At 43.2% G+C, this 60,948-nt stretch overlaps 1 protein-coding gene across 2 annotated transcripts; it reads right to left on the bottom strand.

Moving 5' to 3' along the window:
- Positions 1 to 5,819: 5,819 nt before the first annotated feature.
- ACP6 (acid phosphatase 6, lysophosphatidic) lies at positions 5,820 to 25,827 on the bottom strand. Of its 2 annotated transcripts, XM_004420582.3 has the most exons (10): positions 25,160 to 25,826; positions 17,720 to 17,848; positions 17,470 to 17,600; positions 17,057 to 17,136; positions 14,182 to 14,269; positions 13,211 to 13,343; positions 11,819 to 11,919; positions 9,545 to 9,640; positions 7,683 to 7,848; positions 6,804 to 7,000 (listed from the first exon to the last, which is right to left on the bottom strand). In XM_004420582.3, exons 1-10 carry the CDS (start codon positions 25,376 to 25,378, stop codon positions 6,857 to 6,859), a joined length of 1,287 nt encoding a protein of 428 aa, XP_004420639.1. In that variant the 5' UTR covers positions 25,379 to 25,826; the 3' UTR covers positions 6,804 to 6,856. The 2 variants fall into 2 exon arrangements, with proteins under 2 accessions (XP_087300548.1, XP_004420639.1); XM_087444422.1 differs by lacking the exon at positions 9,545 to 9,640 and having other exon boundaries at positions 5,820 to 7,000; positions 25,160 to 25,827.
- Positions 25,828 to 60,948: the final 35,121 nt, after the last annotated feature.

Here is a 60,948-nt window from a genome sequence, read left to right as displayed (position 1 = left end):
AGATACGAAATGGCTGGTTTAGTGAGTAAATTCAAAAGCTCACAAAATGTGCTGGCTGGAAGGTTCTAGCTGGAGCTGGAAATTGTATTTCTTCTTTCAGAAGGGAGACCCAGAGAGCCCTCTTGCTGCTCTCCTGGGCACTAATAGGTAGCACAGAAAAGCCTTAAAGAAAGATGCGCCAAAGAGGAAATTCCAAGATGGGATGATGGTAGCAGCAGGAAGAAGGCGATTTCAAGAACTACTATTCCCTGGAGTCCCAAAGCCCAACTGGCCCAAGGTGCTGGTAGCAACCCTTTTAACAGGATTATACTGAGGTCACCAGATTCTCAAGCGCTTTCCTCCTTCTTCTTTCAAGTTCAGAACCATCAAATTAGAGGACCAAACCTTATCCCTGACCACAGGAAAAGGAAAATGAGGCCTGCCTCTTATTCAGACTGTTCACAGGGAACGAAGGATGCTGTGGCATCATAGAACCACAGATTCTCAGAGTGGGTAGAGACTTTAAAAGCCATTTACTCCAACCACCTGGCTGGTGTATGACCCTTTACAATACTCTGGCTAAATGCCAGTGTCCTTCACTGACAGGAACCCTCTGAGGTAGCCTAATTCATCCATGGCCAGCTCTGATTATTTCAAAGGTTTTCCTTATATTGATCTAAAGTCTATATGTCCCTGTAGCTTACATACTGGTCTGAGTGTGGTCCTCGGGGCCCACATCAATAAAATACTTGATATGCCCTCAGCCCCTTCCATCCCTCCCCTTGATGGTCCTTCTCCAGTTGACATGTTTGTCTATCTCTGTCATCAAGACTGGCTCTCAGATCTGAGCACAGTTCTCCGGGTGTGCTCTGAGCTGTGCAGGGTGGCACAGGACCATCACCTCCTTCATTCCAGGGACCAGTGCAGCCACAGCACATTTAGAATTTTGAGGAACACATCATACTATTGATTCACAATGAACAAATTGCTCACTATAACCCCTATCCTGTTGTGGGCAATTGATCTTGAGATCAAGAACTCTGTATTTATCCCCAGTAAGTTTCATCTCATAATATTTGGCCCATATCCAAAAAAAGATATCAGCATGGACATATATAACACACTTATCATTTATTCACTCATTCATTCAGTCATTCAATAAACTATTTCTCCCAGTTTTATGTGTTTAGTAAATGTGACCAGCCTGTACTCTATATGTTTATTCAGTTGTATTTTCATGCAAATCATTGAAAAACACATCCAAAAGGGCAGAGGCCTACCATACAACACAAAACACCTTCCTGAAGAACGACTGACTGCTGTATTAGTTACTTTATTAGTTCAGCAAATTCATTCAATGAATATGTTTTGAGGCCCAACTATGCGCCTGGTCATGATCTACGTGCTGGGGAAACACAGTAGTGAACAAACCAGACAAGGTTCCTGTTGATTACAGTAGGGGAGACAGAGGATAATGATAATCATAACAATAGGTACCATTTATTGAGCATTTCCTCTGTGCCAGGCATTGTTCTAAACACCGTACATGTTTACTCTTCACAGAATTTTATGAGTAACTACTATCATTATTCCCATTTTACAGATTAAGTATACCGAGGCATAGAGGAGTTAAGTCATTTGCATACAGATCCTAAAGGATGAAGCGTCAACCTAGGCAGTCTGGTTCCAGAGCCTGTGTGTTTAACTATTGGGCTTCTATTGTGTCTCTGCAAAAATAAACACTGAATTAAACATACACATAAACATGTAAGGAAATATTCCCATATGAGAGAGTCACATTTAAGCTGAGGTCTGAATGACACAAAGGAGCCAACATCTCAAGATCTGAGGGGAGAGCAAGAGGTAAGGGATGAGGTTGAAGAGGTGGGCAGGAGGCCTGTCATGTGGGGCTTGTGTACCAGGGAATACTAGGGATTTGGGCTATAGGAATTCAACTAGCTTTGAATATGCCTAATTGTTTCAGTATCCAGCCTACACATACCCATCTTGTCCACAAATACACTGTGAATGATTTCCTTTCCTGATCCCACATGTGATCAAAGGATGTCCCTTTTACACTCTGAGCAATTCCCTTCCAGTTGTCACCATCAGTGTGGTACACAAGACACACTCTGGATGCACAATCAGGATTCAGAATCCATTACATCTTCATTGTGCTATGTGATCTTGGCCAAGTCACAGCCTCTCTGATCTTCAGTTTTTGGGGATTTCCCCCATTGCTCCATAACGTTACCTCACTCCTGGAACTGAACCACTACGGGATTAAGCATTTTGGGACACTTTGATCTAGGGAGCAATCACTCTTTCAACCTTTCCCCTTCCTGGTCTCTTCCATCCTTCTCTCCACATGGCCCAGGTAAACTGTGTCTAACGATGCATCTGGCTTCAGTTGCTAACAGCTCCAGGGACCGCTCTCTCATTTCCCAGAAGCCCTGCTTGTTTGACCCCATCAAGTTCTACTTACCCAAGTGTTATACAACCCTCCCCTTAATTACACACTCAATCAGTTCCTCCCGAGCTCAGCAGTTTGTGGTCTCTGGGCATCTCCTGGCTGCTTTTCTGGAGGTAGCTCCCAGGCTGGGCCTTGGCAAGCCTCTGAAGCACTGACTGGGTTTCCAAGGCCACAGTGCCCAGAGTTGAAAGCCTTGCTGCTATTTCACACTCTATTTCCTTCCAAATTAATTCTCTGATGAATACTGTCCTTTGCAGTGATTCAGTGTGGGCCATTTCCTTACATCTTTCCTTTACGTTTGAGACTTTTAATCTCTCTCAAATCCAGATTTTCCTCTGTGGAAAGCCTTCCCCAGAGAAAAATGCCCTGCCTTCCTACCAATATAAACAGCCCTACCACCACTGGCCCCAGCCTGATGGCACACTTCCTTTACTGGTTTCCTGAGGCCGTACCTTTGATTTCAAAGCACATGCTTGCCTTCTCTGAAAATCTCTGCACCACAAGGAGTGACTCAAACTTCTGGACATATAGTAAGCTGCTGAATTCTAGTTTCTTTAAGTCCCAAATACCTGAAGATGCAGATTCAAAATTTGTACTTGAGCAGCTACCATGTTCCAGACCCTTTCATATAGTTATTTTGCTTAACGCTCTCTGCCACTCACGGCCTCCCACCTGCAGACAGTACCATCCTCCTCAACATACAGATAAAGAGAGACTGCAGTGTTAAGTGTCCCAAGGCCACAGGGCCCAGGAAAGCGGTAAACCTGGAATTCAAATCCCCGGCTCTTCACTCCAAGGTGGGTTCTTCTTTCACCACCCCACAAGTGGCTGAAGTGCCCCTGAAACAGTCACCGGGATCTGACCACCAACAGCACACCATCCAGAACCGAGCGCCCCCTGCCCCAGCCGCCTGAGGAACACTCAGAAGGAGCCACAAAGAGGCTTTTCTGGCAAGAACACAAGCAATGCCTTACGTTTGTGTAAAACTTTTCATATTATGAAGTGCTTTACATACCTAATCTATGTGATCCCCAGGATAATTCTGTGAGGGAGTTACTATATTAGAGTCCCATTTTACAAATGAGGATAACAAGCTTGTTAACGGGAAGTTAATAGACTTGCCCTAAGTCACACAGATAGTACATACAGAGGTAGGACTTGAACTCACAACTCGTGACTCCAAGACCAGTGCTCTCTCAAGCTCTCAGACATTAGTTCGGATCTTTGCTTCAGAAATGGACATTGTGGGCCATGCCCCCTCACCCTCCACCCCTCACCTCCCACCTTCAGGGAAGCACACATTTCAAAAGCCAGTGGGAGAGAAAGGAGTCCTGGGAAGACTGGCTTATTATTGGGGAAAGCGTTTTTCAGCTCTCTCTCCACCTACCATTAAACAGGGACCAGGTTCCTGGAGGCTGGCAGGGTGGACTGGGAGAGTCAGGAGTGCATGGCCGGTCCCTTTGGCCACTAGAGGGCAGGGTCTGAACAGAACACCAGGTCCTCTCCCCAGAGAATTCCCCAGCAGGCGGAAGGGACTCATACTTTCCCTAGCAGCCCCAGGGTACACAGCAAACCACAGCTTTAGCCCCACACTGAAGAATGATACTTCCCTGGCATATGCCAAACGAAGTAGTTGCTCTTAATCCCTTCCAGACTCCTTTGCAGGTAGATGGGCAGTGCCCTAGAGGATTCCTGCTGAGGGAGAAGGGGTGCCAGCTACCACTTGCAAAGACCTGAGTTTCTTACAATAAATACAAACAGGTCAGCATGCCAGGTCCCGGTGCTCTGAAGACTGGGGGTGAGGCGGGATGGGAACTCTCTTCCTCCCTCTCTCCCAGTGAGCCCTTCAGAGTTTTGATCCCCTTGCTGTCCTGTTAAACTATGTACACGAAACTATTAAAGGGCAGTCAGCACAGAGCAGTGACTGGCCTTGTCTAATGACAGTTATCTCATCCCAGTGCCTGTCAGAGCCAAGAGCTCTGAGTAAGACAAGCCTTCGGGAGCGTCTGTAAGGTGAGTTCCCAACCAAGTCAACCTGCCCAAGCAAGCCCGGCTATGTGGGGAAGAGGAGTGACCATGCTACTCTATCCTAGAGGCCCTTCACTTTGCCATCCGAGGGTGAGGCCCCCTCTGGAAATTATTTTAACCCTAACAGCACTCATTTTAAAAACATTAGGACAAAGGAGTCAAGGCCAGGGGCAGGTTGGGAGTTTATGAAGTGCTTTCCACATCCCTCCTCAGGATAAATTGTCTGGTAAGCAAATGTTAACATCCCTGTTTTATAGTTGGGAAAATATAAGCTCAGAGAAGTTTAGTGCCTTGCCCACAGTCACACAGCAGGTAAGCAAGGGAGCCAGGGTTCCCCTGTCCACACGCGCACATTCCCCTTGGTGAGGGCAGGTAGAGAGCAGGTCCTGCCTGCAGAGAGGCAGCTGAGAATAGCATTCCCAAAGGTCCCTTCTAGTTGAGGGAACTTGTCATAGCTAAGAATCTAGTGGGAAGAAAGAGCAAAAGGGAAAAAAGAACGTTTGAGGACCCTTACATTTACTCAATTAATTCTCACAACAACTAATTAGTAGGTATAATTATCTCTATTTTCCACTGGAGAAAAAACAGGCTCAGAAACATCTCTCCCAGGGTCACAACCAACCAACTAGGTTAGAATTTGAACCCAGGAGAAGCTTTGGTATTTTCCTTTACTCCATGCTTCCCCCTGGTGGTGATTGGGAAGAGTGCACAGAGGCTGACGAGCCAGGCAGAAACAAGGAGGGAGAGTTCAGAATCCATTCCATAAAACTTTGCTGAAGTCCACTTTGTGACAAGTCTTGTACTTGGCTCTAGGAACACAATAATAGACAAGACAGACAGCTCCCTATCGAGGGACAAACATAAACAAAGGAGGCCTCTAGATGAGCAGGGATTAGATAGGCAAAGGAAGAGTGTGTCGGGGTCAGGAGATGGAACAATGTGTGCCGAGGGCCAGAGGCCAGAGGAGTGGGACTTCCTTTTGTTAAACAGTTCAGTCTGGCCAGGGGGGATGTGTGAGAGGCTGTGAGGGATGAGGCTGGAAAAGTAAGCAGGGGCCAGATCTCAAAGGGTAACAGAAGGCAAGAAAGGGTGTGACCCATTAGGAAGCCACTAAATAACCTAGGAGGATGATTATGGGCCCAGGAGAGTAGTGGGAGAGGGGATGTGTTCATTCATTCAATAAACGTTTGAGCACTAGCATGTGCTAGGCACTATTCTCTGTGCTGAGGACACATCAGTGAACAAGGTGAAGTCTGTCTTCATGGAGCTTACATTCTAGTCAGGGAGCTAAATAAACACACAGATGTGTAATATCAAGCACTGACAAATACCAAGGGGGAAAAAAGACAGGACAAGGTGTATTTGTTTGCTAGGGCTACCATAACAAAATACTACAGATCAGGTGGCTTAAATACAGAAATGTATTTCCTCAAAGTTCTAGAGGCTGGAAGTCCAAGATCATGGTGTCAGCAGGGCTGGTTTCTTCTGAGGCCTCTCTCCTTGGCTTTATGGATGGCCATCTTCTCCCTGTGTCTTCACATGGTCTTCCATCTGTGTCAGTGTTCTAATCTCCTCTTCTTATAAGGATACCAGTCATATTGGATTAGGGCCCACCCATATGACCTCTTTTTACCTTAATGACCTCTTTAAAGGCCCTGTCTCCAAATACAGTCACATCAGAGGTACTGGAGGTTAGGACTTCAACATAAAAATTTTGAGGGGACATATGTAATTCAGCCCATAGCACAAGGTGACAGAATGTAACTAAGGCTGGAGGTAGAAGGAGGGAAAGGGTCTGAAATATTTTATGTAAGATAATATGGGAGGGCCTCTCTGAGATGACATTGATCTGAGATCTGAATGAAGAGAGGGAACTAACTATGCAAATGTCTAGGAGAGCATTCCAGGGAGAGGGAACAGCTTGTGCCAAAAGCCTGAGGTGAGGAAATGACTCAGGGCTACTTGGCATGCAAGAACAGTAGGAAGGCTAGTGCAGCTGGAGTACAGAGAGAGAGTAAGGCCTTGAGGACCATTATGATGCCTGGCTCTTTCTTTGAGATGAAAAGCCAGGGGAGAATTTTGAGCAGAAGAGTGACATGATCTGACTTGTGTTTTAAAAACAACAACTATGTTAAGAATAAACTGAGAGAGAGGGGAAGGGTAAAAACAGGGAGACTTTGCAATAATCCAGGTGAGAGATGATGCTGGGACTAAGATAGTAACAATGGAAGTGGTCAATTCTGGATATAGGCTGAAGAGAGATACAACAGGATTTACTGATGCATGAGATGTAGGACATGAGAAAAGTTGTTGTTACAAGGCATTGTGTAAAGGCATTTTATTTAAAAGTCAACACACCCTACTTGTATAAATCAGTCACTCTCCATTTCCAAGTTCCAACTCCTGTGCTTGAGAGCAGAGTGTGCGGTATTCTTCTGGGCTTAAGGTGTAAACTGACACGGTGTTCAAGAACTTGTCCAGCGGACAGAGCCGGTCAGGGCAACCTCTCGGCACTTGCTCCTGCGGAAAAGACATAACTCAGCAGGGCCACTGAGGACCCTGTCCTGCTGTTTTCAGCTGTGCCCGGAGGTCTGAGAGGCATGGACCCAATGGTATGTGCATGCACGTATATAACAGCCAGGAAGGCCCCACTCCCCATCAGCTTGCAGAATAAGAGCACTATGCCCTGCTTGTAAAAGTCATTTAAGAACTGTTTGTTGACTTGACTGGGAAGACACAGTCAAGTTACACCCCTGAGCGAGGAGGGCTAATGGTCTAATCCTTGGGGAGTGCTCCAGCCTCTGCCCTGGACAGCAACCTGGGGAAGCGGCCAAGGCACCAAGAGTGCTGACAGCACATGTCACCACCCAGAGACACCATCATTAATTTTCAAAACAGGCCCCACAGGCAGCATGTTATATCCTGGCAGAGACACTCAGGAGAAGAGGAGGGTGGTCCTGTTCCTAGAAGAAGTCTGTAACAGAACTCAGATAACGCCCATGTCCCAGTCTGCCACTATATGCCAAGTTCTGCCTTATCCCTGGGCCACAGCTCTGAGTCGCCCATAGGATTCGGAGAGCTGAATGTACCAACGGAGACTACACTGGGCCTGAGGAGGGAGAGTTGTCTACCAACTAAACCAGGTGGCTGGGGTTGGGGGAAGGGTGGCTAGCCACACCCAATCCCACCTCAGAGGTCTTACCTTCCCATGGTAATAGAGCTGCACAAACCACTCCTTGGATTCCCGGTGCTGGTAGAGTTCTATGGTCAGATCTACAGCAAACGGGGGCCATTTGTGGTCAAAAATCCCCAGGACCATTAAGAGAGGCATGAGGGTCACATCATGAGCCGCATAGAGGTACAGCTTTCTGCAAGGAGGAAACAGCTCTTCACAATTCTTTACTTCAGGACTCTGGAGGCCCAGACACTGCCTGCCTCCTGTGAGTAAGAATACTTGCCTCAGAAACCAGGTGACATCTAGAAATCAGTTAAGCCTGGTATAAAACTCCCTTGAAGTATATGGTGGGGAGAACCCTTATTTCCACTCCCCATGTTTTTATGAGGAGGGATCCCACCAGAGTAGCTCTCCTGGTCTCCTCCTGCCCATTCACTTGCCCACCCACCCACTCTCTCCTTCCCCCGTCAGTGTCGAAGAAGGAACTAAGCATGTGTGGCTGAGGCGCTACCTCTCTTCTCCCTTTGGGACCTGCCTGCCTATGGCAAGTGTTCTCCCTACTCTCAGCCGTGTGATGAGTTTAGTAGAGCAAGCTCTCCTCCTTGTTGGGGAAGCTTGCAGTGTGGGGCAATGAAGTTCATTTCAAAGGAATATTAATAACCCTGTTTGGCCCTCAACACATTCTCCAAATGGCTTTAATCAGTAATAAAGGTGCCATTTTAATCTATATCTGCCTGACTCCTATATCTATCTCGGGAAAGATCAAGGATTTTATTTGTATACACAGATATAAGGCCAAAAGGGGCAAGGTGGCAAAGGCCAGTGAGAAACGTGTTGTCATTGCAGGTATTGTGAGGGACAGGGAAGGGCATTCACATGATTTGCTGTTATAAATCTTGGCCCAAAGTTCCGGAATGTTCCTATTTCAACTCACTGTCCTCTACCTTTCCCACACTCATTGTCAGTTTCTAGCTACGGACAATCTCTCTCAAGAAGACAGGCTGAAGCAATGCTTCTCCAATATTAGAGTGCATACAAATCCCCTGGGGATCTTGTTAAAATGCAGATTCTGAGTCAGTAGGTCAGGCGGGGACCTGAGAATCTACTAAGCCCTCAGGTGATGGTGAAGCTGCTCATCTGCAGACCACACGCTGTTTAGCAAGTGGCTAAGACATACAATATTCCAAATCCAGGTCCCTAACCTGGGGTTCAGGCTCTACAAAAGTGGCAGTGGAGGCTCATGAGACACTTCCAACATTTTAAAATGCCTAGTGGATACCATACCCTCTATACATGCAATGAAAGTGCTCAAACTAAATAATCTATTAACCAATTATCTTTGGGGCTATTATAATATCAAATCAGTGTGACATCATAATTAGCTACTCTCTTTTTTTTTTTTAATAATTTTATTTATTTATTTTTCCCCCCAAAGCCCCAGTAGATAGATAGTTGTATGTCATAGCTGCACATCCTTCTAGTTGCTGTATGTGGGACGCGGCCTCATCATGGTCGGAGAAGCGGTGCGTCGGTGCGCGTCCGGGATCCGAACCCGGGCTGCCAGCAGCGGAGCACGCACACTCAACCGCTAAGCCACCGGGCCGGCCCTAGCTACTCTCTTTGACACATGTTCAATTAGTAAAAAAGTGGAAAAATAAATTTAGGGTTCCTTTTTGCTAAAATAAAAATTTCAAAACATGGTAGAACAGGTGTGGCAGGAAGAAAGTTAAACATGTTGTGAATGTCTTTGGGACTCGTGGCCACTTAAACATCCACATTTAGTCACTGACAGCCTGGTTCCTGCCTCTCTAAAACCTGGGTTCCCTCCCTGCAGCCAGAGGCCCGCCACTACCCTCAGCTGCACAAAGCTGAGCTGCTGGGCCAGGTACCTGGTCTTGTCAGATGGAGTGGCAGGGTCCACGACTTTCAGCAGGTTGTTCTCCAGGACGTGGAGGAATGGGCCTACTGCCATCTGAAGACTTTCCCTATGGCAAGTAAATAACATTTAAGCACCCAGCAGGCCTTGGCACACAGGGGATGCAGGCTGGTTCTGCCTCCTATGACCTCATGAGCCCATGAGGAGTTGAGAAAAAGACAAGTAATGCACGAGGGACAGCAACAGGGAAGAAGGAGAGAAATAGCGTTGCCTCAAGCTTGAGGGTTCTCCGTGCCCAAAGACTTCCAACAACAAAGGCACCAGGATGTAGACCTGCTATGAACACCGCTGAGATGGGAGGGGCTGAGGGAGTGGTAACCAGGATAAGTCATGAAGAACTAGGCCTTCAGGAATCAAAGAACCAAGCTGGGAAGGACAGGGTGGACTGATTTCCGGGAATTCCAGAAGGCCCTTAGAAAAGTGATCCCAAGGAACAACATCCTGAACTATGCTTCCTATGTGCCAGCCCTCCCTCTTTGGAGTTTAGACCATAAGGACATTTCTTATTTATTTGATTTAACAAGAAGTTCAGCAGTAGTGCTCACAGGGTTGGTGCTGTGGTTCCACTTTCATTCTCAGGAGGGTCACCTCACGATCACAAGGCGGCTACTGCAACTCAGAGCATGTCGTCTCACAGTAGCAAACAACGCAGAAAGATGGGGGCAGTAAGCGGCAAAAAGGCTTGGCTTTGGTGCCTTTTACTTTTTATCAAACAGAAACAAAAAAAACGTCTCCCAGAATTCCCAGAACCCAATCACCGACAAAAGGGAATGGAGTTGCCGTGATCGGTTTAGACCAATCCTTATTCATGGACTGGGTAAATGGCCACCTTTATAAATCAAGGAACACTGAAGCAATGGACGAGGAGCAGGCAACCAATACCATACGCAACATACTCATTCCAAAAGAATGTGTGCAGGCCAAGCCAAGTTGGATAGCATTGTGAGGTTGCAACCATTTGTCCTTAAGAAACACCAGTTTTATGAAACCAGGGCTAATTGGAATGGACAGGAAAATGGATCAGGTCTTATTTAAAATGCTTTACACTAGGAGAAAGTAAACTATGGCCATGGGCCAAATCCAACCCACCCACCTGTTTTTGTAAATAAAGTTTTATTGGAACACAGCTGTGCCCATTTGTTTGCATATCATCTATGGCTGCTTTCATGCTACACAAGCAGAGATGAGTAGTTGCAACAGATAATGCATGGGCCGCAAAGCCTAAAATATTTACTAAGTGTGTGTGTGTGTTCATGTTAGTGGAGGTGAGGGCAGTGAGCAACAACTTAGGTCTGGTGGGACCACTTCAGGAACAGATGAGGAAAGGTGGTAAGTCACAGGGAGTGGCAGCAAGCTGAGTGGCATGGCTGGAACCCCCTGGATGCTCTAGGCGAGTGCACAAGTGGATACACTCAGTCTGAGTGGGAGAAAAGCAGTCAGAGGCTCTTATTCTTATGCAACAGAATGAAATGTTAGCTGCTTTTTCCTCCCACTCATCTTTCCCAGCACTGTTCCTCTACTTCTCATGTCCTCCTCTACCAAGTCACCTATTCTCACTGCAAGCTGAATGTTCTTAACCAATCAGAAAAAGGTGTTTTTTGAAATGTGGTAAGAGGGAAACTCTCCATTCTGGTAGTCAGGAAGCAGGCCTCCTAAAAACAGACTTAGGTTCCAGGAAAAGGGAGAAAACATAGGACTGGCTGTCAGAAGGTCTGGGTCCGAGTACCGGCTCTGCCACTCGCTAGCCGAGCCTAGGCAAGGTACCCACATCTCTCAGGCCCAGTTTCTTCATCTATAAAGCCAGGCCTTGGACCCTGTCAGGAACAATGACACCTACCTCACAGCGAGAATGTGAAACTAATTTATAAATTATAACGGGATGAATAAAGTGAGTAATAATTATTCTTCCTTCAGCTCCTCCACCCAAATCCTTTGAAACTTAAAGGAAAAGGAAAAAGTCAGTGATTAAGAGGAACTCGCTCAAGTGGTGGCTCCTGGTTCTGTATAACAGTGAATGAAAGCACTAGGTCACCAGCCCCAGCTTCACAAGTGTGAGAATCTGGGGCCGAGGCCATTCAGTTGGCCAGCAGAATGGGGTGATTTCGGCCTCTGCGCACACAGAGACGCCAGCTGGCAGGTGTGGGCAGGCCTGATGAACCCCCTTCCCTACACACTGGGAGGCCTGACCAAGCATGACTTTATGCCAGCAGCTGAGGAGGCCCCTCACCTGTCTTCCCTTTGCAGGACGTACAAGGCTGAGTCCACAGCTCTCTGTTCAATCATCCGTGCAAATCTCTTCAGCGTGGGGCAGCTCGGGAGGCTGTGTACCTGAAAGGGCCATGGGTACATTTAGAAGGAAATGCTTCGCACTCACTGAGCCTGGCAGCTAAGCAGCTTCCGTGGAGACTTCAGGGGCCTGTCTTCTCCTGGGGAGGGCCTTAGCTCAAAAAGCTATGTCCCCATGGACCTTCTCAAGCTGTTCCTAGAGAGCCAAAGGCCCAGAAAAAAAATTGTTTTGCCTCCCTTTCTGATGGCTCCCCATCTACTCCAAAATGAAAAATGTATTTTTTTAAATTGTAACAAAAAAAAAAGATGAATAAAATATAAGGCAAGAAATTCATAAATTTCTACTTCGTCTTCCTTTTCCCCAAAATGATTTCTAAAAAGTATGACATATAAATACTTTATATAAACTCTTGTCTTATAACCTTAAACCCATTTTGCACATAAGCACAAGGTGCATTTCTGTCTTCAGGGTACACTGTTATCTTCACAAGAGAAGGAAGGAGGATCCAGGCTATACTGCCTTTGAGTGTCTGACTTCTGAATCTATAGAAGCATTTTCCACTGTGTGGTTTTCAGTATTCATTAGATTAAAAAGATTCTGTGGCTAAATAAGTTTGGGAAAAACAAACTTAAAGATTAACCAGTTTTCTTTCCTTTAGGCTTCTCAGATTCTTTAATATGTTGATGTGCATACAGACTCTCCAAAAAGTGATACAATAAACAGGGATTCCAATTTTTTTTTTTTTTTTTTTGGTGAGGAAGATGAGCCCTGAACTAACATCTGTTGCCAATCCTCCTCTTTTTGCTGAGGAAGATTGGCCCTGGGCTAACATCTGTGCCCATCTTCCTCTACTTTATATTGGACACTGCCACAGCATGGCTTTGACGAGCAGTGCGTCGGTCCGTGCCCGGGATCTAAATCTGTGAATGCTGGGCCACCAAAGCGGAGCACGAACTTAACCGCTACGCCACCAGGCCAGCCCCAAAGGATTCCAAAATTTTTAGACAGCAATCCCTCCCTACCCATTGCCCACCCCACCTCTGCCCGTCCATTAATATACACATTCAAATCGCCAGTAATCTGGGGAATGTGCTTTTAAGAAACTTTATCTAGAGTTAAATGTCTGTGCTCCTAACCAAGGAGTCCTCCTTGATTGTTCCCTGTCCCTCAGTTCCCATATCCATTCCATCTGCAAGTCCTATCACAGCTGCCTCCAAACCAGGAGGCCTCCACCCACTTCTCTCCACCTAGTTCTAACCTGGGAGCCAGACCATCCAGGTGCCTGCCCCAGGCTCCCCCACCCCCAGGGCCGGAGGAGGACAGTCACCCCACCTGCTCAGCAGCCATGTTGTCAAAGAGGATGAGGAAGTCCACTCCATCACTACTGGCAATGCCCATCCCCTCCTTCACCTTTTTCAAATCCTCTGAGATTCCTGGCTGCAAAGAGGCAGACTGCTTCCGGCCACTGCCAAAAAATAAAAAGTAATCCCTTAGATTGTATGGTGATGAACAGTTTACAAAGTGTATCTTATTCATCATTTGGGATCTCATTTAATCCTCAACAACAACTCACTGGGGTTAGCTTGTATTATTCCCATTTTACAAATGAGTGAACTAAGGCTCTAAGAGGTCCAATGACTTGTAAAGGTAAGTTAGCAAGTACCAGGGCTAGAATAAAAGCCTGGACTTTCCAAATCCCACTCTAGCCTTTTCTTCTATTATACCAAAAACGACACAAGTACGGCCCAGGTCTGCTTGAAAACAGCATTCTCTTTCTTCTGTGGAACACATACTATATGGTTTTTGCAAACCAGAAATACCTGAAAACTGAAAAGTGCCATCAGCCCAAATCAGTCTATCCCACAGGGCAGCATGTTAGTAAGAGAAGGGAAATCGGTGTCTCCTCCTGTTTGCCCCTCTGCATTTGCAGTTCAATGACTGGTTCAGCAATCTTTTATTTAACCTGTCAGTTTCTTCATCTGGCCCACCTGAGAGCCCAGGATTGTTGAGAAGATAATGGTTTCTGAATGGCAAAGCTCCACTCATGGCTGTATACCATCCCTCCAGCCCACACATGGCTTTCCCCTGGCTTCCTGTACCTTCATTATGAGCCTGCCACTGTGAGCAAGAGCTTCTTCACTTCCCGGACAGCTGATGTCAGACCTGGGTGTAATGCAATCCCTCCCATTCCTTATCCACCAGCAGGTAAGCCTGGGCAGGCCTCAGTTCAGGGAGAGTCCTGCCAGCAAAAGTGGTAAAAGGCTATCTGTCCCTCCCTAGTGAGCAAGAAGCCAGGCAGTTACCTGGTCCTTTCCCGCAGGCTCTGGCAGTTTTGGTAGTTGGGGTACAAGACTTCAGAGCTTGCTTCATCAGTGTGGATGATGATGGGTCCTGGAAGGAAGCACAGGCAGGAAGAGGCTTCAGCTTCTTCTTCCCAGCATCTCCACCCCCTTATTCTTCTCTTTGTCTATACAGATGGAGCTGTTCCAGGAGGCAGATCACCAAGGTTACTCCTTAAGGACAGTGAACACCTTCAACATGCCCTGGCCTTGCCAACAGGAACTCTCCTGTGGTTTGAGCAATGGAGAAAGCGAGTAGCAGCCTTGCTCTGTCTAGGACAACCCCTCCTATTGGGCCACATATAGCCTAGAGCAAGTACAGACCTGGATCAGACTGGCACTTCCCTGACCCATTCCAAAGAATCCTGCCTCAAGGCACTACCAGCACTTGGGCATTCTAATAAAAAATGGGCCGGCCTTGACTTTATCAGAACTAGGTGGCTTTCTTACTTCCCAAAGTCCAATCTTATGAGCCAATATGGTGACTTATCACAAGACAATCTAAGAAAGGTGACCACAGGGCCACAAATCCTCTCAGACCCTATAGCCTTGTCCAAAATGCAAGCCAGGCTTCCAGATGAACTGCCAGGAACCAAAGATTAGACTACAGTGTTTCTTATATACCTGCAGCAGCTTGCTACTGCTCAGAGCTCACAAGTACCTTTGTTTCCTCCCATCAGTGCCCAAGAAGGGGCTTGAACACATTCCCATGCTTTGTTCTGTGCCACAGATGGCAAGGACTGGTGGCAGCTTCCCATCCTACACAGCTCAGTCCTGACCTTCTCTGATGGCAAAAGAAATAGCTCCCATTGGCCGCTCTTTGAGATTTACTGAGGTCAATCTGGGGAGTGATTAGGTGACTCTAAGCCCCAAAGAGCTATTAGTCCCAAACAAATTATTGATAGTCAAAACTCTAGGACTTTAAAAGTAGCCTATAGTAACTTTACCAGAATATCAGAATTCAGACACACTTTGTTGGTCAAGTGATCTCGCGCCCTCTCCAGATATACATCTCCTCTGAGAAGCAGTAGAGTGTAAGGTAAAGGGTACAGATTCTGCAACCAGGCAGACAGAGTTTGAATCCCAGCTCGACCACCTACCAGCTTTGTGTCCCTGGGAAAGTCATTTAGCCTCTCTGTGCCTTAGTTCTCTTATCTGTAAATTGGGGATAATGTCACCTACCTCACAGGGTTAGTACAAGAATTAAACAAGTTGATATATGCAAAGCTCTTAGAACGATGTTTGGTGCATAGTAAGTCCCTTAAATATTAGAATAATAATAACTATGATTTAAACCTTTAATATAACACATGATAATTCCTATCTGGTGTCTGACATTTGTGTCTGAATATTGGACCTAGAGTTTATGATAAATAAGGCATATTTGAGTTGGCAGTCAAATATATGTTGTATGAACGACTGACTAAATGGTACAGACCAACAACCTCCCGCTTCCCCTCTGCAGCTTACACATAACCCTCTGGGACTTCTCTAGGATTTTACTCCTAAAACAACATCCCAATGTTGTACCACTTCCACTAAAGGTAGCACCTTGTGAGGTTCTTTGGTCTATTCAAGTCCCTTGATACTGAGCAAGGTATGGCAGTAGCTGTGACAGAAGTCAAATTGGAGTCCCAGGACATCTGGATCTGGCTGGTGCAGGGAGTTGCCCCCCAGGCAGCCACCCCAGAAGCTGGTGATACCACTTCCTTCCTTGTCAGAAACCTGGGGCACCCTCAGTCTAAGACCTGCCTGTAGATCAGGCTGCTACCACAAAACATCTTTCCTACTTCAGTCATACTTTTGGTGTTTCTGAGGAGCGGACATTTGCCTTTTAGAAGCTGAGCAAGTGAAGAGCTTTCAGAAGGCCACGCACTGTGGATTATTCCTAAGCTCAGGGGCTCCCAAGAAGTAAAGGGCAGTCCACTCTGTTTGCTCTATGACACATGCTGTTTGTGTTCAGCAGCCAATTTCAGCCAGAATTAGCAGCATTACCCAACCCAGGTGGGGGCAAGGCCAACCTCCTCTGGCCTGGAAGTTTCTATTATTTTACATAATTTTTTAAAAGCCTGATGGAAATTTTATATCTATTTGAGATACTGCTAAAGAAGCTACACAAAATAACAAGAATCTTTGCCTTTTTGGCACCATTTTAGTATTTTAATATTGGTGAGGTCATGATGATCTGAAACTCAGACCGGCAATTAAATGTAAATTTGAATCAATTACAAATGACAAAATGCAGCTTCATTTGATAGTCTAAGGCCCTCAATACACAGGATCCATGAGGGAAAATAATAAATGTGGTCTTTGGTGGTGAAAAGGCTGGGAACCACTAGCCGCAATCATTCACTGGCTGAATATGTCGAAACCCAAACTCGACAGACTTTCTCAACTAGGAAAGGCTGAGTGGAAATCTGGGTCATGCTATGGATTACCACCAAGACCAGAGCAGTAGCAGCAGGCTTGGGTCCCAGCTAAGTGTCTCTCCTGCCATCCTTCCTTTTCAGCATAAAAGCAAAAAAGCCAGAATATTGTTCAAGACCTGACTGGGGCTGCCTCATGCAGTTTGTGTAAAAGCTTACAAGGAGAAGTCAGGAGCCAGAGGCACACCAGAGCAGCTGAGGCATTGCCGCAGATGTGGAGGTCAGGCTGGCAAAGGCAGCAGAAGGCCAGACAGGGAAGGGCCCCCTAGAGTGGGTACACCATGGAAGCCATACGTGCAGAAGAAGAAAGACCAAGGGAACAGGCACTGAGAAAGAGAGTGGGGTGGGGCTTGGGAAGTAAGAAGAAAAAGTTCCTCAGGGACAGGGGCTGACTTTCAGAGTCAAAGTTGAACCTTCTTTCTGACGTTGGAAAAGCCCAGCCAGCAAACACCGGGTAGACTCCAGATTCCGATATATATTAGTAGAACGAACGCTGGAAAAAAACGAAAAGATAGAGACACTCATAAAAGGAGGATTTAATTATATACACTCTACCTTATTCCACAGAACAGCTGGGAGGCCTTCAAGGCTACGTGAGGGGAGCTACGGAGCTGGCAAGAATCCTTTCTCTCTCTGTGGGATGGCTGAAAGCCAAGGGACCCCAAAGCCAATGAATGTGACCTCCAATGACCACCTGTTTATAGGAGCCTATTATATAAGGGTAACTGTCCCAAACTACCTTGGGTGAGAGTGGGAACCATCTGGGAGGTTTCCTCATGCTTAAGACCTTATATTGGGTGCAACATCCCCTTTTCAAGTGACTCACAAGACCTCCTGTGGGTTGAAGGTGGGTGAAAGAAAAGGGATGTCCTCCACATACTTCTTCCTCAGCCTCTCTCCCAGGGCAAACATCTGCCACATGCCCACATTAGTCAGCTGTCCAGCAAACATGCCCCCCTGAGGTTGGGGAGAAAGAGAGAGAAGAATGAAAACACCTCACAGCCTGCTAACCTCAGCCCAGAGAAATCCATCCAAGCATTGCAGTGGGCTTCCCAGAGCAGGGAAGCATTTCTCACCTTCAGCATGGTCTTACAGTATTCAGAGTCGAAAGGAGAATGTGGTTTCGGGCCACCAGCAAGACTGGTGACAGTGTAATCAAACTGAGTTTGGGGTGGGACTTCTAATAGCTGAGGGTTCCACTCTACCTGTTGTGACCACAAAAACAACACATTGTTTAAAAGGTTCTTGAACTTACAGCATTAACATCCAGCAGCACTCAGAACACATAGCTGGAATCACACTGACACTAGACTGCAACCTCCCCATGGGAAGGAAGGAAAGAAACTCTAATTTGAGCTCCAAATAAGGGAAGAAAAGACTGTGATTTATTATTCCAGGTGTCCTCAGCTCAAGTCTTATTATTGCTAAACTAGTACTCACTGTTAAGAGGCTGCTCTGGCACTAAGACTGAAGTAAAGGTGAGAAGTGGCCAGAATGCCTGGCATGCAAATACTTGGTAAGTGAATAAATGAATGAATAAATGAATATAATATAATCTCAGTTACCATTTACTTGTAAGAATTTTTTGTGTGTGTGTGAGGAAGATTGGTCCTGAGCTAAAATCTGTTGCCAATCCTCCTCTTTTTGCTGAGGAAGATTGGCTCTGAGCTAACATCCATGCACATCTTCCTCTATTTTGTATATGGGACACTGCCACACATGGCTTGATGAGTGGTGCATCGGTCCGCGCCCGGGATTCAAACCTGCGAACTCTGGGTCACCGAAGTAGAGCGTGCGAACTCAACCGCTATGCCACCGGGCTGGCCCCCTGTAAGAATTTTTAAGGAATCAACCTGCAGGTTTCTATGGCCCCCTCTTAAGGACTCTACTTAATGTCCCTTGTAACTACTACATATTTTCTTTCCTTTCATCCAATTTGCCAAACAAGTAGCTGCCCTCTAAGAAACCTTCACTTCTTCACCATCTTCCTTTACTCCTTGCAATCTGGCTCCTGCCCCAAATGTACTGTAATGGTTTTCAAAACATCACAAGTAGCCATAAGGTCTCACAGCTTCAACTGCCCGTAAAACTCTTATACACTCATTGAGTCAGATGTGATGACTTCAGTTTTAAAAACAAAAGTCTTTTGGGGCCAGCCCGGTGGCATAGCGGTTAAGTTCACGCATTCTGCTTCAGCGGCCCAGGGTTCACTCAGTTTGGATCTTGGGCACGGACCTACTCACCGCTCATCAAGCCACGCTGAGGCAGCGTCCCACATAGAAGAACTAGAAGGACCTACAACTAGGATATACAACTATGTATTGGGGCTTTGGGGAGAAAAGGGAAAAGAGGAAGATAGGCAACAGATGTTAGCTCAGGGCCAATCTTCCTCAAAAAAAAAAAAAAAGTCTTCTAATCCCACATTCCAGCTCCTCTTCCCAATTTATGATGTCTCTCTCAATGCTACCACAATTCTCCTAGGCCCCAAAACTCAAACCTCTGACTCTCCCCACTGCTCCACCATCCTGACACCAAACCCTGTCAATCACTGGCTATAAAAAAATTCACTCCCAATGGTTCTTCTTTTATCTTACTGTCAGAGTATAAAACCTTATTACCTCAGGCAAAAGCCTGTGACAGACTCACTCCCTTCCACCCCTACAATCCACACATACATAACCCTCCAATTGATCTTGCTAAGCCACTTTCATCATATTAACAGCGTTTCCCTAAAGTTTCAAGAGATAAGCATCTGCACTTCCAGGATTTCTACACCTTGGTCCAGCCCCTGTCCCCAGCTGTACTGCTACTACACCTCTCTCCTCCCCTCCCCAGACCAGACCATCCCCACTGCTTCCTCTGCATCTTCTTTCAGCTTGCTTCCCTTGCTTGGAGGGACTCCTGCCCCTATTTGCCTATCCAACTTCTCTTCAAGCTTCAGTGATAGCTCCAGTCTTACTTCCCCACCAGCGACTACTCCAGCTTTCAGTGCTCGTCTTCTTATCCGAATTCCTACAGCACTTACAATCAAAAGAACAACATTTAACTCAATTTCCCACTACTTCATTTTGCTTTAAAACTAACATTTGAAAACCTACTATGTCACATATCATTGTATTTATCTTGGCCCCTCCCAGAAATATCCCAGGAGAGTGCCACTGGGAGTCCCAGGTTCCCTTCGCACAGAGGAAGCCCTCCATTCTCCCAAAAGGCACTGTCTCAGTCCCACCTGCACCCAGTCTCCAACACCCGAGCCTCTTCCCCCATTGGTGCTGTAGCAACTGATATCAGAAGATTGGGTGTTCAGAGCAGAGACCTTCCTACTCAAGTTCTGATCCTATAACTTCCCTGCATAAAACCCTTCAAGGGCTCACAGCTGCATGATTGCCGCCCCCACGCCCCCGCCCTGCACCTTCACCACTTCTTCCCTGCCCTACATACTTACTCTCTAGCCACAACACTTTGTTTCCAATAGCATCCTCTTCACACCTCCTGGCCTTTCAATCTCATGTTTCTTCTACCTGGAATTTTCTTTTCTCTTTCATCTGGAAAGACTTCTGCTCATTCCACAAGACTCAGCTTAAATGTCCCCAGAAGCCACGACCATGGCCCTGTGCTCTCACAGCAGCCTTGGTGGCTCTTTTTGGCGGCCTTTACCAAAATGTATTAGAAGAGCTCCTTTACTAGTCTGCCCTGCTCAGTAGACTTAGCTTCCTGAGAACAGAGACTGGGTCCTCTATTGACCTCTGCATTTTGGATGCCCAACAAAGAACTTGGCACACAGTAGGTACAATTAATAGCTCCAACAATTTGCCAGATCCTGTGAAAGATACAAAGATTGAGATAACACGACCCTGCCTTTACAGGGTTTTCAGATTAGAGACAGCAAGCTATGAATATAAATGATAGCAGTACTAAAATAGAAACTATGTGCTACAAGAAACCAGATGAAGGCCATAGCAGTTCAAAGGCAGGACAGACCTTCTTTTCTGGGTAGGGATTAAGGGAGTTTCATGGAACGAATGGCATTTGAAATGAATAGGATTTAGACAAGCAAAGACCTGGACTTGAGAATAAGAGGTAGGTAAGGAGAGAGGATGGTGTTCAGAATTCCAAGAACAGATAGAAAGCTTGAGCAAAGCAGAGATGGAGAAGAATGTACATAGGAAAGAAGAGGTTTGCCTCAACCTTGGAGCAGTTTTCAAACTTTTTAATCAGCAAATATATATATAAAGGCAAAAGCTGGAGTTTCTCTAGTTGAAGTAGGACTGGGAACCCAGAGCCCCAGCTGCTCAGCATCGCCCAAGCCCACAGGCTCCACAGAATAGTCTGAAAGCCAGCAGTATGGATTACAATCGGAATGGGAGACTAGATGCAGAAAAGCCAATTTCAAGATGTCTGTAGTAGAGTAGATCAGGGCCTAAGGCCTCATGTAAGGCAGTAGGAAGAGAAGGGGTAGATGCAAGACATTTGAGTCAAACTTGGCAAGTGAGTAGATAAAAGCTTTACTTGGGGGCCATGTTGGCAGGTAAACAAGGAAGAATAAAGAAAAAAATTACTTTGATTTTGAGCCTGGGTGTCTAAGGTGACAAGGACAATGGAGGTACTCCTTGACTGAAAGGTACTTCTTGAAATTAAGACCAAGACAGTTGATAAGCTGAATTCAGTTTTGGACATTTTAACTTTGAGATACCTCCTCTGTGTTCCTAGCACTCCCAGCATATTCTCATAATTGGAACCTCGTTTGTCTCTCTCCTTCACCTCACTGTAAACTCCTTTACAGCCGAGACTGAATTATCCATCCCTCTAAGCCCAGTGTCTAGCATGGGTCCTGACACCAGATCCACAGGGCCTGTTCAGCTTCACTAAGAAATCTCCTGTTAAGCACATTCACCAACAGAGAATCTTTGGTGTTTCCCAGGAGATGACTCCCGAAAGTCTAGGTCATATCAAGTCTAGATATTTTCACATTTTCAGATTTTCAAGAATGGATGATACCTCAGTTCCACACACGGTGTCCACCCCACATACACACTCTCATTCTTGTTTCTGCTCTTCAGCTTCCGAGTTAGTGGCTAAGACTAACTTTATTATTTTACTTATTTATATGCCATTTTCAAAAACTAACTTAAAGTAGATGACAGTGATAGCTCAAAGATAGTAAGACAACCAACTCAAAGTAGGCCAGAAAGACAAAAGCAAATGAGTATAGGGACAAAAAATAGATATATACAGTAATAATTTCTCAAAAATGCACACCATGAAGATCCATATACTTATTGTAGGTGGGCCAAAGATTTGGCACTAAGCTTTCTGGCTTTCATGTAAAAGGAGAAACTTGATCAGCTAGACAAGCTTAAAGAGAAAAGCAAGCCAACTGTTCAGGAGAAGCACATCATTTCTAATGCTAGCAGACAAATTCCTCCCAAGGGTCCTCATAAAGAGGATAGAGTAATATAATGAACATCTTTTCAGTAGTCACAGCAACGAGTTCTATGGGATTGTTTTTCACAGTTTCCTCAACACAGAAGGATAGCATCTCACCAAAGTGCATTTCTGCAAAGACAATACTATACTGGGATCAATATGCTACATTCCAGGTAAAAAAATAATCTACATAAAAGTAAACAAAAATCTTCCACGTGTAGATTTTAGAATAAAGCAATGGTTTTAATCCTTGGCTGCACACTGGCATCACTGGGAAAGTTTTTAAAAGTTACCAACGCCTAAGCCCCGTCCTGAGCTAATCACATCTGTATCTCTTGGGATGGAGCCTCAACTCTTTTAACGCTATCCAGTCCAGAGAATTCTAATGCTTCACCAGAGAAGCTTTTACAATGTCTGGATGCTCTGGGCCAATTAAATCAGAATCTCTGGGAGGCAGAAGCAGGCATCAGTATTTTTTAAAGTTCCCCAGTTGAGCCTGACGTCCCACCAAGGTTAAGAACCCTGCTCCAGAGGACTAAATGGAGTGACTGGCACATCTTTCATGCAGTGCTTCTCTTAGCTGAGCTTGGGTTAAGTATTAAGCAAAAATGAGACTGACATTATGCTTCTCAGCTTGTCTATATTATCAAATAAACATGGACCCAAATGCTTTAATCAACAGTGGAGCTGGGATGGGTTGGACTTTATTTTATAAAAACTGAGGAATCTGCCTGGGTTGGGGACCATCTTGCCATCGTCTGGAGAGGAACTGAGGGAAATCCAAAAGCAGGGCCAAATTCATATTTTGAAAGTGTACTTGGAGCTAATCTAATGATCAGAAAAAATGGCCAATTAAGTTCCAGAGTTTCATTTCCAGAGCAGAGACACAATACTTTTAGAAAGACAGGTTAAGTCAACAGCCATTCAAGCCATAAGAAAACAACTCAATTAAACATCTAGTTTTAAGCAATGCTACTTCCCAAGGATTTGTGAGATAACTGAATGAAGTGACTTGTCACATATGTTTATCTATAAACAGTCAGAAGTCTGGAAACATCTACCAAACGCAGTTTTAGCTTTAGAATTGTTGCCAGATAGTCCTTTCTGACTATAATTAATAGCAGAACCAGGAAGATTAGAAATCCCAATAACAATCTCTACCAACTTGGATCTTGAAAAGAAAACCTGAGAGAGAATATCCAGAAACAAGTTATAGGAGGTCAATGACCCTCACTCATAGCCTAAATTGAAAGAAAGTTGGGTCCACCCCTGGCTTCTATGCACAAGACTTTATACAAGATAACCAAAGATGTTTAATGCATGTGCCTAGTCTGGAGAATGTGAACAGGCAGGAAGGGTTACATGCCTTCCCTAATTGCAAAGCGAGGCCGTGGACTCAGATGCTCCATATTTTGTGGCTAAACAGAGAATGAATGAAGCTGGCATTCTACCTGAGCTACAACTGCCTCTTTCAATGTAAAGGCAGAAGATACCCATTACACACCCACTGGCTCAGGAGAAAGTCCTAAAAGAATCTAAATCTTTTTCCAGGTCCTTCAGGGAGTATATATACTGTACATACTAGGTCCACACCTAGACATTCAGACTTTTATTCTCTGCTACCACTGGTAACTTTGCCTTTAAGGCAAGTCTTGTATTCCTATATGTTATTTTCCAGCCTTTCTGTAACAAGAATAAACGGAGAAGAAGGGGGAGTGCATAAGAGATAGGCTATGTATAAAATCATAGGGAAAATTTAGTGACCTTATATAAAAAGGCAAAGTAGGGACTGAAAAAAGATCAAAGCATCAAAAAGAAAGGGATGGAGGGAGAGAGAGAGAGAAAGAAAAGAAATTCCAGAACCAAATAGAAAGTAGTATAGCCATATAGAAAGGCTAACTAGAAATCTGCCAGATTTTACTTATGTGGGAAGTGCTTTAAAGGTTTGATTTCATGTGTGGCCAGCTTTAAAAACTGAGTTTTCAGTTGTACAATGTGAGGACATGATCCTGAGGGTTTCTGGAAAGCAATTATGATCATGAAGAGTATGTCTAATATCAGATTTGGACATCCTGTTGAACCTGCTCCAACAACAACTTGGAGGACTTATTCCAACATCAACTTTTGCAACAATGCAAAAGTACTCCACAAGTAAGTGTGAAACCTGGGAGCCTGGGGACTTCAGGTTGCCTATCCATCTTCACTAGAAAGCCAGTTGTTCAATCACAGGCCTGCCTGCTATGAAAGGCCATAGATCTTCACTGGATCTCCCCAAAAATCAAATCTAGCAAGGGTAATCATTTTAAAAACTAATTATTTGTGCTTTAATCATAATTACCCTGACCAAACCAGGTAGATAATAAGATATTATAGACACAAGACTAGCCAATTTTTAATCTTTTTCCTACCTCAAATCCCTTCCACAATAGGTTTAGAAACCCAAAATAGAAAAAGGAGAGCCCAAGATACAGCACTTTTACCAAAAAGCCCTCAAGGGATCTCAAAGGGTCTCCAGCAAACCCTGAGAGAAAGCTGCTGCAAAATCTGTTCCCAAAGGCCTTGACCTCTGTTATCCACTATGATCCCAGTTAGGGTGGTTCCCGTCACAAAGGTCCCTGCAACCCTTTGGCAACCTTCAAAACGGTCACGCAGAAATGCACTACACCCTTGTACTCAAGTTCACCCAAATATTTGCCAGAAATGCAGAATCTCAGGCCTTAGCCTACACCTGCTGAATCAGAATCCGTATTTTAACAAGATTCCTAGGCGATTTATATGCATGATAAGTAGGGCAGTACTACTAGCTGCGCTACACCGCAGCCACCAGAGGCGCAACTGAAAGTTCCCGGGCTGCCCCACACCCTGAGCGTCCGAGGGGGTTGGGGAGGTGCCAGGCCAACACCTTTGCTCGAGAGCCCAGGGAGGATCTGGCTACTGCTATTTTCCCTTCGTCTGGACTCAGCCCGAAACCCGCTTCGTGAGGGTAAAATTCCAAAGGTGTGTGTGTGCTTGGGGCGAGGCTCCTAGCCCGCCACTGGTTGGCCACACAGTCCTCGCCCCACCAACCCCGGCCCGGGCCGACCTCTCACCTGCTCCTTCTGAGGGAGAGGCTTGAGAGGACTCCGCGCCCCATGCCGAAACACGACCTGCACCATTTTCAACTCCAGCAGGCTTCGGTCGACCGGATGCTGGCGGTTCCGTCGCTGCGGCTCGGCCAGGGCCACCCGCCGCTGGTGGAGGCAGTACGCCAGCGAGGTCAGGACGCCCACCGGAGCCCACGTGCGCACGCTGAAGACACCAGTGATCATGGTGGAAGCCCCTCGGGGTGAGGCTGCAGAAGGCGAACACAAGCTCTCCGCCGGCGCCGGGGCTCAGCGACTACGCCCAAGTTTCCAGGAACCGGCGGGCGCTCACAAGCAGTGCCCCAACAAGCTGGGACCGCTGCGACTCTAGCCCTGAGGGGGAACCCCAACGGGAGCGTGGAGGAAGTGGATGTGGGAGCAGCGAAGACTCCCTGGGAGTTTTAACCCGGGTCGGAGTTGGCCGCTCCTGCTGCAGACTGGCCCGGGGGAGCTCAGCTGCTTATCTTTCACTCTCTAGGGAACCTTAAACTTATATTCCAAGTTTGGCCTCTAGCACTCTTGAAAGGACAGAAACCAGCCCTAAATTCCTCGCCGGCAGTGACTCCACTAAAGCAGACAACTGGATTCCACTTTTCTACAAGCAAGCTCTCACCCACCTCCTCACCCACCCAAGGGACTTGTCCCAAGTGGGTCCGCGCAAAGGAGCAAGGGAAAACGAGTCCCGCGGTGACGCCTGTCCGAAGGCTCTGAGTTGCGAGAACTACAACTCCCACAAGGCCGCGCGCGGCCGGGGCGTACTCTACGGGCGGCATTTCCCCGCCCCTGGCAGAGGGCCTCACCCGTCAGGCCCAGCCGGTAGAAGTCTCCGGGATTGGGTGGGTGGTGTAGAGGGAGTGAATCAGCGAGCTTGCGAGGCCGATGGACTAAGAAACGTGAGGACAGGGGTAGAATTGGGTGATGGAAGGGAGTATTTTGAGTCTAGGGAGTATGGAAGACTTTCTTGAAGTCCTGGAAGCGCCTGGAAGGGGGGGTTGCTGAAACTAAGAGCGCAGACACCTACTTAACTGAGTGATGACCATTCGCCAAGGGCGACACTAGGTGTTTTATATTTAATCTTCATTTACTGTCCCCCTTCTATGTTTAAAGAGGCTTAAATCATTGCAGACATGTAGAACTTTAAGTTCAATGATTGTTCACTTACATCCGGAATATTTCTTGTGGAAAAATCCCGGCCTTGCCTGTGAGTGTCCCACTGACTAAGCACCTTAATTTACAAAGAAAAATGCCAACTTTAACCACCTGCTAGTATGATTTCTCTTGAATGTACAGCTACCCAAAGACTGTGTTTTGGATTTTCGCAACAGGACACAATCGAACCATCTGTGTCCATCTCAAGGCAAAGGTCAAGTGGAAAGGACAGACATTTGTGAGGAGAAAACTGAAAATATGTCATCTAACCAGTTCTTTCATCATTCTAAAATCTGTCCTTGGATCAAACTGGGCCAGATGTGAAGACAGCATACTTATGGAGTATGGCTCCTGATCTGAGTCTAAACTTGTTCACCAGAACGTTCTGAATGTCCTACTGTGGGAGAAGGGTCGTTTTGGAACACTGCACATTGTCACAGTTTTCCCCCGGCCAACCCCATGGACTCACTTTTCAGAGCCTTGTTGTGTGTCCTGAGGATTAAAAACTGTTTTTCTATAGTATAAGTAAGGCATCAGGAGCGCCAGAGAATGCTGCCTCGGAACTAGTGTAATGAAATGTATCCCCAATGGCTGAGGAGAGCCATTCTCAACAGTTCAGTGCAGAAGGGCCCTGGTATTTGAGCAGCTTCAGCAGCCCTGATGGTTTTAGCACATCAGAGTAGCTTCAAGGCAATATAATGTTGGCATCTGGGGACCAGTACCTTCTGCAGTAATGGGCAGTTCACCCTAGTCCACCGCATGCACTTTGGCAGACTTGTCAGACATGAGCAGCAGCTTTGACCTGTATGAGCAATAGCAGTGGCTTGTCCTGTCAGGGTGTGCATATGTGGGTGGGGGTGGGGGCCGGGGTATGTCTCAGCAGAAGATCACTGCAGGAAGCCAGAGCAGGTGAGGTTGGAAAATGACGGATTCCATATGGTAGTTGAAAACACTGTTGGCAGCACGTGTGAGACAGCCTTGAGAAAGTCCGTAAATATTTGGTGTATGATGTATGGTGGTTTTGGTAGTGGTAATAAGTTGCAGTTTTCAAGAGAGGCTAGAAATCCTGAAATCATGCTCTGGGGATGGCCCCAGAGAGTTGAGAGACTGAACAATTGTTGTGACCCTGGTTTTACCATCAGGCAGGGATGGCTTGGGAAATAAGCCCTCCTCCCACCCAATTGTCTTCAGAGGGTTGCATTTAATATTATGCCAAAACTCAGTTTTAATCATGAAATTAGATAAGAAACAACCACATTCACTGTTTTATCTCCAATAGTGACCACAGTGCCTGGCTCATTGTAAGTACTCCATAAATACTTGCTGAATGAAATAGGATATATCATAGGAATGTTGTTGATGTCCATTACATCACTTAATGCTCCCTATGTATATATCCTCCTGAGAAATTGGTTTTAGAGCAAAGTGTCAGCATTAAAAAGTATGAGGATTACTTTTCCTTCATTTTTGCATTGGTTGACAGGAAGCTTGGAGCCTAATTTTAAACTTAACTACAGCAAATATTTAGAATCTAATGGCCAGTATAACTGATCTTTCCTTCAGGGTATCACCCTTGATTGGAAGGGAGCAAAACTGGAAAAAGGTCAGTTAGGAGGCTGTTGCAACATTCCAGGTATGAACCTGTAGGGGGTAGAGTTAACAATAGAGTGAGAGGGAGGAAGGAGTCAAGGATGATTCCTAAATTCCTGGCGTGGGCAACTTGCAGAGGATACCATTTACTGGAAGGAGGTTGAGCAGAAATTAGCAAGTTAGTTTTGAATATGTACATTATGAGGTACCTGTAAGGCATCTAAATAGAAATGCCCTCTAGACAATTGATTATGTAGGTCTGGAGCTCGGAGTAAGTTTGGACTAGGAATATATACATGCGACTCCTCTGCACATAGTTATTAACTGAAACAATAGGAGTGGATAAGATTCCCAGGGTGAGTGGGTAGAGTGGGAAGAGAAAAAGAGGGGGGCTAGGACAGAACTCTGAGAAACCCCACCATTTAAGGGAAGAGCAGAGAAAGAGAAGCCTGAGAAGGAGTGGCAGAGAGATAGAAAGAAAAGACTTAGGTATCAAGGAAGCCAAGAGAAGAAATGTTCTAAGAAGAAGGGAATGGACATCAGTGTCAGATGGAACTGAGAGGGCAAGTACTGTACGGACCAAGTGTCCATTGGATTTGACAACAAAGTAGTCTTTGGTCACTTTAATGAGAGAAGTTTCAGTGAAATAGTAGGGTAGAAATTAAATAGAAGTGGGCGGTGAGTGGGAAGTAAGTGTAGACATCTTCAAGTTTACCTGAGAAGAGGAGGTGAACTGGAGGTGTTTGGTTCATGAAGTTAAGAGAGAATTGTCTCTCGAAGATGGGAGAAATTTGTATGTATGTTTAAATGTTGATAGAAAGAAAGAAGGCTGTGGATAGGGAGTGATTGAAAATATAAGAGACATGATAATAGCTTGAGTGAAGTGCTTAGGAGGGTAGGAAAAGATGAAAAATGAGCTTAGATATCATTATTAGCCTCAGGAGGAGAAAGTGTATATTTTCCATGTTGACAGGAGGGAAAGAAGAAAGAATAGGCATGAGTGGAGTTACATTTATAGTGTGGGAATTAGAGGGTTTTTTTTTTCTTTAATGGTTTCTTTTTTCTACAAAATCAATGTGTGTGTTTGGGAGCGGTGTTGTTGCTTTTGAAGATTTGAGGAACATGGGAAAGTGAAATATTTTCAGTATACACGAGAGACAAGGTGATAACTAGGTAACCAGAGGCTTGCCGGGTACCCCTGAAAGCCCAGCAGAGAACAGGTTTTCTCCAACTTTATGGTCCATCAGAATTACCTGGGGTGTTTGTTAGAATACAGGTTCCAAAGCACCAATATATCTTGCTAGATCTGGGTGGAGCCCAGGACTCTGTATTTTAAATAAGCACCCCAGGTGACTCTGATATAGGAGCTCTTCAGATCATACTTGGAGAACTGCTGATAGAGAGTCAAGGAGGGGGTTATTTTAATATGGGAGAATTTTTCATAAAATGGAGAAAAAGGCCGGTGAGGAGGAAACAACTAAGAAGACAAAAAGGAATAACTGAGAGGGCAAAATCCCTAGGGAGGTGGAAGAAGGTGTGATAAAGAAGAAAGGAGGAAAGATCAGCCTTGGACAGGAGAAGTGTCACCAGTCTAATTAAGATCAGCCTTAGGAGAAGGGTTATTTCTTTCATTAAGGGTCACCTTCCATTAGGATGGGAGAGAAGGAGATAAAGATAGACGTAGAGGCAGGTGACATTAGTAGTTTCACCTCCAACAAGTTATTTCCCCCAGCGATATCTCCAGCAAGCTTGGAAAAGAGAAAAAACATCAATAATAATAATTGTTATTATTATTGAACATCGAGTGCTTACCATGTACCTAGCATTAAGCTAAACCTTTTACATGCAATGTGCCATTTAATCCTCATAGTAACTCATGTGGTAGGTCCTATCACCATTTCTTAGAGAAAGAAACTGAGGTTAGAGAACACAGAAGTTAAGTGACTTGCCCAAGATTGCACAGAGCTGAAGTGGCAGAGCCTGGGTAGTCTGAATTGGATCCCATGTCTGTCTGACGTCTGAGCCTACACTATGAGCCACAGATAGTATACTGCTAAACTTGTATTGGGGAGGGGGTAGTAATTTGTGTGATATTTAGCATTGATGATATCCCTCTAACATGTGAGATTGAAACTTTGTTTTTCCTGCATGACTTCTCCCAGTAAGTCTCTTTCTTCCTACCATCACCTCAGTCCTAATTGATGGGTTCCTAACTATTTTTTTCTGGGATATCAGTTAGAACTCTGTCTGTGGCAAGTTGCAGAAAACTTGACCAAAGCTGGTTTAATAGGAAAAAAGAAAAAAATGAATTAATTAGCCCACGTAATTCAGAACTGTCTCAGGCTTAGCTGTGTAGAAGGTCAGATAATATTGGTTTCTGGTTTCTTTTGCAGCCTCCAGCTCCATCTCGCACTCTGTTGCCTTTTCCCTCAAACTTTAGCTGGTGCCTCCCAGCTCACCCCCAGGTCACAGAATGGCTATGGCAGTTTTACTGTCTTCACCACTCAGTATAACTGGAAACAAAGAGCTCTTTTTTTTTCCCCATATAAACAGAAATCCTGGGCCTCAGAATCATTTGCCAAATTTGGAACACGTACTTAATTCTTGAACCAATCACTGCCAACCATCCTTAGAGTTGAAGGGGAAGTCAAACCCACCCAACCCACATGAGCTACGAGGGGTGCAGGCAATTCTTCAAAGGAGATTCAGAGAACTGTTTTTAGCTAAAAAAGGGTGAATGGATGATGAGGGGAAAACAAGAAATGTCTTCCATGCCTTTCTCCTGTCTTTCCTCCCCTCATTAATCAACTTCTTATGTACATTGCCAGTGACTCATGCTGAAGTTGCTGACATTTTGGTAGAGGGAGGTGGGTGTAATACTTTCTACAACTCTTAAAAGTCTAACAGGGTATGTCTGTGTCTATACATCTTTGTCATTTCTTTGTTTAAACATCTTTATTGGCTCCCCATTGCCCACGGAAGAATGATTTACGATATCAGTGTTGAATGGTCCACTACTCTGGTATTCTGTGCTGTTTCAAAGTCCTGGAAATCTGGTATTTCTGTTGGTGTGATACTGTTATTTTGGAGATTAAAAAGTCTGTATCACTTATATCTTGAGACATACCAGAGGCGTGCTTCATTAAAATTTTGAATCAAATAGGGGCTGGCCCTGTGGTGTAGTGGTTAAGTTGGCGAGTTCCACTTCGCCAGCCTCGAGTTCAGATCCCCTGTGCAGACCTACACAGCACTCATCAAGCCATGTTGTGGTGGCATCCCACATACAAAATAGAGGAAGATTGTCACAGATGTTAGCTCAGGGACAATCTTCCTCACCAAAAAAAAAAAAATTTTTGAATCAAATATAGGTGAGCTTGTTTAGAAAGCCGTCTTCTACCATAATCCTTGAGCCAAAGGAGAAAATAACAACCACCAAAGCAAAGCTTCTAATGCAAGAATAATTCTTACCTATTACAAAGACTTTCCAACAAATGGAAAATGAACAGACCACTATTGGTATTAATATAGTGTTTGCGTTAGAATCTCCATTTGTCTAAGATGAGATAGGAAGATGAAGACAAATGAGAAATACTTTCTTTGATACAAAAAACAATACAGGCTATCAATAAAAAAAAATGTTGTTCCTGCAAAGAAACAAAACGTTGTCCCCCAAAAATCTCCTCAAAATTATCAACCAAGAGATAGGATTGTTTGAAGATAATGAGCTAGAGAAGAATATTTAAGAGCAGCTTATAATTATCTCCTTATCATTCTCTTAACCAGCACAGAATCAGAAGTTTACAGCAACTGGAAAGTTTTTTACAGCTCAATGATGACATCATTGATAAACTAAGATCATTTACTAAAAGATCATAATTTTATGTCATTTTTAACCCTAATTGAACTTTCTTTATTTTATTTAGTGCTTACTTTAAGCAGCATTTTATTTTTATATTAGAATGATATGTTTAATATATATTTCAGTATATTGACTTTATTATGCTTATGAATTTTTGTATTTGAAGTGTTATCAAATACTTCATTTTAGTGATATCAAGTACTTAAAGTATATTATGTGAAATAAATACCAAAATATACTGAAATTTTACTCTGCTATTTAAATGACTCTGTAGTTTGGCACTGGAGGCCCTTCCAGCAAACCCCTGTCTACGTTTCAAGCCTCCCTCCCACCATCCCTATCCATGGGATAGATATGTTTATCTATGTTTCCTTTTCTAAATAGATCTTGGATCTGGCTACCTCTATTCCTTTGCTGGAGGCCCCTTCTCTATTTCTACCTGTAATGTTTACACTGAACAGTGTAAGCACGACTGGTAGAATGGAATATTACAGCAAATTCATTTTTGACTCCCACTATCTCTTTAAATCCGCACCAAGGGGCTATTTCTCCCTTACCTCTAGAAAAGACAAAGGTTGTCCCTCAGAGGTGATAAAAGTACTCAGTCACTTTTTAAGTCACAAAATAAAGTGGCAATCAGGAATTAAAATGACAGTCCTAGGTAAGAATTATAACTGCAACCTTAATTTAAAGTTTATGTTTCTCTTCTCCTCCAGCTTGGGCTGGCCGCAGGCTGAAAGTCTGAAATTTGAAGGTCTGGGAGAGAAGGGTTCATGGCTTCTTCTCTCTTTCCTCTTCTCATGCTCCTTCTTCTCTTCTTCTATCTTAGAAACCTGTTTCTGACCCCTTCAGGGTCTGGAGCTTTGGGGAGGGAGATTAGCAAAGGGGGATTAGGGAAGAGAATTAGCAAACTTCTCAGTTAACTGGCACTGTGGAGGTGATGGAGCTGGTGCTCTCTGGACCTTGCAGATGTTTAAAGCCTATTGATCTCTTGAGGGACCTCCATGGTTTCTTCAGAGACCTTCCTTTCCCCACACTTCTGCAGCCCTAGGTATCCAGGAGCAGTTCATCTCCAGTTTACAGCCTGGCAGGGGGTCGTTTTGAACAGGAACTAAGCAACACCACCCCAACTCCCTTTCCCTCATGAACCTCATCTGGTCCATAGGAAACACCGTTTGCCCAGGAAAACTCTGGGAGTGCAGCTACTTCCCCCACACCTCAGCCCTCTTGATTTAGATTTCTCAAGTGTGACCCAGTCGTCAGTCCTGTGTCTCTCAAACTGTAGGAGACACACTTTAAGCTTTGCAGATGGTTGTCATAAAGTCCTGTCCTTTGGTTTGAGGTAAGGAGCAGATGTCCCTCCTCCTCCTTCACCCTTGGTGAGGACGGTAGAATTCTTCGTATCCAATAGTTCTCATCAAAGAAATCATTTTCAAAAAGCTTGCTATCTCCAATTCAGCATCCCTTTATGCCTTCAATGTAGGTGACAATTTAAGAGTTACCTGCCTCTCCCCCTTCCCATTTTTCCACCTACTTTGAAAGTGTTTGCATTTGGGTCCAACACATAGCTCTGAAATGTGCCTCAGCTGAAGCTTTCATTTTAACATCTTCTTATATCCCTAAAGCTCACTTCCATGCCTCTATCTCCACAAAATCTTCCCCATCACCCCCAAGGTAGTAATTGTTTACTTCCCTGAACTGTTAGGTGTGGCACTTATTTTCTGCCTTGTATTGTAATTATTTAAGTATACTTATTTCCACCAAAAATTTGTAAATTCCTCAAACGTAGAGACTATGCATCTTTGTTTTTATATCACCAAAATCCTAATGCAGTATATACATAATATTTATTATATCAAAAAAATGGATTGCTCAGTATTGCAGTGTATTGTAAAGTCTTGGTGAGTAGGCAATCTCTTCAATTCAACCTATATTTATTGACTAAGTGCTGAGTTTCAGGCACTGTGCTCAGTTGAGGATACAGGCAGACAACACATAGACCTGTCTAGGAGTGCTCATAATCATCAGAGGAGGCTGGTATATTACAAAAATCGCATAAGTCCACAATAAAGGTCTGATCTAAAGGTTGTGCACAGGAGGGAGTGGTTAACTCTAACCAGGAGGCTCAGGGAGGTCTTCATGAAGTTGGAACTACTTGAATTTTAAAAAAATTGAGCCATAATTTACATATCATAAAATTCACCCTTTTAAAGTATACAATTCAGTGATTTTTATTATGTTCACAAAGTTGTGCAACCATTCACCACTATGTAATTCCAGAACATATTCATTACCTCAAAAACAAACCTCATACTCATCAGCAGTCATTCTCCATTCCTCCCTCCCTCAACCCCTGGCAACCACTAATCTACTTTCTGTCTCTGCCAATTCTAGACATTTCATATAAATGGCCTTTTGTGTCTGGCTTATTTCATCTAACATTATTGTCTTCAAGGTTAATCCATGTTGTAGCACATGTCAGAATTTACTTCCTCTTTAAGGCTGAATAATATTCTGTTGTACACATATACCCCTTCATCCATTGATAGACATTTTGGTTATTTCCAATTTTTGGCTATTGTGACAATACTGCTATGAACATGGGTGTACAAATATCTATTTGAGTCCTTGGTTTCAGTTCTTTTGGGTAGATACCCAGAAGTGGAATTGCTAGATCATAAAGTGAATCTATGTTTAACTTTTTGAGGAACCGCCATAATATTTTTCACAGCAGCTGCACTATTTTACATTCCCACCAGCAATGCACAGGGATTCCAAGTCCTCCACATTCTTGCCAACACTTATTTTCTGTTTTGTTTTTGTTTTTTTATAATAGCCATCCTAATGAGTGTTAAGTGATATCTCACTGTGCTTTTAGTTTGCATTTCCCCAATGACTAGTGATGTTAAGCATCTTTTCATATACTTATTGGTCATCTGTATATCTTCTTTGGAGAAATTTCTATTTAAGTCAAATAGGTCATTTTTGAATTGAGTTGTTTTTCATTGTTGAGCTATAGCAGTTCTTTATGTATTCTGGATATCAGTCCCTTGTCAGAAATATGATTTGCAAATATTTTCTCCCATTCTCTGGGTTATCTTTTCACTCTGTTGATAGTGTCCTTTGATACTTAAAGGCTTTAAATTTTGATGATGAAGTCCATTTTATTATTTTCTTTTGTTGTCTGTGCTTTTGGTGGTATATCTGGGAATTGCTTTTGAAATGTGAATGTGTAAGGAAGAATAGTACATTGTCATTAGTCATTAGAACACATGTGCAGAGACAGTGTCAAGATGGCAGCATAGGAGGACTCTGAACTCACCTCCTCCCATGGACACAACAAATTTACAACTACTCTTGGAAAAATTACCCCTGAGAGAGAACTGAAGACTGGATAAAAGGAACCCCCAAAACAAGGGACAGTGCTGACTGAGGTGGAAGAAGCAGAAGTTACTTTCCGGAGAGAAAAAATTCACCTTTGGGCCATGGCACTTCATGGCCAGCTGGGAGCAATCCTAAGGTACGAAGCCTTCCATGGAGGAGTGGGGGAGCATTACCACAATAAGCAGCTTTTGGACTCAGCTGAATAATATTATGACACAGCCAAGATGAATGTCATAATATCTGGCTTTGCTGGATATTAACAACAATGAGGAATACCCTTAGAAAAGCTATCAGACATAAGGGAAAACAAAAAGTCTGCTCTTAAAGGGCCTACGCACAAATTCACCCATTTCGGAAAGCAACCTAAAATCACCAGAAAGAAAGGTGCACAGTCCTTTGGTGACAAAAGACTCACTTGATAGGCTCTGGGTGCATCTCGGTGAGAGGTGAGAGCTCCCAGGGACTAAGACATTGACAGCGGCCATTATTGTGAGCTAGTACAGGGATGCTGACACAGAAGCCATTGGAGTTCTTTCCCTGGCCTGTTAGCGTAGGGTTCTGTGCCACCCACTAGAGCACCGATTTAATCCAGCTCAGCCAGAGAATGCATCCCTCCCTAGGGACTGGCCCCACCCAACAGCAAGCCCTCAGGCAACTTGTGAGCCTGCCTAGGCAGGGTGCCTGGAACCTCTGCAGCCAGGCAAGTGGGTCTGTCTCTGTAGGGCAGGGCATACACCAGAAGTGGACCTGCATTGGTGGAATGTGTGGGGCTCAGTGGGGCAACTGGGTCTGCTTCAGTGGGTCAGGGTGCGCGCATGGGGCAGGACTGTGTTGATGGGGTGTGTGGCCCTGTGGGTGGTAGGGTTTGTCAGTTGCAGCAGACTTGTGCTTCTCAAACACTCATGTAGGGGATCAGTCCCACCTTCCAAAACCTGAAACAATTGAGTGCTCCCGTGCCTGGGACCGGCCCCACTCTGCTGCAATCCTGAGAGAGCTGACACTAGCTTTGCAGGCTGGAGGTCTACAGCAATTGTAAGCCCCTGAGCTTAGCAACCAGCCATGCTGGGGGCCATGCTGGGGGCCCACTCACTTAACAAAAAACTGCAACAGGAATGTGCTATTATACCTTGCAGCCAACTGTGCTGGGGTTGTCCATGCCCAGTAAAGTGACTCAAGGGTCCATAGCAGCCACACACAGCTGAGCATTACAACCAGCCAACCAGGGGGACAGCTAGCCTCCCCGGGCACTTGCAGCAAGAGCAAACCTGCTACAACAGAAGGACACACATAGCCTACACAGGAGACACTCCTGGAACATTTGGAACTGGTTACGAGAGGGAAGCACACTGCTGTGCCTCATAGGGCATCTCTTACATAAAGCCACCTCTCCAAGATCAGGAGATGTAGATGACCTACCTAATACATAGATATAAGCACAGAGAAAGAGGCAAAATGAGGAGACAAAGGAATATGTTCCAAGTAAGGGAACAGGATAAAACCCCAGAAAAAGAACTAAATGAAACAGAGATAAACAATCTACCTGACAAAGAGTACAAACTAAAAGTCATAAGGATGCTCACTGGTCTTGGGAGAAGAATGGATGAACTCAGTGAGAACTTCAACAAAGAGTCGGAAAATATGAAAGAGAACCAATCAGAAATGAAGAATACAACACCAGAAATGAAAAATTCACTAAAGAGACTCAACAGCAGAGCAGATGATACAGAAGAATGGATTAGCAAGCTGGTCAAAAGACTAGAGGAAATCACCCAAGCTGAACAGATAAAAGAAAAAAGAATTAAAAAGAACAGGACAGTCTCAGGGACCTCTGGGACAACATCAAGCACACTAACATCCACATAGTAGTGTCCCACAAAGAGAAGAGAGAGAGACAAAGGGGCAGAGAATCTATTTGAAGAAATAATAGCTGAAAACTTTCCTAACCCTAAGGAAGGAAACAGATATCCAGGTACAGGAAGCACAGAGAGCACCAAATAAGATAAACCCAAAGAAGCCCACACCAAGACACATTATAATTAAGATGTCAAGAATTAAAGAAAAACAGAGAATCCTAAAAGCCACAAGAGAAAGACAACAAGTTACAACAAAGTTACATATGGGAAACCCCATAAGGCTATCAGCTGACTTCTCAGCAGAAACCCTACAGGCTAGAAGAGAGTGGCACGATACAGTTAAAGTGCTGAAAGGAAAAAACCTACAGCCAAGGACACTCTACCCAGCAAAGTTATCATTCAGAATGGAAGGAGAGATACAGAGTTTCCCAGACAAGCAAGAACTAGTGGAGTTTATCACCAAGAAACCAGCCTTACAAGAATTATTATAGGAACTTATTTAAGTGGAAAAGAGAAGACCACAAATAGGAATGAGAAAATTATATAAAAAAAAAAAAACAATAAAATCACTGGTAAAGGCAAAAATACAGTAAAGGTAGCAGATCAATCACCTATGAAGATAATATGAAGGTCAAAAGACAAAAGTACTAAAATTATCTATTTCCGTAATAAGAGGGTTATGGATACACACGCAGAAAAAAAGAGGTTAGATATGATATCAAAAACACAAAATGTGCAAGGAGGGAAGTAAAAGAGTAAAGCTTTTGCAGGAGGTCAAACTAAAGAGACCATCAACTTAATATAGATTACTATATACTTATGTTATTACTTATAAACATCATGGTAATCACAAACCAGAAACCTATAATAAATATACAAAAAATTAAGAGAAAGGAACCCAAACATAATACTAAAGAAAGCCATCAAACCACAAGGAAAGAGAGCAAGAGAAGAAGAAAAGAACAGAGAAGAACTACTAAAACATCCAGAAAAAAAGTAACATAATGGCAGTAAGTACAATCTTATCAATAGTTACTTTAAGTGTTAATGGACTAAGTGCTCCAATCAAAAGACATAGAGTGGCCAATTGGATAAAAAAACAAGACCCATATATATGCTGCATACAAGAGACACACTTCAGACCTAAGACCACTCACAAACTGAAAGTGAAGGGATGGAAAAAGATACTCCATGCAAATGGCAATGAGAAGAAAGCTGAGGTAGCAATAGTTATATCAGACAAAATAGACTTTAAAACAAAAACTGTAACAAGAGACAAAGAAGGGCACTACATAAGGATAAAAGGAACAAACCAACAAGAGGATATAATACTTGTAAATATCTATGCAACTAACATAGGAGCTCCTAAATATATAAAGCAATTACTGACAGACATAAAAGGAGAAATAGACAGCAACACAACTCTTTAACCCTCCACTTATACCAATAGATAGATGATCCAAACATAAGCTCAATAAGGAAACATTGGCCTTAAATGACACATTAGACTAGATGGACTTAGTAGATATATACAGAACATTCCATCCAAAAACAGCACAATACACATTCTTTTCAAATGCACATGGAACATTCTCCAAGATAGATCACATATTAGGCCACAAAACAAGTCTCAATAAATTCAAGAAGATTGAAATAATACCAAGCATCTTTTCTGACCCCAATGGTATGAAACTAGAAATCAACTACAGGAATGGAATTGGAAAAACCACAAATATGTGGAGATTAAACAAAACACTACTGAACAATGATTGAGTCAACAGAGAAGTCAAAGGAGAAGTCAAAAAATACTTGGAGACAAATGAAAATGAAAATACAACATGCCAAAATTTATGGAATACAGCAAAAGAAGTTCTAAGAGGGAAGTGTATAACAATACAGGCCTACCTCAACAAACAAGAAAAATCTCAAACAACCTAACAATGCACCTAAAGGAACTAGAAAAAGAAGAACAAACAAAGCCGAAAATCAGCAGAAGGAAGGAAATAATAAAAATCAGAGCAGAAATAAATGAAATAGAGACTAAAAAAAAAATAGAAAAAAAATCAATGAAACTAAGAGCTGGTTTTTTGAAAAGATAAAAAAAAAATTGACAAACCTTTAGCTAGACTCAGCAAGAAAAAAAGAGAAGGCTCAAATAAATAAAATTGGAAATGAAAGAGGAGAAATTACAACAGACACCTCAGAAATACGAAAGATTATAAGAGAATACTGTGAAAAGCTATATGCCAACAAACTGGATAATCTAGAAGAAATGGATAAATTCTTAGAATTATACAGCCTTCCAAAATTGAACCAAGAAGAAATAGACAATTTGAATAGGCCAATCACCAGTAAGGAGATCAAAACAGTAACCAAAACCTCCCAAAAATAAAAGACCAGGGCCAGATGGCTTCCCTGGTGAATTCTACCAATCATTCAAAGAAAACTTAGTACCTATCCTTCTCAAACTCTTCCAAAAAATTGAAGGGGATGGGAAGCTTCCTAACTCATTCTATGAAGCCAACATTACCCTGATACCAAAACCAGACAAGGACAGCACAAAAAAAGAAAATTACAGGCCAATATCACTGATGAACATCAATGCAAAAATCCTCAACAAAATACTAGCAAATCAAATACAATAATACATTAAAAAGATCATATACCATGATCAAGTGGGATTTATTCCAGGGATTCAGGGATGGTTCAACATCCACCAATCAATCAACGTGATACACCACATTAACAAAACAAAGGACAAAAATCACATGATCATCTCAATAGATACAGAGAAAGCATTTGACAAGATACAGCATCCATTTATGATAAAAACTCTGAATAAAATAGGTATAGAAGGAAAGGCCATATTAAACATGTTAAAGGCCATATGTGACAAACCTACAGCTACTATCATTCTCAATGGAGAAAAACTGAAAGCTATCCCTCTAAGAACAGGAACCAGACAAGTATGCCCATTTTTACCACTCTTATTTAACGTAATATTGGAAGTCCTAGCTAGACCAATCAGGCAAGAAAAAGAAATAAAATGGATCCAAATTGGAAAGGAAGAAGTGAAACTGTCACTATTTGCAGATGACATGATTTTATATATAGAAAACCCTAAAGAATCCACCAAAAAACTTTTAGAAATAATAAATGAATATGGTAAAGTTGCAGGATACAAAATTAACATACAAAAGTCAGTTGCATTTCTATACACTAAGAACAAAGTTGCAGAAAGAGAAATCGAGAATACAATCCCATTTACAATTGCAACAGAAGAATAAAATACCTAGGAATAAACTTAACCAAAGAAGTGAAAGACCTGTACACTGAAAACTACAAACATTGTTGAAAGAAATAGAGGAACACACAAAGAAATGGAAAGATATTCCATGCTCTTGGACTGAAAAAATTGAGATACTTAAAATGCCCATATTTCCTAAAGCAATCTACAGATTCAGTGCAATTCCTATCAAAATTGCAATGACACTTTTCACAGAAATAGAACAAAGAATCCTCAAATTTATTTGGAACAACAAAAGACACCAAATAGCCAAAGGAATCCTGAGAAACAAGAACAAAGCTTGGAGTATCACACTCCCTGATTTCAAAATATACTACAAAGCTGTAGAAATAAAAACAGCATGGTACTGGCACAAAAACAGACACACAGATCAGTGGAACAGAATCAAGAGCTCAGAAATAAACCCACACATCTATGGACAGCTAATTTTCAACAAAAGAGCCAAGAACATACAACGGAGAAAGGAAAGTCTCTTCAATAAATGGTGCTGGGAATACTGGACAGCCACATGCAAAAGAATGAAAGTGGACCATTATCTAACCGTACACAAAAATTAACTCAAAATAGATTAAAGATTTGAATGTAAGACCTGAAACTATGAAACTTCTAGAAGAAAACATAGGCAGATGCTCTTCAACATCAGTCTTAGCGGCATATTTTCAAGTACCATGTCTGACTGGGCAAAAGAAACAAAAGAAAAAATCAACTAATGGGACTACATCAAACTAAAAACCTTCTGCACAGCAAAGGAAACCATCAACAAAATGAAAAGACAACCTAATAATTGAGAGAAGATGTGTGCAAACCATATATCTGATAAGGGGTTAGTATCCAAAATATTTAAAGAACTCATACATCTCAATGACAAAAAAACTAACAACCCAGTTAAAAAATGGGCAAAAGATCTGAACAGACATTTCTCCAAAGAAGATATACAGATGGCCAATAGGTGCATGAAAAGATGTTCAACATCACTAATTGTCAAGGAAACGCAAATCAAAACTACAATGAGATATCACCTCACGCCCATCAGAATGGCTATAATTAACAAGACAGGAAATAACAAGAGTTGGAGAGGATGTGGAGAAAATGGAACTTTCATATACTGCTGGTGGGAGTGCAAACTGGTGCAGCCACTATGGAAAACAGTATGGGGGTTCCTCAAAAAATTAAGAAGAGAACAACCATAGGATCCAGCTATTCTACTGCTGAGTATTTATCCAAAGAACATGGAAACACAAACGCATAAAGATATACACACCCCTATGTTCATTGCAGCATTGTTCACAATAGCCAAGACTTGGAAGAAACTTAGGTGTCCATGAAGGGATAAATGGATATAGAAGATGTGGTATATATACCCCATGGAATCCTACTCAGCCATAAAAAAGGAAGAAATATGGCCATTTGTGACAACATGGGTGGACCTTGAGGGTATTATGCTAAGTGAAATAAGTCAGAGGGAGAAAGTCAAATACCATATGATCTCACTCACAAATAGAAGACAACAACAAACAAACACATAGAGACAGATATTGGATTGGTGGTTACCAAAGGGGAAGAGGGGAGGGAGGAGGTGAAAGAGGTGATTAGGCACATGTGTATGGTGATAGATTATAATTAGTCTTTTGGTGGTGAACGTGATGTAATCTACACAGAAATCCATATATAGTGATGTACTCCCAAAATTTATATACTGTATAAACCAATGTTACCACAATAAAAAAAATAACATAAAAAAAAAGAACACGTGAGTGATGTATTTAGCCAGTTGACATTTTAGTTGCAGGAAAGAGAGAGGGAGCTACCTGAAGGAGAGGTTGGGATAGGATGTTACAATGAATGAAGGGACTTTTGCCGCTATTAAAGCAATAGCAAGGAAAAGGAGAAGAGTTGCTAGCAGAGAGAGAGAGATGTGTTGAGAAGAGGAAGTGCTAACATTACCTCTTGAACAATTCTAACCACCCAGACAAAATGATCTTTCTGAAGTGTGGTGAAAGCAAATGTAATGGAAAAACTGCACAGTGCTTTTAAACAATATCCCTCAGAGTATTCTGTTTGCTTCAGTACTGTGAATTAGGGAAGCATGCTATATGTGAAAGCATTATAAACATGCTGTATAAGATTGTATTATTGTTATTCATTTGTTTGTTCAATAAATAAGCATATAAAATTGGAGCATAAGAAATTTGACCTAAGAGGGAAGTAATAGATATGGAGATGAACCATCTAGATCTCCCTTCCAGGAAAGACTTACTGCCCAGATGCAAGGAGTGTAATCAACAGAGAGCCTCTAGCTGTCAAGTTCCTCTGATTCTGCCTCAGCTACAGAAGGCTGCTTCACCTGACATCATGCCCTTCTCTGTGCAGCCTGCATTTGGTGACTGAGAGAGGTGAGACTATAAAGGTCAGGCCATTTTGACCCAGTGTGTGATACTTGTGGGCAATGCTTACTCTAAAGCTCCCTAGTGGGGTAGCTAAGGTTTCCTCAGGTCTTTACTGCAGTTTAACTTCTTCCTCTGCTTAATCCTCCTTCCATTCCTTTCCTTTCACAGGTGTTGATCCCTAATAAACATCTCATATCCAAACTCCAACTCACCATCTGCTTCCAAAGAACCCAACCTCTCACAAGTGACCTTAGAGATTATCTCATCTGAATTCTATCTTTTTTAGATAATAAAGATTATTTTTTTCCAAATTCAAAATTATTCTCATTTCTTATAGAATGAGGTGAATATTTAAGTATAAAGAAAACAAATCACTCTTAATGTTGGCTGCTGTCTTTGGAAACCATTTATCACAGTCTTAAGTAACCATTCCAACTTTTGAGTGTATTATAATTTACTTATCCCTTGAAAAATTATTGTTTCTAGTTTTTTTCTAGTTTTTCACCAGCATAAATAATGCTACAATAAACATCTTTGTGCGTAAAGATTTTTATGTGTTCTAAATTATTTTCTTAGGATAGATTCCCAGAATTACTGGGTTAAAGGGTATACTGTTTTAAAGGCTCTTGTTGGATAGTTTTCCAAAGGATTGAACCAGGTTGTACTATCATCAACAGAATACAACAGGGCAATGGGGTGCCCGCTTCAGTGCATCTTCCCTGTTATTTTGTGGAAGAGATAATTACTGGTAAAATGGTAACTTATGAGAGTGTGGAGTCTCCCGAATCTTAGATTAGATTAATTCTCTTTAGCCCAAATGTGTATAAAACCTAAAAGTGTAAAGCAGGTCCTCATCAGCTCACCAGTATTCTTTACTCTCAGGCATGGAATGCCAGCCTTCAGAGGATGCTTCTGTAGGGAAAGAGGTGAGTGGGTGGTGATGGTAAAGGTGCAGAGATTCCTCCCAAGGGAGCGATTAGAGATAAATCACAGAGGGAGTGGCGTTGAAAAGAACCAGCCAGGCAGAGACTGCAGCAGTGGACAGGGAACCCTGGACTAGGTGAGTCCCCCTGTTTCCACCATGGTGCCATGTATGTGTGGTAGCAATGGAGCCAAACGCAGCAGAAAACTTGGGACACTCACACAATGGTGTTACTTCATCTTACAAAATGGTGACCTTCTATAACACTGTTCCAATACCTTCCTTTTTTACTTAACATATCATAAATTTTCCATGTCGTTAAATGTGTCTATGCATGATTTAAATAGTTTGCATTATGCTGAATAAAATATATAGATTCTGAAATAGGTAGTAATATTTTCATTTTAAAGATGAAGAAACTGATGTGCAGAAAGTGTTAAAAACTTCTACAGTTCCCACAACTAGTAAGTGGAGGAACTCCTATTGAAATCTAGTTGCATCGGGCTCTAAAACCCAAGATTTTCCCATTACATCGTTGACCCTAGGGCATAAAAAAATTAAGCCCAACAATAACCCTCTTCTTCTGATATCTGGCAGAAGCTCTGGGGAGCAAGTTGTATGTATAATAAAGCAGAGTAGTAGAAAAGTCACCCCAACCACCATCCGCCTGAAATTTTTCTGTTATTTTGTAATTAACAATCTTATAGCAATTTAAATTCAGTTCAGGCACTTAACTCTTGGGCACTGGGAACACAAAGATAAACGGGGATATCAGTGTAAACAGCTGTGTCTGCTTCAACACATTTCAAAAGTGAGGGCAAAGGGGAAGCAAGTTCAGGCCTGGCACCCTGTGTGCTGGGGACAGGTTCCTGGAGCAGGCCAGTGGAGCCTACCGCACCCTCGCACCCCACACAGAGATTACTGCTGGTCCCTCCCATGCGTGCTGCTTCTGCCAGAGAAATATGGCTTAATTAGGGCAGCATATATTTGTTTATATGCTAGATTCCTCTTGATACCTAAGGAAGCCTTTCGCTCTGGTTTTTACTGGTGAAGATACCAATTACAATTTTATTTTCATCATTTGCGACTTCTCTGAGTACCCAGTTCAGATAGGACATGGGAATTTGCCTCTCAGAGACGGTGCTTCTAATTTCCACTAGAGGGCACTTGCTGCTGATTCTGGGTAAAATGCCATTCCTGGGGGGACTGGAAGTCCTGCTTCTGTGATCAGCCAGCTGTCAGATTTACAAAATGCTTGTGGTGCTTGGTTTGTTTTTTCTAGAGAATGGTTGGGGAGTGTTTCCTTGGCCAGCTGGGAGATTTCCTGCCCACCTCACTCTCCTTAACACCCTCTCCCATGCCTTTCCTCCAGGACCCATACTTCAGGGCAGTAGGCTCTCCAGAGGGTGGAGGCTGCAGGTTGTCACCTGCCTTCAAGAGCAATAACCACGCACAACCCCACTCGGAGCCAGCAATGTTTGGAAGAGTAGATTAACCATGGAGGGGTTGTGAGAACTCCCAGCTCAGAACACAAAGGAAGAAAGAACAGAGCATTGAGATGCAAAGATTTATGAGGGAGAAAGACTCACATAAGAAAAGGAAATTAGAAACCAAGCAAGCAGAATAGTCAAAAGACAGCCACATGCCACGCATAATAATGAAGTTTCCATGACTCCTTTTGGCTCAGGTCGGTCTCCTTAATAATTTATATAGCAACTCTCCTTCCCTCTGCAAACAGGTGGGTGTGAGTGGCTTTACAAATGTTTCCTCATTGCTCCTCTCAGTCCCTGAGAGGAAGGTCAGGTTATCCAGAAGGCTTTCTTTTGGGTATCCAGATGGAGAAACAGGCTCCATATGCCTGCCATTTGCATAACAGAGTGCGACAATGGCAGTTCTGGGACTAGCGGGCAGGCTTCCTCATCAGTGCCATATGGACAGCAGCGAGATCCCTTAGGCACCTCAAGAGGATGGGATGGGGCTGAAGAGTATAGGCAAATGTCAGTAGATGAGTGGACTTTGAAATGGAGGCAGGCACTTAGACTGCGCTGGGTTCCTTTGGAAAATGATGCCACAGAGACATTGGCATCTGGTTGGGTCTTGTTCAGGTGATTTGTGTTGTGGGGGATGTGGGTGGCATGCTCTCTCCCCTGCCACCCCCGTAGTCCAGGTCCATTCCTCTCCATACCTGGGCTTGCTGCTAGTTTTCCCTGCCTTTACTCTCTCCCTTCCAGCTGGGACTGGGCACACTGCCGCCAGAAACATCTTCCTGAGATACTGCTTCTACCATGTCCCTCTCCAAACAGAAAACCTTCTTTGGGAAAGTCACAAACAAGTTATATCAGTCCTCTAGATACGCTTTGTTTGACTATGTGATGTTTTAAAAAACATTTTGAATTCGTTTCCAACATTGAAAAAGGAAGATTTTAAATAAAAATCTAAATTTCTAGCTTTTTGGAAAGATTAGAATATTTGGCAACTCTAGGCCTGCATTTCCACATTGCAGATGACTGGAGCAGAGTAGCATCAGCTACTTTCAGACAGGGTACGTGTTCTCCACTTCGCCTCAGTCCCTACCTCTCCCATCCACACACCTCCCCAGCTTTACTGGGTGCCCTTCTTGGGTCCTCTAGACTGAGTTTGTGATTCCTGTTCTATGGCAAACCCTGGCCCAGAATAGAAGGTCCCAATCAGGGTCCACATCAGCAGAGTCCACTCCAGCTTCAGTGTCCTTATGCCAGTGATGATAATTCCACATCTGGGTTTACCAAAAAAAAAAAAAAATATGTATATATATATACTACAAGTGATATTGCTCCTTAGCCAGGCAGTGGCACTGAGGCTGGAAAGGAGGGGTTAGTTATAAAGAGAGATATTTGAACAGTATTATAAAAGTAATACAGTTTAGTAATTTGATTATGGGGAGTGAGGGAGAGAAAGAAGACTGAGAAGTGATGATCACAGTAGCATGGCAAGTATCAGACGAAATTGGGATCTCAGAAGCCCAGGGAAAAGAGAGCTTCTAGAAGGAAGTGGTTAGAGAGATCAAATCAAATGAGGTCTGAAAAAATAATCCATTTGATTGGGAAATTGGGAAAAGGTAATTGTTTAGTTTTCAGAGTGCAGTAGTTGAAGGGATAGAGGCAGAAGACTTATTGCTGTGAATTGACACACAAATGGGAGAAAAGTGAAAAAGCCCAGTTGCCACTATTCTTTTGAGGAGTTGAGTTCAGAAGAAGGAAAGAAGATAAAGTAGTTAGAGGAGTTGCAGAATTGGAGACGGTGTTTTCTTTTCCTTCAGATGGAAGAGGCGTGAGCATTTTGATCTGTTGCAGAGGGCAGTGGAGAAGGAGAGGCTGACTTTAAAGGAGAGGGGGAATAAGTGTGGAGCAGAGCCCAGGAGCACAGTGCAGGGTGAGATGAAGAGCACGGTACCAGCTTTAAGATCGGGAAAGAGACCCTTCACCCTCCGGGTCTGGGAAAAGGAGGAGAAAGAGGTTGCAGGTAAAGAGATGGGAAGTTGCAATTCTTGTCCGATTACTTCAAACTTCTTGGAAGTTGGAGGCAAGGCTGGTGGCTGAAGGAGAGTGTTGGGGGTGTGGAACAGCTGGTGTGGAGAGTGCTCTTCCTTGGGTGCTCTATCTGAGCCCTTGCAGTGGTGGCTGCTGCTTGTATCTGATCTTCCTGTATTCTTTAAAGTTACCTTTACTTCTTTTTTTAAAGAAATTATATTACACATTTTAAGTGTACAATTCAATAATTTTTAGTACATTTGCAGAGCTGCACAACCATAATCACAATCCAATTTTGTCAACATTTCCATCACCCGTAAAAATCCCTTATGCTCATTTTCAGTCAATCCCCATTCTCACCCTTATCCCCAGGCAACCACTAATCTACTTTCTGTCTCTATGGATTTGTCTATTCTGGACTTTTTAGATAAATGGAGTCATACAATATATGATCTTTTGTCTCTTGCTTCTTTCACTTAGCATAACGTTTTCAAAGCTGATCCACGTTGAGTATGTTTCAGTACTTCATTCCTTTTTATGGCTGAATAATAGTCTACTCTTTGGACGTATCCATTTATTTGTTCATTCACCAGTTGATGGACATTTGAGTTGTTTCAAGTTTTTGGCTGTTATGAATAATGCTGCTCTGAATATTCAAGTTCACTTCTTTGTGTGGACACATGTTTTAATTTCTCTTACGTAAATACGTAGGAGTGGAATCACTAGGTTATAGGGTAAATTTTTGTTTCACTGTTTAAGAAACCGCCACACTGTTCTCAAAGGTGGCTGAACCGTTTTACATTCCCACTAACAATGTATGAGGGTTCCAGTTTCTCCACATCCTTGCCAACACTGGTATTGTCTGTCTTTTTTATTCTAAACATTCTAGTGAATATGAAGTGGTATCTCATTGTGGTTTTAATTTACATTTCCCTAATGACTAATGATGTTGAGCCCTTTTCATGCACTTATTAGCCATATATCTTCTTTGGTGAAATATCTAGTCAAATCCTCTGCCCACTTAAAAAACATGAGTTGTTTCTTATCACTGAGTTGTAAGAGATCTTTACTTTTCACTAGACAATTCTTCATTACTCCAATCCCCTGTTATAGTTAATAATTCTTTATATTAAACTTCCCCTGTTCAAATTACTGTATGGTATCTCTCTTCATTGCATTCTGACTTCTACAGCTGGCTGCTAATATTTGTTCTCTCATAAACCGGCAGGAAATACCCAGAACAGTAATAAAAAAAGAGAAAGCTTTGGAACTAGACAGATTTGCATTTGGGTCGCAGTTTTGCCACTTCTAGGTGGCCTTAGACAAGGCATTTAAATTTTATGAACTTGCATGTTATCATATGTAAAATAGGAAAATAATGCCTACCTCACAGGATTGCCTTAAAGACTAAAGATAATATACATAAATAGCTATCATAGAGATTGGTACTAAGTAGCAACTCAATAAATGATAGCCAACAACAGCAGCAGCAAGCGGTCAAGAGCTGAAAATAAATCTTAAAGTGTTCTGCAGGTAAGAGTACTTTTCAGTCAAACCACATATGATGAAAAGGTCCTTGTTGCTATTTAGTGAAAATTGTCCTTAACTGGCACCTGAGTGCAGCTGTTGTTAAAGAGATGTCAAAGAGAGAAAGGCTGACTGATGGCTCAGAAAGGTCGTCATTCCACGACTGCACTTTGGGAGCTCATCATGAATATGGAGTCTGGTCTTCAGCTTTGCAGGGCCAGTTTTATCAGTACCCCAGGAGTGTCCAAGCTTTAGAAGGCTGACTCAAGTCATCTAAACTCAGATAGCTATTTTAGTCTTCAGGATAACTGGAGTGACTCACTGTTTCAGGGATCGATCCATTACTTAGTCACTAACTGTTCTGAAGGTTAGGAAATGATTACTTATTTTCATATTCAACTGACTATATATGGATACATAGCCTTAAACTAAAATTATCAAGTTTACATTGAAAAAACATAAATAACAACATATCACAGGCACCACTGCATTGCTTATGACACTAAATATTTAGTTTACCAGTAGGTTTGGACATTTTCTTATATTCAAGTTTTGTGTGTACAAAGGTTTGCTGTCTTAAAGAATGTTAGGACCAGAGTCAGGAACAGGCACAATGAAGGTGTCATAAAGGGGTGATAGATTACCATGGAAAGAATGGATCTTAACACAGACGAGCTGGAAAACTGCCCACTGGGGACTGGTAGCAGCTTCTGCACACTTGGGTGTCTGAGAATACCCTCCTCTTGTTCTGAATAGGTCGTGTTAGTGATCAATTTGGTCAGGTAGACATAAGGTAAGTATCCACTCATTGTCCTTGGGGAAGCCTGCTCCAGACATGTTAAGTATGCTATTTGGATCTGTTATCTGGAGTGTGATCTGTTACCTGCAGTATTAGGACATTTTCTTTTACACCTGCATTTGAGATGTGATATTCTGAAAATTGTGTGTGCATGAAAGGCATGGATGGGGTTTTTGATCAAGTATTTGCACAATGAGAGCAGGAGACCATGTTATGGCAGGTGTAACTCATAGGCCTGAATGTTTCTTTGCTGCACACCAGAGGACGTGGACTAGGTGGTTGATGTGCCACATGGTTTTATTTAGTACAAAACAGACCATTTTCATCACAAATAGGCCCACAATGTCCTCTGTAAGAGGACTGAAGACTGTGGATGTTCCCATCTACACAGGCAGAGAAATGAGGTAGGCTCTGGACTGAAGAAGACAGGAATTTTAGGTCTAGTGGAAGTGGGGCCTATATTCTGCATGGAGATGTAATGGCATTTGTCAGCTACTCTCTGTGTTGTATCCCTTGTCCCAAGGGCATGTATTACACATTCAGATTAGTGTTAGCCATGTTTGAGGAGCTAAAGATTATGGTTATGCCCACACTTAAGGCACAGTATATGGAGTGAGATGCTATTTCTGGAAAATCAAGTTACAAGATGACAAGAAGGGAAAGCAGGACCTTGGCACCTCAAAGTTTTGGGGCAAGGGCTCTGACTGAGATGACATGTGACAAATAGGGAGGATTTACAGAACAAGTAAGCTTTTCTCAGTGACCACTGGAGGTACTTGAGAAGGCGAACCTGGTAAAAGGCTGGACTTCTTGCAGCCATAGGGGACAAGGGCTCAAGCTACTGTTATTTGGGTATTAAAAGGCCAGAAAACTTGAGTACTTCTGGGTTATATAAGTATAAATAATTCAATTCCATAGGTCTAACAAAATCACTGACATTATTGGAAGCAGAAGTTTAACCCAAAGGTAATACTAATGATTTGGCATTTCCAAATTATTATTAATAATGAGCAATACAGAAATGACATTTCATCTCCTCTATTTTTCCCCCTCTTCTCTTGCTACACCTGGAAATCTGGGTAGGGTCGAACAGTCCTTGCTCACAGTTCGTACAGGCCGCTCTGCTCTCTGGAGCTCCTCCTAACAGCCCATCTTGCTTTATGGCTCCTGCGATTGACTAACTCCGATGCTCTGCCCTGATCTGGTTTTTATTCTGGACTTTTGTTTTGCTCTGGATTACCCTGTGATAATTAAGAAATGTCCTTTCTGACCTCTTAGGCTTTCATGGTATCCTTGGACTTTTAGTAGTCTCTGACCTTCTTCCTTACCTCCTCTTTTCCTTTTTCTTTCTTCCTTCTCTTCCCTGCTCTAGAAAAGGACTTAAGGTGCTTATAGAGATACAGTTGATCAAGATAAGATATTAAATTAATTTAAAATATTAAATTAAATTAAAAGTAGATGAATAAAAGAAAAAAAAAGAGGATGGGAAATAAGGGAGATACAAATATATATCCCTAAGAGTCTCAACTTTTGGTTGCTGGTGGGCCACTAGTTGGCCCAAACTTGCTGGAGATCAGTCAGAAGGAGTCAACTAAGTAACTGCCAGGGTCACAGGGGTCATGAGGTAAAGACAAGCCATAACAACCTATCCCTGACACAAACCAGAAAGAAAAATTTTGTCAAAGATAGTCATAAAGATCTTGTGTAATATAATGGGGAGGGCCCTCAACAAATTTTATGGTATGCAGTGGGATGGAATTCATTAGGGGCGACCACACCAAAGCTCAGTTCAGTAAAGGCAGTTCTCCAGAGGGCCAGTTCGATAAGGTCTGCTGGTCTGAATTTTAATAGATGTTGAATGGCAGTGAGTTTGAGACTCTTCTCCCTCACAAGTCCCGGTTCTAGCTATTCTGTTTCCAAGCAAGCACAGGACTCTATCCCATAATAAGCCATTGCACTATGGGGAGGATGACTTTTGACTTTGTTCCCTGAGTCCTTGTCAGCCCAGTCTTCCTTTGCTTATAGCCCGGCTCCAGGAACTTCTAGGCTCAACCTAGGTTGCTCTCCCTTCTCATTCCTGTCAATCCTTAAAATTCTGGCATATTCATCTATTCTCATTGAAAATGGCCTCTCCTTCCTTACCATCTGTGCAGTCTGTGTCATCCTTTCCAAACCTTATTTTCCCTAACTGTAAAAGGAGGCTGTATGTGTATCATGGTTTTGATGTGAAGAGTAAATGAGAGATCACATGTAAATCCTCTATCAGAGTGCCTTGCAAATAGGAGGCAAAGGAAAAATCTTGGTTCTCCTCTGTCTTCTCCACTCCTTTAACATGGTATGGTGTTTTTTATTTATAGACTTGTTAAATCTAATGCTTTACCTATTCCATGAATAATTCTTCCTTCTAAGGAGACTACATCTTTCAATTCTTTAAGCCTCTCCTCCCCCCAAAATTACAGACCATAGTGCTTTGGGCATAGTAGGAACTTAATGCATATGGATTGAATGATTCCAGTGAAAAGAATGATATGAAAAGAAGGAGAAGAGCAGGATAGAGGACAAGCCCTATACTCCATCTGGGGGTCCATGTGGCAGCCATTTAAAGACACGGCAAGACCGTCTTCCCAAGGTCATCTCATACCATTCTGCAGAGCTATTTCCCCCGTCAAAGTGTGATTGAGAGAGAGAGACAGAGAGAGAGAGAGAGAGAGAGAGAGAGAAGCCAGTAGAGGGTTGGAGGTAGGGGAACAGTCTTTTTTTTCCTTCTCACTCAACTTCAGTAAATAACTTAAATATTTTAACAGCCCAATTTTCTCAATTCTCCTGAAATTTAATTTGAGGGCTTTGGTAACGCACAATTGTTAGCACAATGAAGAATTTTTTTAACTTAAAGAGAAGCTTTGTGTTTGAATGAAAATCACATACAGAAGGAATCTAATTTTTTTTTAAATCTCTTTATTGTAGAACAATTCTTAAACATGAGTCAAACACTACCCCCCCGACCTTCTCCACTAACCTCCCCCATTGCCACCTAAGGAGACTTGAAAACAACTCGTGTTATTTCGGGGAAAAGCAGCAGGCTATTTAACTTATCCTAGATAGGTCTTAATAAAAAAGAATTATCGTCCCTTCAGTGTATGGAACAAAAAGCATGTAGGAAGGTTCAGGATGGAGGAGTTAAGTTGGCCTGCCTATTTAGGGAGCTCAAGCATATCAAAGCATGTCAGAGCATTTAGGACAGCTGGCCATGGGTTCTGTTTGAATGCGGGCTTAATGAGCCTAAAAGGAGAAGGGACCAGGACTGCTTGGAGCTAATGATTGGTCCTTATTTTAATAATTGCAGCCAGTAAGAGGGATATCTTTTAATATTCCAAACTGAAACATTTTATCTGGAGGAAAGGGACAGACAAGAGTACCAGCTCAATTCAAGGACACTGTTTTGGGTAAGTGGAGGGATGATTTTGAATATAACATTGTATGGTAATGTAGTGTATCGTATACCCTCCTGGTAAAACCTCAAGGGGTTCTCTCTCTTTGCCTGGTTCTGACCACTTTGGACACCTCTATATTGACTTCAAAAGTCAAGTAAGGTCCACCCAATCCAGATATCTCTCTGTAACAAGATCTGAAAAAATATCTTTTTACTTTGGGACTTTATGAAGATAGAAAAATTAAGAATTACTAAGCTCACATTTTGGTATTAGAACTTTATACATTTTCCATATGGCTAACACGAATAAATGCATACACAGGCTATAAAGAATGTACAGTAGACTTGCTAAGGAACTGGTAAAAATCCTTAGTTCTGGCAGAGAGAATTGCCTGTGCTCTTGTTGAATTCATAATTCTCTTATTCCAGTTCTGTAGATTCTCTTCTGTGTGCTATGCCATTTTTTTTAAACAACAGGCTGTATTGGCATGTGTCTTTCTTCTACTGGGGACTTTATTCTCTGTTTTTATTATAAATTGGTTCATTTTATACAGTTTTCATCAGTGTATTGCCAAGAAAATCTTTGACTTCTTCCAATGAACAAAGAGAAATAATCAGAGGAGAACTGCCATAGGCTCCCGCCACCACATCTACCCTCCTACCAGTATTTGTTCTGTATACTCTGCATTTCTGACTTTAATGCAAATGAACCATCTGACTCCTCTCTAAGTCCACCTCCTCCACTGGTGCCTTCGATCCCATCCTCTTTCACCTACTCGAGCATACCGCTCCAGCAATTCTCCCTATCTTTGTCTCCCTATCATCTCTTGTCACTGAATCATTCTTACCAGCATGCCCACATGCTGTTATTTCTCCCACCTAAAAAATAAATCTTTTCTTGACCCCACTTTCTTCTGCAGCTACATCCCATTTCTCTTTCCCCCTTTATAGCAAACTCCTTGAAAGAGTTGCTGCCTCCAATTTCTTTTTCCCATTATCTCGTAAACCCACTCCAAGCAGGCATTCATCTCCATTAGTTCACTGAAACTGCTTTTATCAAGGTCAACAATGACTTCTGTGGAGCTAAATCCAAGTCATTTCTCATTTCTCATGATTGGCCACTGCCCCTCTCCCCATTATCTCTCCAACTTCTCTCCCCCTCCTTCCCTCCAGACACACATCCTTACTGTTCCTCAAATCCTCCAAGTACTCTTTCTCCTCGGGCCTTTTTGCATTAAGGTAATTAGGAGTTTTATTAGCTTCATGTACTTGCATGTCCAGTTCCTTCCCCAGGTTTGGGATGTTCTCAGCTATTATTTGTTTGAATGAGCTCTCTGCTCCTTTCTCCCTCTCTTCTCCTTCTGGGATACCTATTATCCTTATGTTACTTTTTCTAATTGAGTTGGATATTTCTCAAAGAATGTCTTCATTTTTTTAAAATCTTAGTTCTGTCTCCTCCTCCACTTGTGTGATTTCTAAATTTCTATCCTTGAGCTCATTAATTCTCTCTTCCATATAGTCTGCTCTATTTTTAATGTTTTCCACATTATTTATTCATCTCACGTATTGTGTTCTTCATATCTAGAATTTCTGGGGTTTTTTTAGAGTTTCAATTTCCTTGCTGAAGTACTCCTTCTGATCATTAATTTTATTCCTGAGCTCATTGAACTGTCTTTCTGAGTTTTCTCATAACTCGTTGAGTTTCTGTATGACAGATATTTTGAATTCTTTGCCAGTCAGATTGTAATCTTCTGTGACTTCAAGTTTGGTTTCTGGAGAGCTGTCCTTTTCCTTCTGTTCTGTCACGTTACTGTAGTTCTTCATGGTGTTTGATGAATTGGTCCTCTGCTGGCACATTTATGGTAGTAATCACCTTTCTTATTTGGATATGGCTTTGGTTACTTTGGTTCTGTGCTGCTTCTAATTGTATTTGAGAGCCTACATGTTCTTCTCTCCACTGTCTCTGCCAGGGGCGTCGTCAGCGCCCTCCTTGTGCTGCTTGTGCCTCCAGGGTTTCTGGTGCCTTCACTTTAGTCTCAAGTGTTTCCACCAGGGTCACCAGGCTGCAAGCACTTCTACAGCTTCCCAGGTCATGTGGGTCTGGTGTGGCTCCACTGGCTCTCTGCAGGCTCAGATGCTGCTGCTCTCTGCACCACCTGTGCTGCTGTTCTTGGGTTGTCTGTGGGTGCTGCTTGTACTGCAGCCAGGGGTGCTGGATTCACGGATGTTGCTGTCACTGCCAGGAGCTCAGGGATCTGGGGAATTGTGTGCAGTCTCTGCTGCTAGTGGAGGTGGTGTTGGGGATGCCCCCACAGGGGGCTGGGTCACCAGTTCTGCTGTGATCCCTGATGCCTCAGGTGGCAGGTTTCACCTGCCACCGCTAGAGGGAGCAGGGGCTAAGCTGGTTGAGGTTTTTGTTATTGCCCACTGTGCAGCCTCTGGTCTCTAGTGCTAGCTGGTGTGTCTTTAAAACTCAGGTCAGAATGCCCCAACCCAGCTGGGAAAATCTGAGTTTTGTATACTATCCCCACTGTTCCAAGGACCTGACCACTGCCCCAGCAGGGGCAGAGCACACACACTGGATCTGCTGGTAGACTGGCAGGGAGCAATCCAATCTGCCCTCTCTGCCCCCACCAGACTGCTGGAGCAAGTTGCACCTGTTTTCTTGCAGGCGGCTGGCCGGTATGGGGATCCGTGCAGTGGATTGCTGCTGCTGGAGGCGAGGAGAGGAGGTTGCTTCCCTAGTTTCACTACCTCCCGGGAGTCCAGTCCACCCACCTTCAGCTGTATAGATACCTGGATCTCTTATGCATCCTGTTGTGCTGTGTAGGGAATACTGTTGGTCAATGGATATCTGACTGGTTGTAACTTAGAGGGGAGAGACAAAGGGAACAACTCACTCTACTATGGTGCTGACATCACTGTCTCTCCTCAGGCATTCATACTGGCTGCTTCTTCTGCCTGAGATACTCTTCCCCCAGATATCTGCCTGCCTATCTCCCAGACCTCTATTAAATCTCTGCTCAAGTGTCACCTTCTAAGTGAGACCTACCTGAGTATCCTATTTAAAATTGTAGTCCCTAATCCACCTTGCTTTCAATCCTGGTTCTCTTTTGCATTAGTTAACTCTCGCTGTGTAAAAAATTACCCTCAAACTTGTAGCTCTAAACAACAATAGACATTTTATCTCTCGCAGTTTCTGTGGGTCAGGAATTAGGGAGTGCCGGGTGGTTCTGGCTTGGGATCTCCTATGAGGTTGCAGTCACATGTCACTCCAGACCACAGTCATCTGAAGGCTTGACTAGGGCTGGAGGATTCATTTCTAAGATGGTTTATTCACATGGCTTTTGGCAGGAAGCCTCAGTTTTTCCCCACATGGACCTCTCCCAGGACTGCTTGAGTATGCTTCATGGCATACTGGCCATCCCCAGAACGAGATGGCCGAGACAGGTGGAGGAATTAGCTGTAGACGGAGGAGAAGCCAGGGCCCTCTCTTCACTAGCTCAGGAGAGACGGCCAGGCAGAAGCTGCCATGTCTTTTGTAATCTAGCCTTGGAAGTCACACACCATCACTTCTGCAGTATCCTGATGGTTTCATAGGCCAGTCCTACTCAGTGTGGGAGGAAACACAAGGTGTGTTTCCAGGAGGTGGGATCACTGGGGGCATCTCGGAGGCCACACCTTCAGTCTATTTTCTTCTATAGTACTTATCACCTTCTAACATACCATATCGTTTACCTACTTCAGACATTTATTTGTGGTTTCCCCATGCTAGGATGTAAGCTCCTTGAGGGTGGTGATTTTGATCTGTTTTGTTGAGCATCATATCTCCAGTGTCTAGCACAATGTCTGGCATATAGTAAGCACTCAAATATTTGTCAAATGAATAACTGGATATAAAGTTCTGTATAATTCTGTCTGCTTACCCTGATTATTATTCTGGAGCAACTTTTCTCTCTTAAATTGCAAGGAGCTGGAGCTCCAGCCGGCTCTTTACACTTCTCTGAACATTCAGTGACCCATCTTTGTTTTCTGACCCAATCTATTTAGTGCCTTTACTGAAGTGAGTAACTTCCTGATTGACATCTGAGCTAAAAACGAATTCTCCCCAATTGGAACCCCCCTCTCACCACCACCACCGCCACCACACACACACAGTAAACAAGAGTTTTTCTTTGACCATTCATGCCTCATGTATATAACAGGATCTCACCCACAACATCTTCTTTTTATTTTATTTTATTTATTTATTCAATTTTATTTTCTGAAGATTAGCCCTGAGGTAACATCTGTTGCCAATCTTCCTCATTTTTTGCTTGAGGAAGATTAGCCCTGAGCTAACATCTGTGCCAATCTTCCCCTACTTTATTTGTGGGCTGCCGCTACAGCGTGGCTGCCGCGTGGTTTAAGTCTGTGCCCAGGATTGGAACCCAGCCGCGTAGCAGAATGTGCCAAACTTAACCACTACACCATGCACCACGCACCACCACCACTATTCCCCACAATGCCTTCTGACTCAGTCAGGCCTAAAAGCTAAGGAGGGAATGATAATAAGTAGAAGGAGGAAGTCAAAGGAAGGCACTCTGGGGTTAGGGTGGCTATAAGGGAACCAAGGGCACACGATGGTTCTTTTCTGTGGTCTACGAGAGGAATTATTAGCATCTGGTAGGTGATCCTGCCACCAAAAGAGTTCAGGAATTACTTCTTCCTTGCTGCTGGGTCTTAGCAGTGAGGTGGTAGTAGACATGCTGGTGCCTGAGGAGGTGGTAACCCCAGCTGAAGGGAGCAATAAAGAGCAGGCAGCAGCTGCAAAGGGCAGGGCTGAGCTCGTGAGGAGAGAGCCCTGGCTTCTCCTCCGTCTACACCTAATCCCTCCACCTGTGCTTTTGGGCCCGTCCTGACTTTTCCTCGCAGGTTCTTGCTCCAACCATTTCCCCACATCCGTTCCTTGCTTCTTCCTTTACCACAGGCTTTTCCCTTCAGTCTGCAAACATGATTAGCTCTCCACTATCCTAAAACCCTCTTCTCTCTCCTGGGACCACTTTTTCTTAGGTCTTAGCCACCCCGCAAATAAAATGAACACACCCACAAAACCACATTCCTCTACCATTTGGTCCTGTTTTCAGTCACTATTGGTCTTTCCTTAGCAAACTTAAATGAGCTATTCATATGCCTAGCCTTCCTCATTAATTTATTAATTTATTCAATAAGCAATGTATTGAGGACCTATTATGTATAATATACTGGGAATAGAGAGATGGATTGTAGTTTCTACCCTCAAGGAGCTCTCTGCCTAATAGAGGACACAAGTAAGTAAACAGATTATAATACAATGTGATAAGTACAACAAAGAGGACACGTACAGTGTCCAGAGGTAACACGGGAGAGAGAGTCATTGATTAGAGAGGAGAGAGGCAGGAATTGGAGATGGTTTCCTGGAGATATGGAGTCTGAACTAGATTTTGAAAGACAACAGGTGAATATAGGGCTGGAGAGTCAGGGGAAACAGAGAGTATCTTGGAAGCTGAATAAGAGATACTGGTTAACTTAATCAAATGCACAGAGAGATGATGTAAAATGAGGAAAATGTACATAGGTGTTGGCAGTATGAAGATCATTGGGGGACTTTGCCAATGCAATTGGAGTGAAGAGGACTGCAGTGGGATGAGAAGCAAAGAAGGGGTGCGAAAATAGAGATGGTTTTGGCAGAAGCTTAGCTGAGATGGGGGAGCACTGTAGGATAACAGCTAGAGAGAAGTTCAGGGTGAGAGGAGAACTGCTGAGGCCAGGAGAGACAGTAATGTATTAGTTACCAGCCTCAGGGTTGGTGTAAGGATTAAGTGAGTTAATACATGCAGAGTGACAATGCCTGGAACACGTCCAATTAATAGGTGGTAGAGCCAGAATGCAAATTCTCTTCCCTTGGTGCCAATTCCATGCTCACTCTATTGCATCAGGAAGGCCTGGGGAAAGGTTTCCACGTTCAGAGAGTTCTTGGGTAATGGGGAGATATAAGAGATTGGGCAGTGCCATCTGAGGCCACTCAGAGCTCTCATTGTTCATTCAGGAGAAACAGACTCCAAACTTCCTGTGTTTTGACAGGGTCAAACCTCCCCTCACCAATTCTTCCCACATGGTTTCTTAGCCTGACTTCTTCAAGGAGGAGGATGCCTCCTAGGGTAGGGCTGAGGACAGACCTTATCTCCCAACAGCTGCCAAGACATCCCTGTGCTCCTCTCAGCCACAGATTGCAGGTGGGGAGCTTTGCCATCAGAGAAGGGACTGAGACAGCTGAGGATGGCTGAGCTGTGCCGCTGCAGTTATATTGGCTTCCCCGTGAGCAGGGAGGAAGTGTTCTTCTCCAGGAGGAGAGTTGTGGGAAGCTCCAGGACAGCAGCCCAGGAGGCTGTGAGCCACACTGCCTGAAGGGCGCAGCAAATCTTATTCAGTCCTTGACCTGGGACAGTCTCAGATGAGGGCAAAAACAGCATATTTATGCTAAAAGTTTAAAAGTGCCGTTCATAAAGAAAGGGAAAAAATCACCCATAATCATACCTCCCAGAGATAATCACTGTTCATATTTGGGTTAAGTCCTTCCAGACTTTTCTCCTCCCTGGCTTTTTCCACGTAATACACAAACTTCATTTCATGTTAATACATATACTTCAAAATACCTCATTTTAAATGATTGTATCGTATTCCTGTGAATCAACGAAAGGACTAGTTGAATGGAACAAGAAGACATGATTTGTGTAATCCTATATTCTACCTCACCAATCTCCCACCAGGCAGCCCTTCCAGAGACCACATTCCCACACTCTCAGTACATCTGAAACAAAGCTTTTTCCTCCAAAGCATTCCCTCCTTCCAAATTTCCATTTTCTAGTCACCTACACTCAAACCCCCAGAGTCACTTACTCTTCTTTCCCTTAACATCTGCTAGTCACCACATCTTGTCAATTCCTCCTTTGTGAGACCTTTTTACCCACTCCACACCATTTTCCATCTCTGCTTTCAGTACCTGAGGCCAGAACATTATTAACTTATGCCTAATTACAAGATTCTCCAACTTACTGCAATTGCTCCTTAATTTATGTCCGTGCCTTCAGTCTCTCTGTCTCTTTTTTTCCTCTAATTCATTCTGCAGAATGCAGCCAGACTTCAAATACCACTCAAAACCTTCAATGCCTTCAAATTTCCTAAAAAATATCTTGCATTTGTATAGACCATCTCATATCATTTCTATTTCTGAAAATAAAGTACACCTGGTAACATATAGGAACATACATTTCTCATTAAAAGAGATTTACCTGTATCTATAATTTAGAAATATCTGTCAACCTCAATGCTTGGCCCAATACTTGACAAATGGTAGCTACTCAATAGACATGAATGGATAAACAAATGAATGAATGAATGAAGTGCATTCTATTTTCCACTGACTTTCATCATAAAACTGGAATTCTGTCTTCTATGGGTTAAAATTAAAAAGTTAATTAATGGGCAGACTTGAAAATCTTGGCAAGAAAGACATTAACATGGTAGGCAAGCATGTTGCATTGTGCTGAGAATGTTGGCAGTGGGAAATTTCCATCACTTTTTTTAGAGTTCTGCAGTAACACTTTACAGCACTTCCAAAATCTAGAGCCCCTAGTGCTTTCCACTTTCCCTAGTTTCTCTTCCTCAGACGACTGGAATATCTGTCATAAGGAACTTGGAGGAAAAGGAAATATTCTGTTTTGGATATAATGAATGTGAATGATGCAGAGAGAGGAAAGGAAACCTCCAGTTCAGTGAGGGTGACGCACAGGTAACCAGAAAATCGATCAGTCCTATCAGCACAACACAGTGCAGGACCTTGGGATGAGAGTACCCTGGGCACATTGCTATCCCACTCTCAGCCCGATTTCTTATCCATCAAATACAGATAATACCTACCACGCATGGTTGTAGAGAAGGTTAAGTGCAGTTAGGATGTGTTTGTGCTTAGCACGTAGTAAAACAAGGCAATAAATAACTATTACTATAGTATTAATCAAG

Source organism: Ceratotherium simum, chromosome 2, assembly GCF_057802395.1.
Source record: "Ceratotherium simum simum isolate JZ-2026a chromosome 2, ASM5780239v1, whole genome shotgun sequence".
NCBI lineage: Eukaryota > Metazoa > Chordata > Mammalia > Perissodactyla > Rhinocerotidae > Ceratotherium > Ceratotherium simum.
This window is presented reverse-complemented; position numbering and strand designations above follow the sequence as displayed.

Excerpts from the sequence above, each read along its gene's own strand:
- ACP6 (XM_004420582.3), bottom strand. The coding sequence starts at position 25,378 with ATGATCACTGGTGTCTTCAGCGTGCGCACGTGGGCTCCGGTGGGCGTC. Across the intron at positions 17,137-17,469 it reads TTCAACCCACAGGAGGTCTT|CGTTCGTTCTACTAATATAT; the intron begins GTGAGTCACTTG and ends GTTTTTTTCCAG. Across the intron at positions 14,270-17,056 it reads TTTCCAACGTCAGAAAGAAG|GACCCATCATCATCCACACT; the intron begins GTTCAACTTTGA and ends GCTTCCTTCCAG.